The sequence below is a fragment of the Olea europaea genome, chromosome 3 (genome assembly GCF_002742605.1).
Source record: "Olea europaea var. sylvestris chromosome 3, O_europaea_v1, whole genome shotgun sequence".
Lineage (NCBI taxonomy): Eukaryota > Viridiplantae > Streptophyta > Magnoliopsida > Lamiales > Oleaceae > Olea > Olea europaea.
Window position 1 is genome coordinate 4,771,715 of NC_036239.1, and position 72,089 is coordinate 4,843,803.

General features: G+C 33.8%; 3 protein-coding genes, 2 long non-coding RNA genes and 2 pseudogenes across 6 annotated transcripts in view; 3 read left to right on the forward strand and 4 right to left on the reverse strand.

The window, feature by feature from the left end:
• The window catches only part of LOC111383205 (probable purine permease 11), a 6,915-nt gene extending 5,923 nt beyond the window's left edge, over positions 1-992 (reverse strand). Inside the window, exon 1 of the mRNA XM_023007287.1 lies at positions 832-992. Coding sequence (XP_022863055.1) covers positions 832-838 — 7 coding nt within the window. The 5' untranslated portion in view covers positions 839-992. The remainder of the gene's footprint in view (positions 1-831) is intronic.
• A 26,802-nt stretch (positions 993-27,794) lies between these two features.
• On the forward strand, positions 27,795-33,121 carry LOC111383218 (annotated as a pseudogene).
• Positions 33,122-33,291: 170 nt separating this feature from the next.
• Positions 33,292-34,123, reverse strand: LOC111383213 (putative invertase inhibitor). Its single transcript, XM_023007298.1, has one exon. The coding sequence runs from the start codon at positions 34,059-34,061 to the stop codon at positions 33,501-33,503; it is 561 nt and encodes a 186-aa protein (XP_022863066.1). The 5' UTR covers positions 34,062-34,123; the 3' UTR covers positions 33,292-33,500.
• Positions 34,124-37,003: 2,880 nt separating this feature from the next.
• On the reverse strand, positions 37,004-42,494 carry LOC111383228 (annotated as a pseudogene).
• On the forward strand, positions 38,118-39,547 carry LOC111383237. Its single transcript, XR_002700723.1, has 2 exons — positions 38,118-38,380; positions 38,820-39,547. It is a non-coding gene; the product is annotated as an uncharacterized LOC111383237 (long non-coding RNA).
• Positions 42,495-48,960: 6,466 nt separating the features above from the next.
• LOC111377397 (zinc finger MYM-type protein 1-like) lies at positions 48,961-53,866 on the reverse strand. Its single transcript, XM_023000485.1, has 3 exons — positions 53,696-53,866; positions 49,620-50,318; positions 48,961-49,512 (listed from the first exon to the last, which is right to left on the reverse strand). The coding sequence occupies exons 1-3, from the start codon at positions 53,864-53,866 to the stop codon at positions 48,961-48,963; spliced, it is 1,422 nt and encodes a 473-aa protein (XP_022856253.1).
• Positions 53,867-59,339: 5,473 nt separating this feature from the next.
• On the forward strand, positions 59,340-63,579 carry LOC111383244. Of its 2 annotated transcripts, none has more exons than XR_002700724.1 (5): positions 59,340-59,825; positions 60,121-60,221; positions 60,458-60,843; positions 63,139-63,197; positions 63,329-63,579. It is a non-coding gene; the product is annotated as an uncharacterized LOC111383244 (long non-coding RNA). The 2 variants fall into 2 exon arrangements; XR_002700726.1 differs by having other exon boundaries at positions 60,755-60,843.
• The last annotated feature ends 8,510 nt before the right edge of the window (positions 63,580-72,089 follow it).

The following is a 72,089-nucleotide window of genomic DNA, read 5'->3' on the forward strand; positions in this document are numbered from 1 at the left end:
ATGATGATGATGATGATGATGATGATGATGATGGTTATAATAATAATAATCCAAGGTGAATTGGAGCTCTCATATTCATCCAACAATTGTAGAAAATTAAGCTCCATCATCGTCTCGCCCAAAACCCTCCATGCAGCCATTGACAAATTAGATGAACGTGATGGTTGAAACCTGAATTCGCAACATTTGCAGGGTGCCACCCTCATCTTCCAGTCTCACCATCACCTCCCCTTGCCTTGACCAGCAAAATCAAAAACAACTGGAAGTCGTGTTTTGGAAGGGTTTTATAATTTGGAACGTGAAAGTTGTATTTTAGAAGGGTTAATTGGAAAAGTGAATGGTGTTTTGTTAAGCGGGCTGCATTTGACTGGAAAGGCACATTGGAATTATGTAAGCAACGTCGGAATTTCCATTAACGACAGAGTCCATCTCAGTGATGGATGTGTAACAGGATGCAAAGATTAGTGACCATGAGTTACGTTTTGAAATCAGTTACTAGTAACCAGTGGCAGAGTTCAGTGACCAATAAAATAATTGAACCCTAGCTTTCACAGCTTATATCAAGAGTTTATGAGGGTTTTAATCTATGACACGGTCCTACAATGAGTATATTACTCTAAACAAGAGATTAATTAGTTTTCCTTATTACAAATACTTCCCTGCAATTTTCCCCATTAGAAATCTAGCCAACAGACAACCCATTAAAGCACTGACTGAAAAACGATAAAAGAAAGCTTTCTCAAAATCTCTGTCAAACGAAATACATACATAACATACAAGTTGCGATACATATATAACCGGAAATATGGAGAATTACAAAGAGTAAAATACCTGGCATGTTGAGACTGAAGAATTCGCAAGGGAATACTCAATGTCGCGAGCGGATTGCCGAATGTTTATGGTTTGATTTCAGCCAGAGGGATCAGAGAATGGTCGAACAGAGATCTGAGAGAACTGGGTTTCGATCGTTTGATTCAGAACCAAATTTTGACCATGAGTTGGGTGGGTAATGGCTGGGCTCTTCAAATATTTTGGGCCTAATTAATACCTTCATTTTTGGGCTGGGTGATCTTGAGCTCACCGAAGCCCAATACTAGATTCCTACACCTTTTTCTTTTACGGGAAAAAATCACAACTCGAGGGTATAGAACACCCAAAATCAAAAACCCCCCACAATGATTGAAAATTCAAATGTCCGGTGTATATATATATATATGTATAGCGATAAAGAGAGAAAGAGAGAGAGAGAGAGAGATTCTGTTACATCCATTTCCTACAATTAAGCTCACTTACCATATATAATAGGAGTCCAAATGTAAAAAATTCGTAACCAAAAATTTCAAAAAATCTACCTGATTTCATTATGCGCAGCAATGAAATTGATGTTGCCGATTGATTTTACTACAAATTGGTCGATTTCATTACCTATCAGGTCACAGAGATTGGTGTCGATTCCATAAAAACGAAATAATTGTGGGAGAAGCCAATCCAGGTAATAATATGAATGTTTTTTCGTCGATTCGAATGTCACATTCCGAACTGAATTTCGTAACACGAATTGGTCCAAAAATCATCATTGCAGGGGACCAGAAATCATTACTAGCCACAGAAGTGCTGATTGTCCCTGGCTAATAGTCCTAAAATCATAGTTACAGGTAATAGTGTATTTTGCTGCGATCACAACTTGAAATCAACAATCACGAGACTAATGTCGTTGGTCACAAAATTAGTATAATATCGTCGTTAGCTGGTTTCTCGTCACAGGTTGCTATTCAGTAGAATTGCAGTAGACGTCTGTGTCACATGCGTGAACTGTATGTGTAAATGTGACCTGATCTATGAAACTGTAACCTCTATACTGTGAAATGTGAAGTGTTTCAACAACTATGTCCACGTATTTAGCATCAAACGTGTCGTTATTCACTTCGAGTATATGCGACCTCTGTGTAACAATGTAGGAGAAATCATGTGTGACCTGCTATGTGAAACTGTGACTTGACTTGTGATCTGTAACCTATCTGATGTGACATGTTTCGCCCACAATGTGTCGAGAATGTAAAATCAAATATTTCTTCATTCGTTGCGAGCATATGTGACTCCCTGTCAACTCTGTAGTCTGAATGATACCAATCTGTGACCCGATTTGTGATTGTCTTATCCATAACTATTTGTAACCTGGTTTGCTAATTTGTGATCTCGTTGCTGTGCAGTGTGACATATGACATATTTCACATATGATGAAATTATTGATATTAATTCTAATTTGCAGAATGGTGTACTTGCACGTATGTTTACTGTATGGAATGCAATCCTCATTGGTGTCGGTAGCTCGCAACTGCAGTTATTTAACCCTTGTGGAAACAGTGATGACAGAATTTGCTCTGGATCCTACGAAGGTAGCTTTGTCATTGAAGTACATATTGAATGAAGATTTGCCTCCCATCAGGATTAAAAATGACAATAATGCACTATCATACGTTCTGCTAAAGGACATGGAGCGTGAACCTGCTAAATATCCGATAATCGTTGACGTTGCTGAAGTAGAAATAGATAACACATCCATTACAATGCCAGTCAATGCGCATTCCAGCGGTGAGATGTTTACATTGCAAGACATGGCATTAGAGACATGCGAAGCATCAAATGAAAAAATGGGTCACATTTATGACACTGAAGTCATAGTTGTGTCTATCGCGGATGCTAGAGAGGTAGAAGAAGGAAGGGTGTTCCGTGATAAGGATATTTTGAAAATGAGTCTGTCATTTTTTGCCATATAGAGCATGTTTGAGTTTATGGTTGAACGGTCCGACAAGAGAGAATATGTTGTACGGTGTTCGAATGGTGGATGTAGTGTGACCAGTGATGGAAATATTGAGAGCTGACTAAAATAACAACTTACATCATCCCTTTATGCCCTATGAGATTGTGGATCCTCTAGATAATGATGAGCGGCTGCAGGACCTTCAACAACAGGGGATTTTCCACGGGCGGATGGCTTCTGCCGTCTTGGAGGAGGAGCAACAAAATCGTCGTGATCATCTGAAGAGTGAACTTGTCCAATATTACTGTCCATCAAAGGTAGGACTAATGGAACCGACTTCCCGCTAGTACCGACATCTTCAACAGTCCTCTCCGTCATGCGCTTGGTTCTTCTTCGACTCTCGGTTGAGGACGTCGGCTGGATCGGCTTGTTGTATTGGACTCCATTCATGTATGGCATTGCCATTTCACTTTCCAATGGTTCCAAGTCACAAATCATAATCTGCAATACAATATGTTGTTTATATGAATGTAAAGTCAAAAATTCAGTATTAATTGCATGACGCTTACTGGAACTTTACCTTAGGATTGGAGAAGCAGTCGGGTCCTTCCAATTTGGCAGTTGATGGTTGCTCATCTGCCATCCAGTTTACAATGCGGGATGCACCCTCAATATCCTGGTGACCACGATGCCTTCAAGACTGGGAAAAGTCTCGTATATCCATGCTTGGAAGGCTACAAGCATTCCTCGTAGCCTATAGTGTGGGGTCTTTCTGCTGAGTCCATCTCTCAATGCACCCGGAGTAATTTGGAATAGCAGCTTGCCCCATGGAAAACTGTTCATTTCATTAAAGTCCTCAACAAGAACAAACAGGAAGTGGTCGAGAATCTTCTTGTAGTCAAGGAGAAAGAGATAGGCAGTTAGGAAATATAAAATCCCGAACATTGCAACATCATTATCTGGTAAGGCTTCAACCAGATCGAGATCAGGCATTTGGCATGCAGACAGAAATGTGTCATTTACATCTTCATGTGTGATAGTATCTACTTGTGAAAAGTATTTGGCCTTCAACTTTGAGTGCCTATTTTCAAAAACCTGAGTATCTGTATCGCCTGAACATTTCAATCCTGTGACCAAACAGAACTTAGATATGGAGAACCTGACGTATCGCCCAGAAACATAAAACCATATTTCTTCCTCATTCGGGTGCTGAACCTGCCTTAAAAGGAAGTAGTGAATCAACTGTAATTGAATTACTATTTCATGGCAATCCAGGAAGTGGGCAAAGCATGTGCCCCTCAATACCTGTTTTTGGCTTTGGCTTAACTTTTCTTGTATAGTGGTGAGAATACCCTTGTACACAGAAGTCGTAATCTTGCCAGGAAACCAACTTTTTTCAGGTATTTTAAAGCGCCAGACCTACATAAATCGTTAATAATAGTAAAATTGTTAAGTACCTGTATTGTAATTCAGAGACAGAAATGGAAGAACATTTAGGTAATATGGTCACATATAGGTTAAATTCAGGTCACATATATGTAAAATTGGTCACATATAGATATCATATTACTAAAGCACATCATCAACCATGTTAACAGTCAGCTCACAGGCATACAAAGTCTTTTCATTTAGGCCACATATTCTCAACACGTTTCAGTCGCATTCTCAACCCTGTTAAGAATTATAAATAACAACTTTTATATAAATTTTCAAGTGATTATGGGGCCCATTTCATATCCCACCGTGAACCACATGTCCTATGAAGCAGAGATCATGCAACATCAAGCTGAGGACACTCTTACCAAATGTTATTAAACACGAGAACCCAGACATATATTTTTCATTTGTTTTTAAATTTGGTTTGGTCTTCAACCATTATAGCCACAACTGTGATGGAAATTAGTAGATGTACATATGAGTGTCTTTGCATTGAGAATACCTGGTCACATATAGGTGAAATGGACATCGTATGGCTAAAAACACATCATCAACCATGTTAACAGTCGAATCACAAGCATACAAAGTCTTTTCACGCAGGTCACAACAAATTTCAGTCTCATTCACATATTAAGATCACATTCAGAGCCCAATCCCCATTACAGTAAGGTCACATGCGATCATACACATATGCATTTACGTCACAGATTCCAAATGTATACTTATTCGTGAATAGACAACATATTATTTGTAACATCGAAAGCGAAAAATCAAATGAACAAACATTTTGCGTTCAAAATGGTAAACCCTACCCCATTCCAACGACGGAACGAAATCAACATTTTTCAAGGTCACATATCTTCAATACGTCTTCAATACATGTTACCTAACGATTATTTAATCAATACCCGTCACTTAATGTATTAACAGAACATAAAAATCAACATACCATGTTCTATTGAACTTTTCGCAGGGTCACAGACGACGCCGCAGACTTTTTCATATGGGATTTCATTGGGCTTTCTTCATGCTTCCTCTTTCCTCTCCTTTCTGGCGTGCCATGTATGTTTATCGCCTTGGGTTTAGTCATTTTTTTGTCGATCGTAAAATGGAAGTTTTTTGACAGAGTGACGGGGTACACGAAGAATATCCGGTATGTGACGAAGATTATTTTCTTGACAGGCTGGAGCGGGATAACTAATCGGAGATTTCATGATGTTCGTAACTGCCGGAGTGGTTTATCACAGATCGTGGGGAGAGGTTTGGGGCAGTTTCTCTCGTTTGGTAAGAGAAGGAAGAAAGATAGATTTGAAGAGCGTTAACAACGGAACCACGAATATTTTAAATAATTAGTTTTTTTTAATCTAATACCGGATATTTGACTAGAAAAGTTGGGCCCATGATTTATACACAGTGAACTTCAAAACCCTGGCTAGGTGTAATTTCCTCTTTCCTTTTATTTTCAGAAAATTAAGCAAAATCGTGTTAACAAAAGAAGAAATAAAGGAAAATTTTGACTGATAAAACATTCTAACGAAGAATAAGGGAGGAAAAATTTCTTGAAGGAAAATAATATCAATCACATTGCATATTGGAGCTTATCGGAGTTAACCAACATGTTAACAATTCGATTATGATAAATTTTTTTTTTTTTTTTCAGTACCTCAACTTGATATGAGTGTGAAAGGGTTCAAAAATCTATTTCTTTGGTCGCGTTTCGCTTGAATGCTTGAAGAGAGAGAGTGCATCAAGTTATTCGTATTGCCAACTTCATCCTCATCTAAGGATCTCAGACGAGGGACCCCTAGGTCAAAGTCAAAAAAGCGATCCAAATTCTCTCCAAGTAGAATTTGACGTATGACCAATCAATTAACATCGAAAAACAGTACAATTATTAAATCCTTGATAACAAGATCATTAAGAAATTTCTTTAAAGTTATTGTTAATTATATATAAATATGTTGTTTAATATTTTTATTATCAAATAATATATGTTATGTAACTAGTCACAAATATTAAATATTAATTATCATTTTAATGAATTTCAAAATTAGAAAATCTGAATAGAGAAATCATATCATTGACAATTAGAGTGGGTGTTTTAATTGTCACATTCTAAATGAAACCTTAGCCTTGAAATCAAGTTACATTTCTAGCATGAAAATCACACTTTTCAAAGAGACATGTTCTAGGTCACATTAAAAAATATATAAAGCCAAAAATAGTGTCACGTATTTATAAATGGATCTTACTACATGTACCTCAAGATTTACATAATAAATTACATAATACACATGACAATCTACCATTTGTTAATTTGAAATACAATCAACTTTTTCATCCAATATTTACATAATCGTGTACTTTTCACCGAAGGATGTAGGCACGACACAAAAATTATAGCCAATTACTTTCGATAAAGTGTAGACAAGAATGAAATTATTATTCTGAAGAAATACTGTTGGGAATTTGTAGTCAATTTTTTAATCTATTATGGATAATCACGTCCACGAAGATCAGGGATTCTATTTTTGTCTTAGGATTTATAAAAACGTTGAGGAGGAAGAAAACTGATTACATTGTTTTAAAACTGATAGGGTGAGAGAGAATAATAACCAGTTTTTCTTTATCAATCCTCAATCTAAGTCACATTATTATTTTAACTTATATATATATATACACACATATATATACAGAGGGAGAGAGAGAGAGAGAGAATAATAACCAGTTTTTCTTTATCAATCCTCAATCTAAGTCGCATTATTATTTTAACTTATATATATGTATATATATATTAAGAAAGTTATTGAAGAATCTTATGAGTGTGATAAATTTTGAAATTGTATTCTTAAAGTATATTAATTATGATTTTCTCTTTTTATTTTTATTTTAATATTTCTAAATTAAAGTATTTTTTAAAAAAGAAAAAAGTAATTAATTAATTAATTAAAGAGGTAAATAAGAATATTTTGATTTTTGTCCCGCTTCCCAAAAATCCATGACAAGGTAGGGTTGGGAACAGGGATGGTAGCGGGGCGAGGTGACGGCTTGCCCCGTTTATTTATTTATTTATCTTTTTTACATTTTCAAAATTTCGAGTTATGCTATTATTAATAATAAAATAAAAATTCAAAATGAGTTTTTAACGAGTGAATTATTTAGAAATAAATTTTTTTTCAATTTTTTTCCTCTTCATGGGGTCCCCACCCCACCAACCCCGTTTGGGAGCGGATGGGTTTTTTAGCCATCACTAGTTGGGAAGGACTACTATTACCATTCAAAGCTACCATCCTCATTATAAATATTTTATCACGATAAATTTTTGTTGCACCGATTTAACTTCTTCTCATATTAATTATCAGCGGAATTTCTGTGCATTTGAAGTTCAAGCTGAACTCGAACCATAATCCGTTGAATGCTGACCTGAAAACTTTCTGATCATAAAATCTGAATGCTGTCAACTTTACAATTGCATTTAACTGTTAAGCCAAAATAGGATGATGCGGGACAGGTATATGAGGGTTTTGATCCACATTATCAACAGGTGCGTCCTCCCGCTGCTGTGACTTAAGGTTGACATCAAATATGTCCTCATGTTTTGTACAGGTTAGTGTTTCCATTCCAGGCAATTGTGGAGATGGCACAATGATGTTGGGCTGGATTATCTGAACTGATGGGTTTGTGGGTCGGATCCTTAAATGTTGAATTGGTGCCAATCGAATTCATGGCCATAAACATGTTACTGAAACACGACTTCTCTTTAGAAGAACTGATACACTGGATCTTGGCAAGTGTCAACTCCTACACCGTTGGATGAATGAGTTTCTAGTGCCTTCCATATTAACTTGGCACTAGGGTTTGAGACACCTAACTTTTCATTCTCTCGTCTCTTGAACTCTCTCAATTGGTTTTTCTTCTTTCTCTCTACTGCACTCTGAGATTAAGTTCTTTTTTGATGAGATATTATCCAGGCATTTGTATGGATCTTGAGTGATTTTGCATAGGTTGATATCTCACTATTCTTGAGTGAATGTTGTATTTTTAGTGAGACTTATTTTGGAAAAAATCTTGTGGGATTTTATCTGAGTGCCATGGAGTTTTGTATGTTGTTTCTAAATTTTGAAGTTACTCCTTCGAAAAAAATATGACAGAATCATCTGAATGTAAGAAATGATCAACATGATCCAAAATGTAATTCGAGCCCACCGACTTCACGATGTTTCCTTAAAACGAATTTGCTGTCTTCAATGGTGCTAAATGTGTTCAGCAATTGTTTCACAGGATAGAACAAATTTTCGTCTCCTACGAAAGCAACACTTTAATCTGTAGGAGTTCCAACGAACTCAACGAAGTGTATTTGACTTCGAAACAATATCAGAATGAGAGATAGGAGAATAAGATTCAAAACACAGAAAGTTTTCAATTAAAATGGTGTAAATTTTTTGGCAAAGAGGCAGGCTATTTATAGACTTGTTCGTGGCCATTCAAACAGTCGTCACCTTTCAGACAAACCTCAAAAATCCGGAACAGACATGTTGTTCTGAAAAGTCGCGTCTATTGAGTCGGTTAACAATCGACTGTTAAACAGTCCATCTAGACCAAAAAATCACTCGGAATAAGCCAAAAATTTAAATTTCATAATGCACCCAAGAATTTGATTATTTAATATAGTGCAAAGGTCCATCTACACCCGCACCCGAACACGGGCACGTGCTCATGTCGTGCCGAGCCGAGCCGGCCTGCCGGTCAAACGGACGACGGCGCACGCGTGGGTTTATGACTGAACCCAATAGGATATATGTCTTCCTCCTTCCAAAGACTATTGGTACCCCTTGGGGCCCAAATTTAATTCCCAAACTTCCACTTCGAAAAATCAAATTCTTCCATAATACTTAGTTTTATGTAGGTTACTTTAACACTTAATATTTCATTCAATTCTAAATGGTTTTTGAAAAATAAATATATCACATTAATCATCTCGCGGAGTAGAATGTGAATATGCTAGGTCTCGTATTAATTAAAAGGTGGGTCCTACTAAAATTTGGGCTCAAAGTTGACCCATTTCATAACCATATTTCTAACAATCCCCCACATGAATGAAATATGTTGGCCTTTTCCAAACAATAACATCTGATATATTTTTTCAAAGTAAAAATTGAAGAAGACTGCATCGGGATAAGTAGTCAATGACTTTGAACTTTCCCTAATAAAATCTATCAAATTTCCTTAACCAATCAGTAGCAAGTTGCTTTGAACAGTCAGCCGTTTATGGAAATCTAAACAATAGAAGTCACACAGTTTTCTTTAAACACAGTTGGTTCTCACGTTTGTGTCCATTTTAGCCTTGGACACCTCCTGGTTCATGAATGGTTTTTAGAGAATTCATCTTCACCTAATTCTCTTAGAAGCGGCCCCTTCTCACTCACATAGGTGATTTTCATAAAGAGTATTCTGCTATATTCCACTTGAACGAATCAAGATATAGAAATCATTAAAAGCGTATCTTAACCTATTTCGCAGTAGCTAGGCACTGGCTCATTATAGGAATGGGTAGGAGTAAAATCTTCCCAGCGCATACTAAGTTTTTCACAGTTCGATTGTCTCGTTGAACCTAGATCTTAAGATCTCCAGTCAACTAGGTTGGGTTGCCACCATGGAAACTTTTGATTATTTTATTAGTTTTAATCTCATCTCCTTCAATGAACTTTTGACTTGCTCTCTTGTTAAACTTTTAGTTAGCGGATCCACAATATTCTCTTTTGATTTCACATACTCTATAGAGATAATGTCAGTAGAGAGCAATTGTCTAACAGTATTGTGTCTACAACGTATATGTCGAGATTTACCGTTATACATTACATTTTGTGTCCTACCAATTGCTGATTGACTATCGCAATGGATACATATAGCAGGCACATGTTTTGTCCAACATGGAATATCTTCTAGAAAGTTTCGTAGCCATTCGGCTTCTTTTTCGACTTTGTCTAATGCAATGAATTCAGATTCCATTGTTGATCTAGCTATACATGTATGTTTTGAAGATTTCCATGATATTGCAGCACTTTCAAGTGTAAAGATATATCCACTTGTTGATTTGGAGTCTCTAGTATCTGATAACCAATTTGTATAACAGTATCCTTCAAGTACTGCTAGATATCTCGAATAGTGCAATCCAAAATTTTGGGTATGTTTTAAATACCCTAAAACTCTAACAATAGCCTTCAAATGATCAATGTTTGGATTACTAGTATATCGACTTAGCCTACTAATTGAATAGGCAATATCAGGCCGAGTACGATTCATGACATACATTAAACTGCCAATAATACGAGAGTATTCCAATTGAGACTTACTATCACCAGTATTAGAAACAAGATGCATACTAATATCCATAGGTGTTTTCATAAGAATAATATCATATTTCTTGAATTTATCAAGAATCTTCTCAATGTAGTGTGATTGAGACAATATGAGACCATCAAATTTTCTAGAAATTTTAATTCCTAATATAACATCGGTCACACCTAAATCCTTCATTTCAAATTTACTTGTTAACATCCTTTTTGTAGTTTGAATTATGGTATCATTGTTACCCATAATCAACATGTCATCTACATATAAACATACCATGACATATCCATTTGAAGTGTTCTTGACATAAACACTTTTGTCACACTCGTTAATTTTGAAACTATTTGACATCATAACCGTGTCAATTTTTTCATGCCATTTCTTAGGAGCCTGCTTTAATCCATATAGTGATTTAACAAGTCGACACACTTTCTTTTCTTGTCCTGAGACCACAAATCCTTCAGGTTGCTTCATATAAATTTTTTCATCTAATTCCCTATTCAAAAAAGTCATTTTCACATTCATTTGATGTATATCCAAACCATTCAATGCTGTTATTGCAATAAGCATACGTATGGAAGAGATTCTTGTCACAGGAGAATAGGTATCGAAATAATCAAGACATTCTTTTTGCTTGTAGCCTTTAGCGACAAGTCTTGCTTTATATTTGTTAATTGATCTATCAGCTTTTATTTTCCTTTTGAAAATTCATTTACATCCCAATGGCTTATTACCGAGAGGGAGGTCTACTAATTCCCAAGTATGATTTTGTAGTATGGATTCAATTTCACTATGAATAGCTTCTTTCCAATATGAAGTTTCGGTTAATGACATAGCCTCTTTAAAACTTTGAGGTTCATTTTCTAGCAAGTATGTTAGAAAGTCAGACCCAAAGGAGGTTGACGTCCTAGCCCTCTTACTTCGTCTAGGTTGTTCATTTGTAGATTCTTGATTTATAATCTGTTCATTTTCACGAGATCTCTTTTGTGAATTTGATTCACCTTGCATGTTTTAAGGAAAAGTATTTTCGAAAAATATAGCATCCTTTGATTCAATAATCGTATTAACATGCATATCGGGTATTTCAAACTTATATACCATAAATCTATACGCATTACTATGATAGGCATAACCAATGAATATACAATCAATGGTTTTAGGTTCTATCTTAACCTTTTTAGGTTTAGGAACTACTACCTTAGCCAAACATCCCCATACCTTCAAGTATTTATAATTAGGTTTGTGACCTTTCCATACTTCCTAAGGTATCTTATGCGTTTTTCGATGTAGTAGTTTGTTAAGAATATAGTTGGCAAAAAGCACGGCTTCCCCCCACAAGTTCTGCGGTAATCCAGAACTTATTAACATAGCATTCATCATCTCCTTCAATGTTCGATTCTTGCGTTCAGCAATACCATTAGATTGAGGAGAATAAGGCGCGGTAGTTTGATGAATAATTCCTTGTTCCAGACAGAATTTCTCAAATGGTGAATCATATTCACCACCTCTATCACTTCTTATAGCCTTAATCTTTTTGTTAAGTTGATTTTCAACTTCTAACTTGTAGTGTTTAAACACTTAAATTGCTTCGTCTTTGCTTTTGAGCAAATACACATAGGAATATCGAGTACAATCATCAATAAAAGTGATAAAGTATTTATTACCTCCCCTAGTTTGAACAAATTTTAAATCACATATGTCAATGTGAATTAAATATAGGGGTTCGGTACTTCTTTCAACAGAACGAAAGGGTAGACGTGACGTTTTGGCTTTTACACATATATCGCATTTGTGATTAGGATTTAAATCACACTTTGGTAATAAATCTAATTTGATTAGTCTATGCAAAGTGTTATAATTTGGATGTCCTAATCGTTCATGCCAAATGTTAAATGACTCAAGCAAGTAAGAAGAAGATGTATTTTTATTCATAATTAGAGGTACAACAATCATTAAATTCAACTTAAAGAGCCCCTCATTTAGGTAGCTCTTTCCCACAAACATTTCATTCTTTGAGAGTACAAATTTGTCTAAGACAAATACTAGCTTAAACCCGTTCTTACTTAGTAGAGAACCAGATACCAAGTTTTTTCTAATATCGGGCACATGAAGAACGTCATTCAAAGTGAGCTCTTTTTCACTTGTCATTTTCAGCACTATCTTCTCATGTCCTTCTACTTTGGAAGATGACGAGTTTCCCATGTAGAGATGTTCATCATGATCCATCACGTTATAGGTAGAGAACATCCCGCGGTTTGAGCATATGTGATGAGTAGCTCCAGTATCCATCGATCACTCCTTAGTGTTTCCAGTTAAGTTGCATTCAGAGATGACCGCATAAAGATTCATGTCTTGTACTTTATCAATGAGGTTCTCATGTTTTGTTACATTGGCCTGGTGAGTTTTTCCCTTCACATTCTTTGGCTTTCGACAATCCTTGGATCGATGTCCTGCCTTGTCGCAATTGTAACAGTTGCCTTTAAACTTTTGAGCAGTTTTTGAGGAACTAGTTTGTCCTTCACCATTGTGCTTCGTCTTTTTGCTAGTCTTGAAGCCTCCTTCTACAATGTTGGCTTTTGATTCCATCGAATGAGATGCACCATTTCTTTTTTCAGTTTTGCGATTGTCTTCTTCTATTCTCAATCGGACAATGATATCTTCAAGTTTCATTTCCTTCCACTTGTGCTTTAGGTAATTCTTGAAATCCTTCCATGAAGGCGGTAATTTCTCAATCAGTGCAGCGACTTGAAATAATTCACTTATTTTCATTCCTTTGGCATGGATGTCTCTAAGTATGATTTGAAGTTCTTGAACTTGGGATATGACAGTCTTGCTGTCAACCATTTTAGAGTCCAAAAATCGACCGACAATAAATTTTTTTGTGCCGGCATCTTCGATTTTATACTTGGTGTCCAAAGATTCCCATAATTCTTTTGCGGACTTCACATTGCAGTACACATTATATAATGTGTTGTCTAATCTATTAAGTACATAATTTCTGTACAGAAAATCAGAATGCTTCCATGCATCAACCACAGCCAATTTTTCAGCATTACTGTCTTGCTCGGTATATGAAGGCGCATCTTCTTTGAGAAATTTAGCCAGATTTAATGTTGTTAGATAGAAAAGCATTTTTTGTTGCCAACGCTTGAATCTGACCCATTAATTTTTTCTGATTTTTTCCCAGTCGTATTCGGGAGTGTGGTACTAGAAGTTGCCATTTTTGAATCACAATCAGTAGATCAACTGTAAGAAGGAGTAGAAACAGAAACAGAATAATAAAAAAATTTCGTTTTAAGATTGTTGTTTCTAGAGTTTAAAGTAACTCCTTCGAAAACAATCCAACAGAATCACCTGAATGTAAGAAATGATCAACAGGATCCAAAATGTAATTCGAGCCCACCGACTTCACGATGTTCCTTAAAATGAATTGGCTGCCTTCAATGGTGCTAAGGCGTCCAGCAATCGTTTCCTAGGATAGAACGAATTTTCGTCTCCTACGGAAGCAGCACTGTAATTTGTAGGAGTTCCAACGAACTCAACGAAGTGTATTTGACTTCGAAACAATATCAGAACGAGAGTGAGGAGAATAAGATACAAAACACAGAAAGTTTGCAATGAAAATGGTGTAAATTTTCTGGCAGGCTATTTATAAACTTGTTCGTGGCCATTCGAACAGTCGTCACCTTTCAGACAAACCTCAAAAACCCGGAACAGACATGTTCTAAAAAGTCGCGTCTGTTAAGTCGATTAACAGTCGACTATTTGGTCGGTTAACAAACGATTGTTAAACGGTCCATCTAGACCAAAAAATCACCCGTAATAAGCCAAAAATTTAAATTTCATAATGTACCCAAGAATTTGATTATTTACAATTTGGCCCAAAATTTTAAATAAATTTTATCGAAAAAGTTAATATAGCGCAAAAGTCCACCCGTACCCGAACACGAACTAGACCGGACCGAACTTGGACTCGTGCCGAGCCGAGCCAGCCGACCGGATGGATGGCAGGGCGCGCGTGTGGGTTTATGACCGAACCCAATAAAATATAGGTCTTCCCCCTTCCAAAAACTATTGGTGTCCCTTGGGGCCTAAACCCAATTCCCAAACTTCCACCTTATAAACCACACCAAAGTTTCTTAACTTTCTTATGTGGAATAAGTGTTTGGAAAATCAAATTCTTCCATAATACTTAGTTTTATGTGGGTTACTTTAACACTTAATATCTCATTCAATTCTATATGATTTTCGACAAATAAATATATCACGTTAATCATCTCGCGGAATAGAACGTGAATATGTTAGGTCCCGTATTAATAAAAAGATGGGTCCTACTGAAATTTGGGCTTAAAATTGAACCATTTCATAACCATTTTCCAACATTGTATATTGGACCGTTCGTTTATTCCATTGATATAATGATATCCTTCCGATGATGGAAGCTCAAAAGTGGATTAGGAACTTCGGTTCTGAACCTCTTGCTTTAGGGCGAAAATCATCATGTTTCTTTAGTTTATTTTCTGTTCTGCTTTATCTTTCATATTTTTGTTAAGTTTAAAAGTGGCTAATTTTTGAATCACTTGTAAAGTGGTATTAGAGCTGTAAACGGTGGTTCTTGGCTTTGGTTTGGTAGATCTGAAAGCCAATACAAAGCCCCTGAAGAAATATAGACAAGAAAACTTGTAAATTTAAGTAATTTGAAAATATTTGGATGTGCAACTTTTGCACATTAATAGGGAAATTTGAACTAGGGAGGGCAACGGTGCGGGGCGGGATCGGCCAATTTTTTGTCCCATTTAAAATTTTTTATTTTTATTTTTTTTACATTTTCAAAGTTTCGAATTATGTTATTGTTAAAGAATAAAATAGAAATTCAAGGTGGATTTTTAATGGGTGAATTGTCCAGAAATAAAATTATTTTTAATCTTTTTTTAAAATTTTTTTCCTTCACGGGGCAAGTTTGGGGTAGGTTTTTTTGCCCCATTTGGGGCGAGGCCTTGTCGGGGTGGGACGGTTTTTTTTTTTTGCCATCACTAACTTGAACCTAGGGCTCTTAAAATATGTTTTCTTGGACTATGGTGAAGAGTTTAAGGGGTATAGACTTTGGATAAGGGAAACCAAAGGTTATAAGATCATTTAAGTAGAAATTTAGTGTTTAACGAGAATGATCTGCTTTGTTTGAAATCTGTTAAGAGTCAGCCTGGACATGTAGGAAGGGAAACTGTTAGAGTAATTCTTGTCTTAGCAGCTCAGTTTAATTGGGAATTGGAACAATTGAATTTAAAAACTGCACTTTTCAATGTGATCTTTAAGAAACCATTTTTATGGAGCAACCTAAAGGTTTTGAAGTGAATAAAAATTCAGACTTAGTATGCCTTCTTAAAAAAACTCATTTTATGGATTAAAATAAGCTCCAAAACAATGGTACAAGAGATTTGATACCTTTATATTTGGACTTGGTTTCAAAAGAAGCAATTTCGATACCTGTCTTTACTACAAAGGAAATAGAGGTGAGAGTTCACTCTATCTTCTTCTTTATGTAGATGACATGTTTTTAGCAAGTTAAGACATAAAGGAAATAGAGTCAATAAAAAAAAATTAAAATCAGAATTTAAAATGAATGACTTAGGTCCTGTTAGAAAAATCTTGGGTATTGAAATTAAAATTCAATAAAAAAACTTATGTTTTGAAATTACTTGAAAATTTTGCTATGTCTGATGCAAAAAGTGTGAGCTTACATTTAGCAAATAACTTCAAACTCTCAAGTGATCAATGTCCCAAAATTGAGGATGAGTTTAAAAGAACGACTAGAGTGCCATATTCAAATGCAGTTGGGTTTGTTATGTATCTAATGATCTGTACAAGGCCCGATTCGGCATTCTCTATAAGTGTATTGAGTAGATACATGTTTAATCCTAGTGAAGTTCTTTGGAAGCCGTGAAGTTCTTTGGAAGCCATGAAATGGTTTCTTAGATACATCAAAGAAACTTGTGACCTAGGTATTGAGTATAGAGAACAATCTGAGGGTGTTATCTTAAGAGTTTACATAGATTCTGACTTTGCAGGTAATAGAAACAATAGAAAATCAACCTATATATAGTAGAATATATAGCTACAACCGATGCTATAAAGAAGAAATTTGGCGAAAAGGACTATTGAATGAGTTTGGCTTTATAAATGATGTTGTTTTACACTTTGATAGCTAATCTGCTATATATTTAAATAGAAATCATGTTTTACATAACAGATCTAAACATGTTGACGTGAAATTTCATTTTATTCGTGATGTAATTTCTTAAAGTCTTGTATAAATGGAAAAGATTTCTACTCATTTTAATCCTGCTGATGTTGGTACTAAAGTGCTGCCTTTAAACAAGTTTCTGGACTGTTTAAGATAGCTGAATATTAACATTTGCTGATTTGTGTATCAGGAATAAGAGAAAATGATGTCACGTCTAGAGGAAACACTATAAATGATGTTGGAATCATTGTACCAAGGTGGAGAATGGAACAATGATGTTGGGCTGGATCATCTGAATTGATGGGCTTGTGGGCCGGATCCTTAAATGTTGAATTGGTGCTGATTGAATTCTTGGTCATAAATGAGTCACTGAAACACATTTTCTTTATAAGAGTTGATACACTGGATCTTGCCAAGTGTCAACTCCTGCACCGTTAGATGAATGACCTTTTAGTGCCTTCCATATTAGCTTGGCACTAGGGTTTACACCTGACTTTTCATTCTCTCGTCTCTTGAACTCTCTCAATTGATTTTTCGCCTTTCTCTTTACTGCACTCTGAGATTAAGCCCCTTTTTGATGAGATATTATCCAACCATTTGTATAGAACTTGAGTGATTTTCTATAGGTTGATATCTCAATATCCTTGAGTGAATGTTGTATTTTTAGTGAGGCCTATTTTGGGAAAAAGCTTGTGGGATTTTGTCTGAGTGCCATGGAGTTTTGTATATTGGACCGTTCGTTGATTCCATTAATATAGTGATATCCTTCCGGTGACGGAAGCTCAAAAGGGAATTAGAAACTCCAATTCTGAACTTCTTACCTTAGGGCAAAAATCATAATGTTCCTTTACTTTATTTTCTGCTTTATCTTTCATATTTTTGTTAAGTCTAAAAGTGGCCAATTTTTGAATCACTCGTAACAGCTGCAGCTATTTTTCAGAATAGTACCTGCAAATATTACCATAAAATATTGCGTATTGGAGACTAACAAACCTAAAAAGTTAACAGGTTGGTTGTTACAGATTCATCTCACGTAAAATCATGTATTATCAAATTTCTAGAACGAAACCAAGCACCAGATGTGCATATCCTATTTATAAAATCATTCTAAACCAAAACTAGGTTGTATCAAAGACGTCAATATGCAGTACAATCACAAGGTAAACCATTACATTTTCTTAGGTTCTCTGGATATCAGAGTTTTGCATTTAGAAATGATAACTCTAGCCCAAGAACCCCCATTTGTTATTACAAGCTCATATGTCCTTTAACAGGAACAAGAGCTCGACGAATGCAACACCCAAATGTTCTTAAAGCAATTTCACTTTTAGTATCAAAATTTATCCGATGTGTGCCCAGTGCACATCAGTCATTTCTCCCCCTCGGAATCTACCCCACTAAGGAGTTATGACTAATCTATTCTCTCCGTTTCATAAACAAGCAGCCTGTCTCTTTAGTGGTTGAAGCCAACTAAAATGTACATCGCACTTCCTTAAAGTTTGTCGTTATCTCGAAGTCTGAATGTTATCCAAATCCTAAGCTATATGATTTATGAGTTGCGCACATAAAGTGGATTAAATAGTTCGTATTGACTTTATATATGGACATGATGTACATCAAACGAATGCGTCTAGTTAAGGCAATATCAGCACAATCTCAAGAATGTCTTTAAAAGGTTAGGTCATTCAAGTAAGAAAGATGTGATTACTTTTACTAGTCGTGGATTTCAACATGTGAAATATTACTATATACACATAATAAACAGTCGAATGGACAAATATGTCCTACAATAACTGTATATTTGCACTAGCAGTAAGTAAATAGAGAACTAAATTTCTAATAGGATTGTTCTGTTACTATATCTAATATAACTGTTGAGTTTCTTTTCCCCCCTCTTCCAATTGAAGTTTCTTAGTAATTAGTTCCATGATACAACTGAGTTCAATTCGAGCCACAAAACAAAACTAATGAAATAAAATAAGAAGACAAAGTAGAAGAAATTCACGGCATTAATCTTTACCAGTGATCTTTTATATGAAAAATCGAAACATGAAAATGGAAAAAGATGAAAATATACTAACCTTCTATCTGAAAAGGATCCTTGATCTTAGCCCTATAATCTTGGTCATACTACCAGTCTACAGGAGCAAATCATGGACACGTTAATCTCAGCTCTAAAATCATGGATAATCAACCAGTCTATAGGCATAAATCATGGACATGGTTGCTGTAAATTTGCCGCTATTCCTTGTTTATTGATTCACTATTAATAGGCTTCCTAGAATAGTTTTTTGGTTCATGTATATATATAGCTTGCTGCCCTCATTGCAATCTGTGTACAAAAGCCAAACAATTGCAATACACAAAGTATTTTTTTACAGCAGAACATCTGTCCTTCTTTATTATTTGTTCTTCTTTATGGCATTAGAGCGTTTTGACTCTAACGAGTACGATCCGTCCGCTTCCGCCATGACTTCTCCGGTTGTCTCTCACCTCACTGGTGGTCAGACTTCTGAACAACATTTAATCTCCATAAACACTAGCCAATTACAGCGCCTCACCACCTCCAGCTACCCAACCTGGCGTGCTACTTTCTCTTCCCTCCTCTTTAGGTACGATATTATGGGCTATCTTGATGGAACCCTCCCATGTCCAGCTGTACCCACCAAAACCACTTCGACAAACGATGTTGCTGCCTATACTCGCTGGTTTAGACAAGATCAGCTCCTCTCGAATGCCATCTTGGCTTCTGTTTCGGAACAAACTGCTCCTCTTATTGCTTAGGCAAAAACCTCCCGTAACGCTTGGGACAAGCTTTCTCGCTTGTATGCCAACAAGTCACGAACACGCGTCATGCAACTTAAAGAGGCACTCACTCTCATGCAACGTGGTGACAAACCCATTACTGACTATCTCTACAGTATCAAATGCATTGTGGATGAATTGGCTATGAATTGGCTCTCATTGATACTCCTCTATCTGATGATGATATTACACTCTATGTCTTACATGGACTAGGTCCTGATTATCGTGACATTGTTGCTCCTATTCGCACTCGCACCACTTTCTTGACATTCGAAATTGCACGACATGCTAGTTGGTCATGAGACATATCTCAAGCGCCTTGAATCTGTCACTAATACGCTGATTGTTACAACGAACCCAGCAACACGTGGCAATTTCACCTATTGTGGCCATCGCAAAAACTTCACTCGAGGCACTTTATCGAGTCAGACCTAACTCCACTCATCTCGTGATGGTTTTCGCAAGGCCAAGTGCAAATTTTGTGATACTCTTGGCCACACTGCTAAATCTTGTCCAAAGCTATCTACCTCGACCTCTGGTGCGACCAACTTCATTGGTAAATCACTTGCTAAAGACAAGAAATGGTTGGTTGACTCCGGTGCTTCTCACAACATCACATCCGATTTGTCTAACCTCTCCATCCACTCTGAATATGATGGCACTGATGAAGTAATAATTGGTGATGGTAAAGGTTTATCAGTTACTCATGTTGGCCCTCTTGGCCTCTCTTATCCCTCGCGTTCATTTCATATTACCAATACTTTATGTGTTCCTGAAATGCATAAGAAGCTCATTTCTGTGCATCATTTTACCAAGTCCAATAATGTACTAATTGAATTTCATCCTGATTATTTTTTTGTGAAGGATCGAACCACGGGGGCGATACTGCTACGCGGTGATTGTGAAAATGGTGTCTATCCTCTTCCGCCTCTAGCCAAAACACAGTCATCAATTATTGCCAATGTGGCTGAGCGTACCTCCACCGACATTTGGCATCGTCGTTCGGGTCATCCTGCTCAGAAAATTGTTTTTCACACTATTAAATAATTTTCGCTTCCTTTACGTAATTCTGTTCCACCGAACAATTGTACCTCATGTCGTTTCAATAAAAGTCATAAATTACCTTTTGGCACTAGCTCCATTGTAAGTCATAATCCTCTTGAATATATTTTTTCTGATGTTTGGGGTCCCACACAAATTCAATCCTCTGATGGATATCGCTATTATGTAATCTTTATTGACCACTATACTCGCTACTTTTGGTTTTTTCTCATGCACCAAAAATCTGATGTCTATCAAATTTTCACTCACTTAAAACCTGTGTTGGAAAAGCAATTTGATCATCCAATTAAAAATTTCTACTCAGATAATGGTGGTGAATATATCAAGTTAAAGTCATATTTTCCAAATCATGGGATCAGCCACCTTACCACTCCACCTCACACACCCCAACATACTGGCATCTCAGAGAACGACATTGACATATTGTTGAAATTGGAATGACCCTCCTTACGCAAGCTGCCTTACCCACTACATATTGGCCTTATGCTTTTCAAACAGTTGTGTACCTCATCAATAGACTCCCATCCCTAGCCCTAAAATATAGTTCACCTTATGAATGTTTGTTTGGGACATCACCAAATTATCTCAAATTACGGATACTTGGTTGCTTATGTTTTTCTTGGCTTAAACCCTATACTGGTCATAAGCTAGACTCCAAATCTCATGCCTGTATTTTTCTTGGATACTCTACCTCTCAGAGTGCATATAAGTGTTTAGATTTCGCAACATCTCGACTTTATCTTTCCCGCCATGTACAATTCAACGAAAATGAATTCATCTCTCTCTGCTTAAAACCACCTTCTGAGCCTATCCACACGAGTCCACCCACTGTGGTCTCGCCCCACCTATCTATTATTCCAATAGATATGCCCAACGCATCCTCTAATCCTGTTGTTGAGTCCTCCCCAAACCCAACTCGTTCACATCACTCTCAGCAGCAGCCCTTGGATCCGAGTCCTTCGCAGACTACATTAGCCACTTCTCTGGATAGTAACCCAAGTGCTACATCTGGCCCATTAGAACCTGCTGCACCTGTCCCTACTCATAGCATGATTACACGAGCCATGAATAATATCTACCGACCCAAGCAGATATACCAAGTGTCTAAACATTCACTGCTACCTATTCTTGAGCCCACTTGTGTATCACAGGCCATGAAGGATCCTCTTTGGCGCCAGGCTATGAGTGAGGAATTCACTTCCCTATTGAAACATGGAACTTGGACCCTTGTCGAAAAACTTCCTCATCATAATCCCATTGGTTGCAAATGGGTGTATCGCATCAAGCGGAAACCAAATGGCAATATTGATCGTTATAAGGCCAGATTAGTGGCTAAAGGGTTCCACCAACGACCTGGCTTGGATTATAAAGAAACTTTTTCTCCTGTAGTTAAACCAGCTACAATCCACGCGATACTTACTCTTGCTGTGTCTAGGGATTGGCCTCTTCGTCAACAAGATGTCAACAATGCATTTCTCCATGACACTTTGACTGAGGAAGTTTACATGGCACAACCAGCTGGTTTTGTTGACCCCAACGCACCTCATCATATATGCAAGCTTCATCGCTCTCTCTATGGACTTAAACAAGTCCCGCGGGCTTGGTATCATGCATTAAGTGATTGTCTCACAAAAATGGGGTTTTCTTAATCTAAAGCCAACTCCTCCTTATTTATATATCATATGGATGATCTAACTGCATAACTTCTCATTTATGTGGATGATCTCATTCTCACAGAAAATTCCAGCACTTTTATCCAGCAGGTTGTCACTTCTTTGGGCAAGGCCTTCTCTCTTAAAGATCTTGGCCCATTAAGTTTCTTTTTGGTTGTTGAAGTTATCCCCACCATAGACGGTATATTTTTATGTCAACATAAGTATATTAGGGAATTACTCTCTAAAACAGGCCTTGACAATGCGAAAGAGATTTTGACCCCAATGTCTACCTCTGATGTTCTCCGCCTGGATGATGGCACAACCTCTGTTGATTGCACGGAGTATCGTCGAATTATTGGTTCACTTCAATATCTATCTCTTACGAGACCTGACATTGCTTTCTCGATTTCTCGCCTTGCTCAGTTTATGCATAGACCAACGATGACACATTGGACAGCAGCTAAACGGTTATTGCGATACCTCAAAGCGACTCTTTATCATGGTCTACGGCTTCGCAAAACTAAAGGTCTTCATCTCACTGCATACTCCGATGCTGATTGGGCAGGCAATATGGATGACCGAACTTCCACTTCAGCCTACATCATTTATCTTGGCAACAATCCTATATCCTGGAGCACACGAAAACAGCGTGCTGTTGCGCGCTCCTCCACCGAAGCTGAATATCGTGCTCTTGCGACTACTGCTTCGGAAATAGCATGGCTTACTTCCCTCTTTCAAGAACTACAGGTGACTCTCCCTGCTATACCAAAATTATACTGTGACAATGGTCTTCATCTCACTGCATACTCCGATGCTGATTGGGCAGGCAATATGGATGACCGAACTTCCACTTCAGCCTACATCATTTATCTTGGCAACAATCCTATATCCTGGAGCACACGCAAACAGTGCACTGTTGCGCGCTCCTCCACCGAAGCTGAATATCGTGCTCTTGCGACTACTGCTTCAGAAATAGCATGGCTCACTTCCCTCTTTCAAGAACTACAGGTGGCTCTCCCTGCTGTACCAAAATTATACCGTGACAATATTGATGCCATTAAGCTCAGCTTAAATCCTATTCAACATTCCCGCATGAAGCATATTGCCATTGATATTCATTTTGTTCGGGACTATGTTAATAAAGGCCTGCTCAATGTATCTCATATATCTACTCGCGATCAACTTGCGGATCTCATGACGAAGGCTCTTGCAAAGACTCGCTTTCAAGAGCTTCGCACCAAGATCGGTGTTGCCGATGGAAGCACTATCTTGTGGGGGCGTGAAAAGGATCATTGATCTTAGCCCTATAATCTTGGTCACACTACCAGTCTCCAGGAGCAAATCATGGACACGTTAATCTCAGCTCTAAAATCATGGATAATCAACCAGTCTACAACCACAAATCATGGACACGGTTGCTGTAAATTTGTTGCTATTCCTTGTATATTAATTCACTATTAATAGGCTTCCTAGTATAGCTTTTTGGTTTATGTATATATATAGTTTGCTGCCCTCATTGAAATCTGTGTACAAAAGCCAAACAATTGTAATACACAAAGTATTTTCTTACAGCAGAACATCTGTCTTTCTTTATCATTTGTTCTTCTTTACTATCCACCAAGTCTGTTTTGTTGCCAACTACGACGATGATAACATCACTACCTCTCTCAGTATGTACCTCCTCGATCCACTTCGAAGTGCTAAGAAAGGACTGTCAATCCTCGTAAATGGAGTCAAAATATTATTTTGCACAAACTTATTCATAAATTCATCTTCTAGATCAATTCCACATGATAATGCAAATTCATGGAATTATCTACAAATAGTTATCAATGTTTGAAATGACGAGCAATAAGCAATAAAACACAAGATCTTTATAAGTACACTGTGTGTTAATACTAAGTTGTGATTACTATTAGTTTACCAATGGTAATAAAGAATAGTCATTAACATAAGACCACCAACCAATGGAAACTATCTGAAAATCATGGTACTCAGTAACATGAAATAATATTGTTAACAAATTAAGTTAGCCCTTGTTTGAGCCACATTATTATAAAAAAAAATGCATTTTTGAATAATGTATTGATGGAAAATGTGTGGTTAAAAAATAAAGAAAATTTTTAGATTTACGTGTAATATTATTTTATTGAAAAATATGTGGTTGAAAAGATGTCAAATAATTGTTTAAGAATGTATTTTTTTTCCCAAAAAATATGGCTAAAATAGGGCTTTAGTGTACTAAAAAAAAAAGAAAATGCAAGAAAATTAGAAATATCGAGATTCCGATCCTAGCTCTTTAAGCATATTCAGTAAAATCGAGAAACTTTGTTTCAATAGAAAGTTGTTTTTTCTCATGTTATCAAATTTATCGTACATGAATCGAGTGATGATACTTGTTTTACCGACGGATTGCTCTCCCAAGAACATTAACTTATACTTCGCGAGAGCCGAAACAGGAGCCGTGAATTAAATTCGGATCCATACCACAATTGACTAATGGGCAATCAAAGCGAATGTTTAATAATCAGATTAGCTCTATTTTTTCCAACGAAATGTTTATGATTCCCCGAAAAGTGATATGGAGTGCGTAAGATTTCGATCACGTTTGTGTTAGAACTTTGAATTGAAGAGGATTATAATGAAGTAATTTAATCAATGGTCACTAAATTTTTGCTCACTGAACTCTGTTATAAGTAATACTCAGGGATATGGATGATTGATGGATGACTTTATTCAAATTTGAATGAGCGACGAGTAACATTTTAAATTTCAGCGAAAAAATAATAACGTATAGTAAAGTCTAGTAAACAAAGAGTATTTTTTTTTTAATTTCGATAAGCAAATAATAACCTATAGCAAAGTTCAGTAGTCATTTAATAAATTAACTTGAATTATGATATACGATTATATGTCGCCATTACTTTGTGTAGGAGGAAGTTGTACTTTGTTGGTACTATTACCCTTTATCGTGAGATCAATTCTTCTTAATATTATGTTTGGTCCTCATTAAAATTATAATTCATTTTCTCTCTCTTCTTATCAATCTAACATTTTTCAATAAAATAATATTACAAGGAATTTAAAAAAAAAAATCTTCCTTTTTAACTACACATTTAAAAAAAAAAAAAAATCCTATTACAAAACACATTTTCCCAAATTCTCATTATAATAGAGACCAATACACTTCTAACTCATTATTCCAAAACATTATTTTGCTATTCCAAAACACATTTTTTTTTTCAAAAATTGCTATTTCAAAGCACATTTTCTCAAATTCTCATTATAATGGAGACCAATACACTTCTAGTTCATTATTTTGCTTATTGCATAATGGTGTTGCAGAAGATTGCTCCATGTGAATCTCATGCGCATGTATGTGTAAAGAAAACAATGAGTTGGGTGTACGAAATTGATGGTTCTCATTTGCATGTTGGAAAATGCCATCTGTACACTGCAGGGTGCACATCATGGTTGACTCTTAGTTGTAAAAAATTGATTAGAGGAACTTTTTTTATTTTTTTTAACTACCAAACTTGGTGTACACCAAGCATAATTGTTGCATGTTACTCCATAGTTCTACTTCGCAAGACCATTTTCTTCTCATGTTAAATCGTTACGAAATGTTTGAAACTTTAAAATCAAGACCTTACTTTTTATTTTCAATATGTACTTAATTTATTAATCATTTGAATAATATTATTTAACCATATTTGACATATTCTGATATTCATTATCTTTTCATTTTTCAATATGTATTTAAGTCACATTTGAACAATATTATCATGAATTATTTTGTCAATTATTTAATTGTGATCAATAATATTTGACAGATTCATTCCATTTGATTGGATAGTAAATTAAATCCATTAATTTTTTTTGAGCAAAATATAAATATTTTAAGAGTTTTCTTCCTATTGATTAATTCAATGAATATTAAGATATATGAGAGGAAATGGAGGGACAAAATGCGTATTTATAATAAATAATTTCAATTGATATATTTAATGCATATTAAGTGAATAAGAAAAAATGATTATATTGTTGGATGTACAATTCAGATCAAAAGGATAAATGGAAGGACTATCTAATTGACTTCCTCAGCTACATAAATTGGAGCCCTGCTACATAGCCAGTGCCACATGGGCCCTGGATTTTCAGGAGTCCCATGTGACACCGGCCAAGTAGATTAATTCTATAAATTGTCTTCACAAACTGTATTTATGTCATTTGAATAAAATGTTCATTTCGTATAAACAATTTGTATTAATTATTTTTTATGTTTTCACATCTTTAAATAATATTTTTATAGCACATATAAAGCATTTTAAAATAACGTGCACTGCACATTCAACTATAACTAATAAGTTACACGTTCAACCATTACTAGTAAGTATAAATGTACAATGAATAAGCGAATAGCACTTTTGTAAATGTATGAAGAAGAAATGATCGGAGTTTTATAAACCACTTATAAACACGAGCCAAACACATGCTAGGTAAAATTAGCCAAGATCTCCAATGTTTAAAAATGTTTTGTTATTGATGCTTTGTACCAAATTAAGTGAATCTGCTTCACCTTCTCATTTTAATTAGAAGAAGCGAGGTATATTTGCATAATATAAATCCCAAATATTCATGATGTGAATTACTTTCTTCTGATAATCCCTTACTTGATATATTATGAAATCATAAAATCGAGCTTTTAATTCAATAATTATGTAAGAAAAAAGAAAACCAAAATTGAGCTGTGAAACTAAATTTTTTCAAAGTAGTCATAGGAAAATGCATCTCAAACATACACTAAAACTTGTTTGGTTCATGGTAAGATTTTGTTTTCAACCAATCTACCTATATATGGGAAAATTTCACAATCTTACAGATAACATACAACAGTGGGATGAGTGATTTATTTTTGTAATAAAATATTCACATGTGTCCACTCAACGTGAGAGCCCCGTAAACTTTCTATGATTTTTTTTTTTCCATACACAGGAATAATACTTTTGTTTTATTAAGCTGTTTGACCAATATTTGCCATTGTATACCTCCGAGTTAATTGTTCCAATGATCATTGAATTTAGGTCTATCTTTTTGATTGGTCACTAAAGTTTAAAATATCGAGTTTTGGTCACTGAACTTAGGTCCATATTTTCGATTGCTCATTGAAATTTAAAATGTCGAGTTTTGACCACTGAATTTTGAAATATGCCATATGTTACTCACTGGCATAATTGTTGAACTTAGAAAAATATCAAATTTACAGTAAGTAATAAACAATATTTCGATATTTTTCAAAGTTCAGTAAGTAATGTACGATATTTTTCAAAGTTCAGTAGTCAAAAATTGACATTTTAAATTTCAGTGAGCAATAAAAGATATAGATCTAATTTCAGTTATCAAAACTCGATATTTTAAATTTCAGTGACCAATTAAAAATATAGACCTAAGTTCGAGGACCATTTCAACAATTAAGTCCATACACCCTTATCACAGAGAGGAAGGGAGGAGGCCACTGAGCTTTCGACGTTGTGAAATGGCGTCAGTGCTTAGATCGAGTATACTACGACACATACGGGTCTCGATATCTGCGACCCTATCCCTGAACGAATCCAAGCTGATCGCCGTCTGATCAGTGCATCGCACGGCGACATTCACCTCGATAAGCAAGAAGTCATCGGCCGAGTGCTCGACGTCATCAAGAGCTTTCCCAACGACGACCCCTCTAAGGTCAGTTTTTGTATTTTCACTTCATCTGGAACCTTTTTATTTTTGATGATATGTGATTTTCTTTCTGGTCGACAAGAGAAAAGTTTACATATTCCATTTTTGTCTACATTTATTGTATTATTATTTGTAAAAATATAAGATTGCTGTGTTTTTACGAATTGAGTTCAGTTCTATGAAAATGCTGATTTTATATAATTTTTGGTTGTAAAATTAATTTGGTGGTTAAAATTAGGAGGTATGGGTAATATAGTGTTTAAATGCTAATGTAGAAGAACGCGGAAAGAATTTTTTTTTTACCATTTTGTGCCACCAAACAATTATGAAAAGGAAGTTCCTGACTCAATTTCTAAAAATTTGTACACTAGGCTTAAGACTACTAGTTTTTTTTTTAAGTTTTCTTCACTTTTGTTGTAGACTTCAAGTTTCTGGAATCCCGCATTAGATTTTCTGTTTGGTTGCCAATCATTTTCGTAAGTTTTTTTACCGACTAACACAAGAGTGTGAGAGAGCAGCTAATTAATACGTATGTTGCAACTGGGGGTAATTACAGGAAAGTTGAAGCGAAAGAATAATGAACCCTTTAATTCTTTAAGCAATTGGTTAGTAGGAAAGTGTGTTAGAAATACTGGTTTAGAACATATTATTATGTGAAACTGTGTATCAAGCCTTATAGTGGGAAACAGTGTAAGAGGATGTTTACTATTTCTAAGTGCTTGTTTTATAGAGGAACTTTTCCATGGAAAATGCATCAATTCTCCGAAATTCGTTTTCTTTCCACCCAAATTCCATTATTGCATCAAATGGACCCTAAGGATGTGTTTGATAGGGTGGAATTGGAATTGGAATTGGAAGATGGAATTGGAATTGGAATTGAATTTTCTAACTTTAGGTGTTTGATACATTTTTTTCCATGAACTTGATTTTCTTGAAATTTGGACTTTTCTTGGTTTTTAGGGAACAGTAAAATCTATTTCTTTAATTGACAATTTTTATTTAAAACAAAACCTAACGAACACCAAAAAAATACTTTTATTTCAACATTTTTCACGTGAAAAATTATATCAGTCAAACACAATAATTTACAATTCTCAATAAAATAATTTTAAACAATTCAATTCCCTGGAATTCATTTTCTAGGCAATTTAATTCAATTTTTGCAATCAAACGGACTCTAAATGATTATCAAACTCAGAAATATGTGGAAAGATTATAGGCTATAATGTTTTTTTCCCTTTTCTTCAACAAGTTTCTGTTGAGATTCGAATCGTGTTCTCATCACTTACAAAAGTGTGCTTCCAAATATTATGAAGAAGTCGTGTTTCTGATTAACACTTTTGAAAATAACTGTGTGATGACGGTTGGATGAGCTTCCAGATTCTTCTATCTTTAAGTGTTCCAAACGTGCCTTTTCAGCTCACTTTTGGGAGACTTTTGAGTCGACTATTCATATCTCTATTCTCTCTCGTCTCTCTGTGAGAATCCCTAGTTCTTCGTATTAAGGCTTGAATTCTTTGAGTGTTCCAATGATAAAATTGTAGTGAAGAACCTGTAATATAGTAGATCCATCCACTCTTGTGTTGTGTGGTGTATTTGGTTGCAAGAACCTTAGTGGTTCGTGAAAAGGCAGTAGAGTTTTTGGGCAGATCTGAGTGATCTCGCTTGTGTTCTTGTTGAAAAGTGATCTATTTTTTATTCTCTTGCAAAGATAAGTCTTTGTGACTTGGTGTTATAAATTTCTAGAACTGTTGTATATTCTTGTTGCTGTTTTTAACTTATAGTGCAACCGAGCTTTATCCATTTATAATGGATGCTCAACAGGGATTAGGCGTTAGAAAGTGGTAGCCGAACCTCTAGGGCAATGGTCAAAAAATCCTTGTGTTGATCCTTTTATTTTTGCACTTTATTTCTGTTATTGAATGATTGATCATTGAACTTGGTTAATATTGAAGTTTTCTCGTTCTTTCAGTTTCCTACAGAAAGAAACACAGCTCACAATAGTAAATTTTTCACTCTAGGATTTCCTTGGTAGGACATAAATGCTAACATGCGAATCCTGCATCTAACTTGTTCCATCATTTTTGGTTGCCTTTCGACTTGAGGGTGTTGATTGGAACATTTTCTATTACAAATCACTTCTTTGAATGATTCCCGAGAAACTAAAATTATAGGCCAAATTCATTGGATTTCCATTATATTGATGGGTTTGGGAAGTAGTCTAAGATTTTACTTTAGAGTACGTTGTGACGTTATATGCAAGATAAATCATTTGGTAGTTTTGGGGTTCTAGACTGAGTCAATAACAACAAAGATGACTGGAATGCTCTTATGCATTCTATCTTTTTTTTGGAAGGTGAATGAAAACCTTTCCTTATGGAAATTTGTGATTTCTTGTGGACAAGTTATCTGGTAGTTATATAGCACGATTGGTTCGAGCGCTCACAAGCTCCCTAATTTTAACATTAGTTAGCTATTGAGATGTGACGTTGTTTCTGATTGCAGTAAAACATCTCTTTCTTGTGTCCACATGGGTGAACATGATTATTAGTACTTCAGAAAAATTCTCTGTTCTTAGTTAGGTGCAAGTTCATTACAGGAAACATCTTGTGTCTAGTTTGCTCATAGTTATTATTATTATTATTATTTATTTATTATTATTATTATTATTTTTTTGTGTATATGCGTGCTAAGCAGCACGAATTCGAATACAATGAGATACGATAGGGATACTCTGATATAGATTTAAAAAAAAAAAAAATTGGATACGGGATACTTATATTAAAAGTTTTAATACAATTATTTATTTTCAATAATAAAAGTTTTAATATTATTGTCTATTTTCAATAATAAAACTATAGTTGTCAATCACTAATACAATTTTATACATATTAATGGATTTACTTATATTGTTCATTTCCTATAATAAAACTCAAGTTGTGAATTAATTTGAAATTTTAGTTGCCAATTATTTAATACTATACACATCTTCAATAATAAGTGTAACATGTGTAGTTGCCTATTATCTTAAAACGCATTTACTTTTTTTGAAATTATGTTAATTAATAAATATTATCTATTTTCAATAAGTTATTGCTAATAACTATAGTTGTCTGTTAAGTAAAAATACTTTGTCATTCATTTCCAATAATAATTAATTTCGAAAGAGTTTAAAACCAATAAAATTCATGTTTTTCACATATCACAAGTGTTTGATATGTATCGAAAATTTAACAAACATAAAAAATTTAAAATAAATAATTAATTAATGAAATACGTATCTGGTACATATTCAAGAGTATTCAAGTTTGGATATTTATCGGATACAGGTATGCAATAAATTTACAAGTATCCATACTTCTTAGTAAGCATGCACTAGCTTATACTTAAAAGTCTTAATGACGGTGACATTGACATTTGATTGAGATATTGGTATCAGGATCTATTTGCCAACCTAAACTTTGACCCATCTAAATGAGTGAACCTTCACATTACCACAACCGCTAAAAAGTTTCCTACTTGTTAAATATTGGATTGACTTACAACTGGTCAACCCACTAACTCAAAAGATGGCCTGCTGTATCCATGTTATTTTTTCTTTTTACTAAAACAAAATGAGACCATTTTATTCTTCATGGAAAATAACGTTCTTTCCTTTTCAAATTAAATGAGATGTTTAGTTTGATGGGTTGTACGAATTTCCTATTTTTCATGCTGGTTAAATGGATTATTGCCATGAAATTGAAAATGATTTGGGCATGCTGTCCAGTTTCTAACCTAAAACTTGTAAAGACCAACCTCAACCAGTGGTTTAACGGATCATCTAAAAATTGCATCCTTATTCAATCTCATCTTTCAGTTGTTCTTATTTTTCCCTGTTGTAGACGCAAGAATGAAATGTATTATGGTATCTTACAAGTGTAATTTATCTTATTAAATTAGTTATCAGTGGAAGAGTCAGGATTTTCAAATTTTTTTGGGGGCTCTGCTCTACATCTTCCTCAGTCACCTGCCTCTATCACTTCTACTGGATGCAGTTCAGATGCACTCTATGCACATATATTAACAAAGAATTATAAAAAAGAAAAAAATTTCCCTCTTGTTAAGTGATTGCTCTGTTCAATTTGACACAATTTTTGTGGTAAGCGTTGAAGAGGTGCTATATATTAAAAAGAGAAATGAGCATTAAGTGGAACTCTGATCATTTCTTTACTATTACTATTTAAAAGAAGATCTTGATTTTCATGAGACTCTAGAAATGCATGACTCCCTTCAACTTCCATAATACATAGTATTGTATCATCTGTTGCTAGTGACAGACGTTCTATTATCAATTACTTACTTACAACAAAGATTTTTGGGATGTGTTCTGCAGTGTTTTTTGTGATGTTAGTCAGCATTGTATACCTAGAAAAAGGGGGAAGAAAAGGGAACACGAAAGTAACCACATTGTTTTCTTTAACTAGGTCTACCTATTTTTTATAGGATAATCATCGGTGTAAGATAACAATTTCATTGTAGAGCCTAGTGTGATTTTTAAATTGTGCATACAGTTCTCATTCTATTTCTGCCTTCCAGTTGTGTTAGCTTTATTTTTTAAAATCTTAGTTTAGATAAAATGTAAGTTATGCATTTCATAATTATTATTCTAATCATCTAGTAACATCCAGCCATTAACAACAGATATTCACATTTCTCTATGCAATTGTCTGAAGGTGACTCCTGATGTTCATTTTCAAAAGGATCTTGGATTGGATAGCTTGGACAATGTGGAGATTGTGATGGCTCTTGAGGAAGAGTTTAAGCTCGAAATTCCTGACAAGGAAGCTGATAAAATTGACTCCTGCCATCTTGCAGTCAAGTATATCCATAACCATCCAATGGCTGGTTAGGTTATGTGGATTTTTTGCGGTGCAAGTTCTGATCTGTTCTTGACAATTGAACAAATATTCTTCCAGCATTCTTAGACTTACTTTTCACGAATGCAAGACACGATTAAGTAAATAATGATGGTTATCCTTCATTGTATCCTTGCAAATCTATCTTTATTCTTTGTCTGTGAAATTAACATCGTTCTTTTGTCCACAGTGTTCGTGTAATTGTTTTTTCTACCGCATTTGTGCTGTGGAGCAAAAATAAAACTCAATTTAAAATCTTACAGTGTTCTCAGTGTTTAATTAATTTTAAAATGTATTAAGACAAAAGCACAATTAATTCTTCTATTGAAATTGCTTCTGAAAAAAAATATATGGGACTGTTGCAAACACTTGCATGGATTACATATTTACAATTTCCAGATTCGGAAGGTTTCTTAATCAGCAAAGATTCTTGCAACTTATATCACCAGATACACTTCATTCATATGCTCTCAATAGATAAATTGTCATGTACAGAATAATTTTGCATTAAACCTTAGGAATGAAATATGATCATCAGAATCTGATGAACTGAACAAGTTCATGGATCAGTTTGATCCTGTCTGAAGCATATTCAGAGCAGAGAGTGCGATTGCAGAGAGCTGAAAAGTATCACCATTTCTCTTTGTCAATGGAGAAACAACTCCTTTTTTATCCTTAAATCCGTCCTCACATGTTGTAGCATCATCCAGTATTGTGCTTAACTGTACATTAGTATCACTGTAGAGCTTTTTACTGTAATATTTCATGGCCTTTTTAGCAGAAGGGATTGCAACTGAGAAAAGTTCAAAGCAATCACTCAAACATTGCTTTGTATATGAACCCCATTTCTCGTTCTTCATCAAATTCTTGATGTAAAACCGCGTATCTGTCACATTGCATTTTATTAATCTGATTGAAATCTTCCCTAGTTCTTGTAAAGTGGCAGTTTGGCTGGCTGGATCTGCCTGAAGGGAAGTTGTGCAGAAATTGTAGTCGATGTTTGGATCATTTTGTGCGAAAATTTTGCAAGTTTCGTTGATTAAGCTCTGGGCTATCGTGCCCTGGGACATAATCAAGAAGGTAAGGAACAGCGCATGAAAAATGGGGAAGATGAAGAGGGACCTCATTTTTGCTTGGTTATTATGGTAAGTTATGGCTGCTTGTTCTTGCCTTTTTTTTCCCCCCCTCATGACATGATTTATATAGCTGTTCTAGTGATGGGTTGGTACATGCAGTTGGACCTTATTCTTTGATTGGAAATTTTATCTAAGTTTGTCTGGAAATAGCTGTCTTGACTTGGACAACTGAATTAAATTATTCGATATATATTCAATCTAACAAATCACTCTTTTTCTCAAATTGTTACCTAGTAAATAATATATACTCATAAATGAATTTTTCTGTTAAAGACAAGTTTTAGATAAATAATTGTCTTCTTTTTAATTATGTAAAGTTTAAACTTTAGATGGGAGCATTACTATGGTATCAGAGATTTTGTTACCACTCATTTATGAAAATTACACGTACATGACCAAGAACTAAATCCAATACATGCTACAATGATCTCGCATTGAAATCTTCAAAACTCTCATATTTAATTTCACACAATCATTTTTATTAAGCCTCTACTTGAGCCAAAGTTTTGGTAAAAAAAAAAATGAAAAATTTTACCATTATCAATCATTCAGCCGCAATTGTTGACACCTCTTCTTTCATGTGTGGGATCCGATCGAGGCTGCAATGTCACATTTTTCATTTTAGTGGAATGGAAAATATGGCCCAAACAAGGACTAAATGAGTGAGATAACAACATAAATAATTCAGTCAATTCAATATAATCCTTTGACAGATGTAAAATTCTCCATGGGGATAATAATTGATGAGTGATTCATGGAATGGATTAGTACCGGTTATATTTACTTAAAATTAAGTTATAGAAAAAGGTCAAAGTCTAGCTTAAATGGTAAGAGTGAAACTCTCTAATCAGTGGATTGAGTTTGAGCTCTCTTTGAAGAAGGGATGAAATCCGAAGAATCTAACGTTATAATCAACATCATTGACATTAAGTTGATTGTCTTTCGTCATAAAACCGTCCAAACAGAATGTATGATAGTGTCATTGTGAAGATACTGCATAAAGGCCTTTAAATTCTTATCTAAACTTGCATCACCATTTAATGAAATTTGGGTCCCCATTCACTAATTTCTTGCCTGTACGCATCGACATCATGTATGTTTAATGTCCAAGAATTGTGCTTTCAACGATAAGGTACTATATTTTCATACCTGTGCGCTTTTGTGTGCCAATAAATTTCGTTCATTCTAATGCACTAAAAATGTCTTTATTATTTTAAGGATAATGCTACATTTACCTACACATTTTTACTTTCACTAAAAATAGGAGGACGGGTCCCACAAAATGGATTTTTTAAATGCATGCGGGGCCCACGCACATGTAAGAGGACAATGCTACATTTACCTACACATTTTTACCTTCACTCACAATAGGAGGACGGGTCACACAAGCCCGATTTTTTAAATACACGCAGAGCCCACGAGCATGTGAGAGTAGGACACCAATTCGGTAACCCATTTTTAGTACATATATATTATCCTTGCTTTAATCTCATATGCTTTAATGCAAGTGGCCTTGAACTTGGTTTAGAGTTATGGAATAGAAAATACACTTACAAAAGATTTTAATCACCACTACTTTGGGCATATTTAATAAGGCTTTTGAAAAGTTAAAAGTTACTTTTGGTACTAAGAAAAATAATTTTAAATATATTTAAATAATTTTTAGAGCATTTTTGCCTGGTTAGTACGTAAGATAATTTTTTTAAGAAGTCATTCTACAAAAAGTATAAGCAAAAACAGAACCCTCATCGATTCTATATAATATATGAAGCCCTTATAAAACCTAGGAAGATATAGTAGACCTTACATTGAAATCTCAAATTCCTTTGGTGAATAATTGCCTGGATCATAGAAAATGCAAACTTCATGACAATTTTACATTCCCCCCAATACAATATTACCTCAATACCTACTTTTTTTAACTTTCATTTTCAAAAATAAGGTATCAATAAATTTTTTTTCCCTTCCACATCAAAAAAATCAAGTATATCAACGCCAAGCTACCAACCCTACACCATCCCACCCCTCTAAACCAAACCCTCCCTCTCTCAACCAAGCCCTAAACTGCTATCAATCCACTCCAAGCCCTATGGAGTTGCCACCTTCACTCTACCCCCAAACCACCACGTACATCGCTAGACCCACCACCTACCGTCGAAGAAATCACTTCCCAAACATAATTCCCACCTCCATTAGCCCTACAACATCATACGATGCCTAAAATCTGCAATAACCCTGTGGAGCTGCCAACCTCAATCCAGCCTGAACCCCCACCTATAATCAACGGAATTACATTCCAAACACAACATCCACCTTCAATTGGTCCCCACAACACCAAGTGGAGACCAAATTTTGCAAGAAAAAGCTTCGGGGTTCGTGAATTGTGAATTTTGAAAACTTTAAATCCAACGTCGTTGATGAGACTTACCATTCAGACATATACCCATGACGTCGCCACTCTATTCCACCACAATTCTAGCCATGGGTCTTCATCAATTGGCACAGAATTAGATTAGGAAATCATTGTCTCGCAATGCGTCCAAAACCTCAAGGCGGGTATTGTAAGGTGACTGTAGATCTGTGATGGAAAGAGGAGTGCGACCATTTTGGTGGTGGTTGTGGTTTTAAGGTGGTGAAGGTGTGTTGACTGTGGCAGTGGCGGTAGATTTGAGACAAAAGTGGTAATGGTGGTTGTGAATTTGAGGAAAAGGTAGTGGTGATGGCAAATTACGTTGTTCAGACCTTAGGGTGGGATACATTAAATAATGTATGTGATTAATGAATGGGATAATTTATAACTAATAAAAAAATTTGTGACCTATTAAATGTATAATTCACAAATTGTATTTTTGTTACTCTGACCTCGTGTGATTTACAACTTATATGTAATCATGACCATAAATAATGTGTAACGCAATGTCTTCCCGTACACATGAAGGATCATTCTGAATTTTAATTATTTTTAAAATTGTATTTTGAAACATTTGTAATTATGAAATTTTCCCTTCTCCACAGGGAGTCAAGGAATCAAATAAGTAGATTACACGTATTATTTTGAATTTTGTAAACAGAAAGCATAAATAATCAGCCCATCTCCCTCGATTTACTGACCTGAAATTTTTTTACGAATCTCTCGTTGAATTCGGAAGTGTAGAAAATTGAGGCTGTCCAGTTCACCTCGATTGCATATCCAAGCTGATTGTACTCTCCTTGAAGTTGATAGCGAAGCTCATCTTATAATTTCCTCTTATCAATCAAATCCCTCTTCACCTCTACTGCTATCTCCAAACATTGCAGCCATTTTCATGTCCAGTTCTACTGCGATTTCCCTCCTTTGGAAATCAGCCATTAACCTCAAACTGCTGCGCATGTTCCCGATCTCACACATGAACATTTCCAGATCCTCAAAATCATAAGCCTTACCCTCATCAGGCTCTGAAATTCTGTCAGCTTCATGTGCCTCGGGTGTGAAGGATAGTGCTCTTCTTCGACAGATCTGACTTCATTATTGCAATCAAAGTTCTTTGAGTCAGGTTACCCTGCAGATGGTTCCCCAGTCATTGTCCCATGGTTCTGCGGATAAGACTTCATATTCAATATGTTTTTGATTTATAGTCATTCACATTTACCGATAAAAAAAAAAAAAAAAAAAAAAAATTTTTTTTAAGTTCATTCTCGGATTCTTCTTCTGATAAATCTGACAAAAAATTAGTCAAAATATGCAGTTGGTGGAATACCGCTTTAACCGTTTGAACTAAATAACTATTTAATGCATGAAGGGTTTGGTTACTTTACAAGTAATGAATGTAATAAGTTACAGATTTCAATACTCTACTTCTTAAATAATTCAAATCGTATTTGAATTGGGCCATTGAAATATGAAAAAAATACATTAAATAAAAGATGGGGAGAAATCATTAAATACTTCTTGAAAAAATGAAAAATAAGTAGCATTGTTGGAACTCTCTAAATTTAAAAACACTCTTGTTATACATAAGATGCTACAGAGTTTCTTGAAGATACTCTAAGATTTAAGTTCATTCTCGGATTCTTCTTCTGATAAATCTGACAAAAAATTAGTCAAAATATGCAGTTGGTGGAATACCGCTTTAACCATTTGAACTAAATAACTATTTAATGCATGACCATGACAAGGGTAGAATGTAAAACCTTCTTTCAGGTAATGAAGGTTCATTTATCTTATTGCCAGACTTCAAGGACATTCCAGGCCACGTGTGAGCAGAGAAAGCCCCATAGAGTCGTTCAACACCCTGCAAATCACCATCTATGGATAGACCTGCAACGAAAAGGTGACAAAATATTAACCATCTCTATCAACAGTGCATAAGAGCAATGTCCAATAGACTCTTTAAATACAAGATGCTTTCTATTTTATACGAGTCAATACTTAAAAATAAGCTCTACTATATAACTTTTAAAAATAGAGAAAGGGTTTGGTTACTTTACAAGTAATGAATGTAATAAGTTACAGATTTCAATACTTTACTTCTTAAATAATTCAAATCGTATTTGAATTGGGCCATTGAAATATGAAAAAAATACATTAAATAAAAGATGGGGAGAAATCATTAAATACTTCTTGAAAAAATGAAAAATAAAGAGCATTGTTGGAACTCTCTAAATTTAAAGATACTCTTGTTATACATAAGATGCTACAGAGTTTCTTGAAGATACTCTAAGATAGATAGAATGATTGCCATTTTAGCTAACAGTCACTCGAGTTTCCAGATTTAGTGGAGATCAGTTGCAACACAGCGCCAGATTGAAGAGCAAGAATGCTATGACAGTCTTACATTTGTCAAAATAAGCATTAGATGCACACACTTCGATGTATTCAATGTTATGTTCAATGCACCATTCCAAGCATTGCAAGACTTTGTAATCTCTGATGATGGTTCATCTCCCAATAAACTACTCCCTTCGGTTTCAGAAATTCCATAGTAGTCTAGACTAGAACTACCAGAGGATTCTTCACGCTTCAGCAGGCATCTCCTGTATTCAGCGTGAGCTGGATGACGAGGAAGAAGATCCATTTTTTTACCAATACATAGCAGTATATCAAATTTCTGAATATCAATTTGCTTCACACATTTTTTAAGAGCAGCAAAAGAAGAAAGCTGAGTACAATGGCACGAAAGAAGACATGTCACTGCACTCAATGTTATAGTGGGACAACATCCTGCACATTACAGAAACATTTGCAGAAAAGAGATGGAAGTTTAACCATTAATCTGCACAAAAGAGGAGGGTAAAGGACAAGGCTTACCTCATCAACATTGAACACCATCACCGGGGCAGATAGCTTATCAGCCATTGGCAGGCTCGAGATTGAGAACTCGCTGTGAAGATGAGCCATCCAAACTGAAACATCAGCTGTATAGTATTTTGTGTTGATTGTCCAACTGTTTAAGAAACCAGACTCATAGTTATCATTAAATGATGAAAATCTTCTTAAAGAGGGCGCTAATTATCATCCATTGGATACTTGCTGAGTGCTTTGCTGCTTGGAACTTACCCATAGGCAAGTAACTCGGATGAGTCTGATGATGGATTGGGGGCATCTTCAAAATCCACAGGGAGTAATCCTGTATTCAAAATATCTGAAATGAGAGATCTGTGTGCTAGATCAAGAAAGAAACCTACAATTCTACAGAAGCACGGCTACAAATTAATCACTGTTAAAGCACGTAAATAATGCATGGAATATACATTTTGAGCGTACCAAAATCAGGTTATGGCATTTCAAAATATCACCATGATATTACATTAAAATATTTCATATGTTTTAGTAACTCATCACTGTGCAAGCTAGCAGGTTTCATGCTAAGCTTAAAAGACAATGAAGAGGTCATCACAAATAGAGATAGATGCAGCCAGAAAAAGACTCAAAACAAAAGAGGGACATATAAATATTAGAATTATGGAACATATCTTTATCCGACCATAAATTTTTGGTTAAACAAGGTCCCAATTGCTGAGAGAAAAAGCTGTACAAAAGATCTATCTGCTCTTGCTTTCTCTCCCCATTTTTCCCCTATTGAGTATTGGGTCAAGAATTTGAAACAATTCAATCGATACTATCTCCAATAGAAATCGCCATAAAGGATTTGTAATTTTAAAAATACCAGTCCAGTTCCTTATTGTTTTTCCTTATGAACAATAAATATAAATTTACTCTGACTTGAGGGCTATCACCATCAAACCATTATTCACCTATCAGGCCTGTTGTCGGGCCATGACCGTGCAATCAATTAACACCAGAACAGCAGTCATCCAGATGTCTCACAACCAACCAACATACCCGAATCACCAGCCTGCTCATCAAGCAGCGCTGTAAATGTTATGAATACAAATTCCATAATTAACCAACGGTCATAAGTACCCTCCGGTACCTCTTTTGAAGAGCATTAAGAATTTCCAAATTCCAGATTCAAGATTTTGACAAAGTACATAACTAGATCATGAGGAGATGTAGAAAAGTCCTCGACGCTTTCTATGTCTAGTTTATATTAATAGTTTTCATTAGTTCAAATGCCTTTTACCAACAAAGCATATTGAATTTTCCTCCAGTTGGAACATAACACACACTAATCTTTAAAACTTTTATCAATTCTCCTTAACAATTCCAGTAAGAATTCGTCTACAGCTCTGGACCTAAGATCTCCACATTTCTTCACATATTCTCCTGCTTCAATACACTCTAAGACATATCATCATATTAGTTTCTCCTTGCTGCTGCCTCTACCTGTCTGATCATTCACATTATCCAAAATCCCTTTAAATGATTTCCATCAACTTAATTGCGAGTAATGATTCATTAACTTTAAAATCCAATTACCAAAGGGTATCATATTCTTCAAATGTGTTGTGTTTCTTACTCAAATCAATTGTGTAAGTACATCCGTGAGAGTTAAATGATCAAATAAAATCAATGAAGAAACCAATCTAGAGAGTAAGAAACTTACGGGAAAGGATGGTCCGTTTACCATCGCTCTGGGAGCCTACCATGATAAATCCAGGTCTCTTCTCCAGGGTCTGCATATGGGACCTTTGGGTCAATGGGAAAAAAAAGAAGGATGCCCGTGAAATATTTTAAGAAATAACTTGAGGACTACTGTAAGTGGAGCCGTGCAATTAGGCACAAAACATGGGAGTTTTGTATCCATTGAGAAATACATATTGTAATTATACACAAAGTCAAAAAACATATGTGATATTCCACTGACGCACTGAAGTGCATAGTGTCATTATGAGATGAATAAACAAAATTGTAAAAGCCTAGAATATTACGATTCCAGTTAAAATTTCTCCTATTTGTCTTGTTACCTGACCTCGCAAGTTAGTAGTCCGAGCGAAGGGGTTCGTAAGAAAGCTTGTCTTCCTCGCCACGTTGTACGGAATCATAAGCTTGTCGATGGTACAGATCATAGATCACATACTCCATTGCCATAGAACGTTGTAGTTATAGTTGACTAGGCATGAGATTGCTCAAATGTTTGTGCAGAAGAAATTTCATTATATTTCAAGGCTCTGGGTGATTTCAGTTGGTAACTCGATCTTACCATAAACTAAAATAGTCCTAACTTGTGTAGACAACTCGAGTAAAATTCATTTTCCCAAAAACCCTCATTCTCTGGTTTCGATAACCAGCAACGTATCATCAAAACCAGATGCCATAACTTCAACCAAATAAGTAAACTCAGCTAATTAATAGATTAACCATGAAAAATTACTTCAAATGATATCAAATTGAAGCCCTTTCTGAAATTGTGATATTTTTCTTCTGAAAAATTACAACCATCTCACTGTCAAATCTTAGAAAACTAATCCATAAACCACCAGAATCAGCAAAAAATAAAGATGACAATACTATCATATCCACCTAGATTTCTTCAAACTTGTGCGCCAAAAGACCTAATACTTTGAGAAGATAAGAATTTCTTCAAAGCTACACCAAATCAAGGAAATCCCAAAATTACAACTTCTCTCAATTTACAATAGGATTTTATCATAGCAAACTAATAGATGCAACTACATTAAGTGCTATCATACATCCTACCTATTCTTAATTTCTTATACATATTACAGTCATTACTTAGCTCATCAAGAAAAATAAGGACTCTAACGAGTATAGTTTGATTCTTACGATTACAAGCCAGTAAATAAAGGCATGGATTCGAAAAAATATCTAAAGCCCACAAACTCGAAACTACAAACTTGAAATTATCTTCGAGTCTTTGACTTTGAAATTCCAAACTATCGACTTCTCCTCTTCTCCCAATGTCGAAAGCCACTTGCCGAACGTTTATGGTTGGATTCCAGCCAAAGAGATCAGAGAATAGTCGAACAGAGAACTGATACTGAGAGAGCACTGGGGTTTCGATCGTTTGATTCAGAACCAAATTTTGACCGTGCGTTGGGTAATGGCGGGGCTGGGCCTTCGCTTTTAAATATTTTGGGCCTCATGAGTAACTTCATTTTTGGGCTGGGCGAGCTGGAGCCCACTTAAGCCCAATGCTAGATTCCTTCAAACTTCTTATTTTGTTTTTAAATTTTTAAATTTAAATCATATTTCAAAAAATAAAAAATTAATTAATTACATTAGAGGTAAATGAGAAGTTTTTAAATCCGAATCCACCTCCTAAGAATCCTTGACGCAAGGATTGGAATGACTGTTGTCGTCGCTATTTGACGCTATCCTAATTATTAATATTTTATGATGTATCCCAAATGTCTCGTTAATCAACATTAAACCTTTGTTGTACTAGTAATGCTATTTAGCATCGTTAGTACTAAAACATTAATTTAGGTGACACTAATGTGACATTACAAGAAAGACATAATCAAATAAATTATTTAATTCTATCTTTCATTCAATTTATCATTTAGTTTCACCTAAACTGGTGTTGTAGTACCAGTGGTGCTAGATAGTTTATTCTTGTTGTAATAGTTTAACTTTTCTCTTAGCCTTAATTATTGGAAAGCTAGTTGAACGAGCTCAACGATAGAGGCTGTTTTCAAGGGCTAAAATGGCAGTTTATGATTGGCAATTTTTTTAACTACCAATGAAAAATTGTCAAATGTATATATGTATAAAACCATGTCATTGACCATGTGTTCTTGAAACATCTCTCTTAATTGTTAACATGATCGAATCCCGATCCAGCTCCAACCCAGTCCTTTTCAGAATTTTTTTTTTTTTTTTGGGCAACTTAAATAAATGATCTAAATTTTGGAGTGATTTTTAAAATCATTATAAACAAAGGCTAAAATATAAATACTGTTATTTCACCTCCAAAACCATAAGAAATATGGTGTAGAAATCATAAACACAAAGCTCCAAATTAAGCGGAAATTCGAATCCACCAAGCTCCAAATCAAGCAAAATCGAAATCACAAGAGAAAATATTGTACAAATCAAGCTCAAGCAAGATCAGGAGTTGCTTCAACTAGAGATTTTTATTATTTCTGATTTTTTATTAAATTAGTTCATATTTTGTTTGATTTTGATATTGTTGAGGTTTATTGTTATAGTATGTACGAGATTTCATCTTTGAATTAATAATTTTGAGTTAGTATATAAAATATATAAAATTTAGAATTTTATGAATTGGATTGAATTAAAATATATAAAAAATCAATTTTGGATCAATTCAATTTATGCATGCAAGGTGTTTATGAAATTGAGAATATGAAAGTGGAATCTCTGTCACATTTTTATTTATTTAAATTTTTTTTTTTGTGTGGGTTGCAATCCACCTCATTCGAATTCCTTTGTATCAATTAAATATATGCATACATGTGTGTTTGTGAAAATTTAAAGATGAATATGCATTGAAACTTTATTTTACATTAAAAAGTGATTTGATGTAGCACTTTTTTTGTATTTTTGCATGATATTAAGATGTTAAATCTTGAAAGTGACATTCTCTGTCACTTATTTCTAAAAATATTGCAATCTATCTTATAAAAATTCTTTAGGATCAATCAAATGGAAGGAAGCATGTATGTTTGTAAAAATTTAAATTTAAATATAAAATGAAATCTTGTTCTATATTAAAAAGACATGTGATATAATATTTTATTTATATTTTCCATATGAATTAAGATGTTAACTTAAAAGTGGCATTTCGTCACTTTTTTTCTAAAAATATTGTAGTCAAACAATTATGTAGATGCATAAACGTGTATTTGAGAAAACTTAATTATGAATATGAATTCAAACATTACTTTACAATAAAAAATTACATGATAAAACATACGAATTATTTGTTGAAATTAAAAGTAACACACATTGTTAATTTTCTAAAAAAGTCTCATTTAATTTCATTTGCATTTTTTGTAGATATGGATAAATTTAACATCTTCATTTGTTATGGACGTAGGTCGAAACAAGATAACAAATATGAAAGTGACAAAATGATTAAAATTGTTGTCCCAATATATTCACAAATAACAATTGTTGTGAAAACATATCATATCACTTGTTTTAAGAATCTAAAATTTTTCACTATTAAAATAAAAAGAAATTAAGTTTCCTTTATTGTCATTTATATGCAATTTCATCAATAAAACAGCTGACATAATCTTATATTTACATATAAGCTAAATTTGGTGATAGTAATATGAATATAATAAAGTGTTTTACCATGTCACTTTTTTGAAAGAGCCAATGTATATCAATACTAAAAATATCATATCACTTTTTATATAAAAGTGAGATATCACATCTATCTAAACCAATATCTTGTTGTATGATTAACTCTTAATCATATAAAAATTAAAAAGAGAAAAGAAAGACCATTAGATAAAAGGTGATAAATAATCAAGAAAGACACAAAAACTCAAGAAAAAAAATGATAATTAATTTGGGAATAATTAATTTGAGAATTTCTAATTATTATTAGTTTTAAGGATGTTAATTTAATATTTTATTTTTTAAGGATTGTGGGCCAAAAACTAGAACGTTCTTGTGTTTCTTTTATGCTCTTGATAACTTTTTGAATAAATTTCAGAATACCTCCCAAGGATTATTACAATTTTAGAATGGGTGATTATATTGACATCACAATTTTTATTTGTTATAATACATTTTAATTGTAGTTAAAATTCTCAATATATGCTTGCTGTAGCTTTTTTTTTAATTACTTTTTTTGGTTGAATTTTTATCTGATACCTTCCATTAATTAGTACTTCTTGTCCTCGATTATAATTTTTATCAAAATATTTTATTTTTATGCTTTGAAATGATAGAAAAATATTTTTTTAAACTTTCTATTTTTTCAAAAATATGATAAAAAAATAAGTTGTTTTATTCAATTTCAACGAACTTTTGGACATAAAACTTTTATAAAATACAAACTATGCTAAATAATAGAAAGTTTCAGTTTGGGAATGACATGAAACATTGTTAGGGATGTAAGTGTTATAATGAGTAAAGATTAAGAACTTTAAATGCAATTAAAATGTGGTGCAAAAAATAAAAAATGTGGTGTGAATATAATTTCCCTTTTAAAAACCTCTCATGATTTTGAAAATTACAGAAACGTCCTCTAAGATTGTTTTCAATAATGGATTCTCCCCTTGTTAGCTAAGAGTTTATCTTTATTTCCTATTGTACCTTTTGGTAATTATAATGCAATTTTATACTATTATTGAATAAAATTTTACTATTTTTGTTTATCCTTTTAATTTTTTTCTCATTTATTAAGATTTTATCATTCAAATGCTAACGTTACTTTTAGCTAAAATAAGTATTACTAAATCGATGCAATAATGTTTGAATAAAATCATATTTTTTTAATCTTTATTTTTTATAATTGTAACATTTATAGGTATGACAACAAGTTGGGCGAATTGTGTCAAGTCGAGGTGTGATCACCTACCTTGCCCTATCGGTCTCCATTGGGAATTTTGGGCTATAGTCAAGAATCAACGAGGAGGCAGGGCATGAACTAAAATATTCTTGTCTAATTTTCCTTAATTTTCAAAATTTAATTTAATTTTAAAAGATGATAAATAATAATCGGGCTGAGGCAATGTGAGGTGTGACATTTTTCCATTCCTAAACAATTGTACTGTATTGTTTAAAATGGTAAAAATACATTAAACTAAATGGTCTTGTGGTAGTAGAAAGAATACATCGAAAATCACATTGAGGAAAATCAAAGTTATTAAATTCTTTTCTTCTCTTTTCTTTTTGAAATTTTGGATCAGTTTTATTCCCTATACAAATATAGTTTTATATTAGCATAATAAAAAGGTGAAAATGGAGAATTTATGTTAATAAGGGAGTTTTCTGAAATTGTGAGAAATCTCAAGGGAGGTTTTTATGAAATTTATCACACCCCCACGCCTCCCCTTTTATTTTGGTTGCAGGATTGAAAAATGAAAATCAAATTTGAAAGATTTTAATGAAAAGTATAGCACCTGCTTTGTAAGAATTAAAATCTAAATTTTAATTTAAATTAAAGTCAACAATTAATTTTAATCACATATGAAATTCACACCTTTATATCCATACATTTTATCTACTTTTATCAAAATCTACTAAAATTATTATTTTAATCTCCTACAAACAAATAAGGGCATAATTTCTCTTTCCAATTCAAATCCCTATTTTTATTTTTATTTTTGGATAATGAACAACAACATCAAGGGGCACACATTATGAATTCATGTCCCTAACATTCAAAAATAAAAATTTACATTAATCATCAAGGATTGATTGCTTTGGCCTGCTGTGATTTAAGAAAGACATTGTGACCTATCATTAAACCGTTAAACAATCTCAACAAAATATTTTTTCTTCAAAGTCACAAGTATCATAACATTTTTGCCCGCAAAGTCACAAGTATTTTATTGAAAACAACAAAACATGGAGGTCATAATGGTACTCACAATTACAAAATATTTTTTCTCCAATTTTCACGACACCTTCTGCTTTTCGTTCTTCAATTTTCGACAATCCCACTTTGATCTTGCCAGCCTATCCCATGAATGGATCCTTCTTGCTTTGCACAGGGTATGAAATACAGACAACAAATTGAACAAAATGCACAAGAAAACCCAATGGAAAGAAAATGATGAAGATTTAGGGTTTGCAATTGAGGGTCCGGATTAGGCGATTTTCCAAAATGTGAGGGCTGATGATATAAGTTAGCGTGATCTTAGGGATTTAGTGTTTATATATCCCCTCCATCTTAAAAGCGGGAATCCCAAGTCACTGTTCATTTGTGAATTTCCTCTCTCATTTCATTGTTCCATATGTGGAACAAACATCAAGCATTTTTCTGTCTTATCGTTTTCCAAATACTTTCAGCCTTATCTTTTCACTTTCACTTTCCCTTTTAGCTCCCGATCTCCTCTCTCTCTCTCTCTCTCTACCCCTTGGAAATCTCCTTTGTCCAATCTGAGCTCAGAGCCACACCCAAAGCAGTCAAAATTCAAGACGAAAATGCTAGGTTGTCTTGCCGCTCAACACATTTGTGAGATCCGTTAAGCCTTTTGTCAATTTTCCCAACTCCTCTATTTTATTTTTATGGTTATTTCAATTTTAAAATCTCTACCTAACCCTCCATAATTGCTGTTGGGAAATTTTGAGAATCTGTAACAATTGCAACCACCATTTTTCTATTGTCCATAAATCGTAATATCGAAGCAATGGATTTCACCCATACTAAGGTTCCGAATTCGAAGAAGATGAAGATGAAGTGAAACTATGTAGATCATCATTCGAATAGCAGGTATGAACTAAGGGTAAGTTATGGTTACAATCAGGGGTGGAGTCAGGATTTATGTTCAGTGCGGGCATCATTTTTCGACGTCGAACTTCGAGATTTTGGTCATAGATTTAATGATGATAAAAAAATAAAACAATATTACAACAACACTAAAAACGACATAATTTATATATTAAACTTGTTCCTTGTGAGTTTTCATAATTTGATATCGTCGTACAATAACTTCATTATCGAGTTTCAAAAATATATCTCTATCTACATAAACAATTGTGCTATCATTTATCCATTAATCACCCATCACCCATCTGATTGTGCAATCTATTCTTTATGATGCTCATTGCAGAAAAAACTCTCTCCACAGTAGCGGTAGCAACCGGTAAAATCAATGCTAAAGCCAAAAGTTTGTAAACCAATGGATATACCTTATCTTTCTTTGTCAAAACTAACTTCTCCGCAAGATCATCAAGGCCATTCAACCCTTCAAACTCTTTGTTAGAGCGCATGTCAAAAATATAAGTCTCAAGTTGATCGCTAAGCACAATGCCATCTACTGCAGAGAAATCTAATAGATAAAGCTCAGCAAGTCTAATCAAGTTTTTCTTGTCAAAAGAAGAAAATGAATCTTGTGGGCATAAACAAGCTGCACAAAGTAGTAACTTTGTATTTACCTTTGAGAAACGATCATTCAATTCTTGAAGTTGTAAATCAATGACAGAGTAAAACAAATTTACTCGATAATGATGTAAATTTGTAATTTCTGGAGAATTACGCTGAGGGCGACCACGAATTGCAAGGCGTACAAACATATCATCCATGTTGGGTACATGAATGTAATGTTGTTGACAAAAAGAATATACTTCTTCCAACAAAGGAGTCCCACCCTTCGTCTCTCATTATTTGGAGTCGTCGTTTGCACAATCTCACCAATTGTATTGCATTCACAATATCTTGATCTTTTCTTTGCAATGCCTTTGACAGTTCATTTGACATCCCCAACACACTTTTCATCAACTGTAGATTAAATGCAAAATCAAAATTTTCTATCAACTCCAATAAATTTGTTGCATCGGATCTTTGATCACAAGAACAAGAACAAAATTCATCCTCAACAATCATTGCAAGTACATCTAAAACAGAAGAGAACATGGCAAGCAAGCTGACCAAAGAATTATATGTGAACTCCATCGTGTATCACCAGAGCACTGAAGGATCGTTTCTTGATTAAGTCCCCGTCCACTTAAAATCTCACATTTTTCCAATGCCTCAACAATAAAGTCTAATTGTTTTTCTCGAAGAAGATCACAACGTTTGGAAGATGCTCCAACAGTATTTATTACGTTCCCAACCACACGAAAGAAGTTAGTAATATGGATGTTCTTCTTTGCCATAGTCACAAGCGCAAGTTGGAGTTGATGAGCAAAACAGTGAATGTAAAAGGCACATGGACTCTCCTTCAAAATGAGTGTTTTCAGACCATTAAACTTACCTTGCATATTACTTGCTCCATCATAACCTTGTCCTCTCAATCTAGACATATTCAAGTTATATCTAGAAAATACCTTATCAATTGCAGCCTTAAGTGATAGAGCTGTGGTACTTGTAACATGTTCAATCCCTATGAAGCCTTCATTGACATGCCCAATATTGTCTACATAACGTAAAATAATAGACATTTTCTCCTTCATTGAAACATCACAACATTCATCAACTAGAATAGAAAATAGTGAGTCGCCAACATCTTTGATAATAACATTGATCGTTTCAATAGCACAAGCATTTACTATACCTTTTGAACATCAAGTGATGTCAATTTGCAATTGTGAGGAGCATTTTCCAGCGTGACGGCATTGATAACTTCATTATGAGCAGCCAAAAATTGCAACTGCACTAAGAAGTTACCTGGATTAAGAGAATCCTTAGATTCATCATGACCTAGAAATGAGTGCCCTTGTTGCAAAAGAACTCGAACACAATCAATGGATGTATTAAGGCGTGTAACATATGCATTTCTTGCTTGTTCTGACTGTTTGTAGAAAACTGATTGAATGTGTTGCTCTTGATTCATCAACACTTCACACTTAATGCGAGCTTGATTATATGCACTATCATGAAGCCCAACATGAGTATGAAGCCTTTTTTTATCTTTCCAATATGTAAAACCTTCGCCAACAAAAGACTCACCTCCACCTTGCTTTCTAGAACTTGTTCTGAAAAGATAACAATACAAACAATAAGCAGCATCCTTCTCTACACTGTACTCCAACCAACTACCGAACTCTTTAAACCACGAAGGATTGAATCGTCTAATTGTTACTCCAAATTGTCGTTTTGGAAAGTCATGATCTTTGGGCTGACAAGGACCCTTTAACATATATGCTCTTCGAACTTCATCTCGAATGTTAGCATTATAATCCAAAATAGGTATCCTTAGACTAGGATCAGTTGGAAGTTTTGTGACATCAAATTTCACATTATTCGATACCCCCTAATCAACATCCACATTATTTGATACCCCCTCATCAACACTATCTACGTTCCTTTTTCGTTGAAAGTATCTATTCATTTGATATCTGAATTTAAACATTTGATATCCAATTATTATTTGAAGTGAGTGAGAATAATTCATAATGACAAAAGGATCATAAATTCACAATTTTACAATTTCAATTCGCAGTGCAATTCACATTTCACAATCAATCCAATTCACAATTTCACATTATCAATCTAATTTCACAATATCAATACATATAACTGACCCACTAAATAAATACTAATGTTGCAGAACTTGATTATTGCATTGACCACTTATTTAATTAGGTGAATAATTAAGACCTTATTAATTGCCCTTTTAAATTCATTCTTATCTCCACTAGCACACGATTTGTGCATTTATAGGGCAGTTCTGTCCACTGGTCTTTTTATTATTTTTCATTTCTGTATCTGCACTTATTTATACACTCCAATGTATACATACGCATATACTTGAATATACAAATCCTTTGTAATAGATATTTACGATTTTTGTTTATACTCTACTGTCATTTTCATTTTTTTTCCTGATCTTGTTTAGTTAAGATTTAGGTAAAAACTAAGAGAAAATGAACTACAACAATGAGAGGTGACTTCAGTTTCTTCAAATGGGCTGTGCTAAATTTTGTGTTTTGGTTAGTGGTTTTGTTTAATTCTGCTTCAATTTGATGAACAAACCTGAGATAAATTGAGATCCTTCTTGTTTATGATCTTAATTTATTGCTAAAAATGCATGTTTAGATTAGATTCATAATGTGAAATTCAATTCTTTTTAATATGAATAACTCATATAAGTTGATAACAATGCTACATCAACATATAGCAGCCAAGTTTATTTTTGTATTTAAGTGATTCAGTACTTGGAAATTGGAATGGTCTAATGAGCGAGTGCAGCACCGTTCGAGAAATATATGGAGAACTGCCTGAACTGGAGAAGGCTGTCAAAAAAATTCAGCAAATTACATTTCTGAATTTATTATGATCCAAAAATTGATGACAATCTAACTTCATAATTGCCAAAATCTGAAAATCAGTTACTATCTTCTTTCCAGGGGACTCAATTTTTAAATTCAGATCTTAACTTCAAGTCTTCAACTGGAATTAGAAAGATGAACTTAATCAATTTCTCTACACCTAACAGAGTAACAGCATTTCCAATTCCACGATAGAAATATAAACCCATGAGACCCATCAATAATTAACCAGTAACATTCATAAATTAAGCAAAATCGTAAATACAATTTTCAATTTTTAGAATTTTCCACACTTCATCTTCACTGAAACATACATTAGGTAAGTAAGGTAACCTTCAATCACCTTCTTAGTTCTTCGTTCTTCTGGGCTCCGGCTTCGGGTTTCTCCAATCTCCAGTGAATCAGTTCTTTCGTTGGGCAGCTTGGGCCGACAGACGCAGTGGCAGGCGGTGGACTGGACGTCTGGAACTGTTAGTCTAGAAGTCACCAGTCGGCGCCTGTGAGTTGGAGTAGCGACTAGCGACTAGCAAGAAGTGGCGATGGCATTGGGTCGATCGGTTGAGAGAGACGCGATTCAAGTTGCAAGGGTTTGGTAATGGGTGTGAATTGAACGTAAATGGGTTAATTGATTCAAGATGTCGGGTCGGGTCATTAAATGACACATGGACTGCAGGAAATTAGGCCTTTTTAATTAACCAGGCTTTACCCAAACCAAAAAAAAAAAATTTGTTTTGGGCCTACTGGAGCCCAAAAGTTCAGTGCGGGGGCTCCGCCTCTGGTTACAATAAATGTCGATTACATTTTTTCTTTCAATTTTTGGGGGTTTTCGTTGAACATTTTCATCCTGTAATTGTTGTCATTGTGATTTTTCTGCTTTATTGATTTAGATTTGGATTTGATTTCTGAATCGGTTCCTTTTCAATGGTTCTTCAATCACACTAATTTTTTCTTCAAGTTGAGTCATCAACGTTGAACGTAGTTGCTACATCTTTTATTTTTTATTTTTAACTCAAATAACCACTCTTTTTTTTTTTCAAATCTCTACCTATTGCTTTTGAAAAGAAGATTATTATTTAGGATTGTGCTTGTGTCGAATTCTTGCATTGATTCATGAATAACTAATAAGTTGCTTCGATTTTCATCTGCTAGGCTTCAAGATTGAGCTTTTTTGTTCATCTTTGGAATTAAATGATGATTGTGGATTTTTAGTCAAGAATGCTTGTTGGGTTTTACCATTCTTAATTAATCTTCTGTTTCGATTGATTTTCTTGATTTCGGGTTTTTTTCTATTGGTAAGCAGAAATAAAGTACATTTTTGTTTTCATGAATAAGAAATGGGGTACTTTTTCTTATAGATCCACTCTTACTGATTCCTTTAAGAGCACATTATTGTTAGCTTTTTTGCATAACAAAATTAAAATTTAAAATCGAAAAAGAAGAGGAAATAATAAAAGCATACTATTGTATTTTTTTTGTTATACTTCTTATTTTTATTATTTGTTTAGGGAACTTTAAAGTCAAGATTAGTTCAAAGTAAATTTCTTTTTTAAGTTCAACAGCTTATTATTGTGTTTTCTTCCATGTGGAGGGGTGAAATTCCTTAGTAGTAGATGATGATTTTTTCGTAAATAAAGTGAAGATTAAGTGGTTTAGTTTAAGGGGTGCCTGAGAATGCATTTTTTTGGGAGGATTAAATGTTATTTTTGTCATTGGAATTTCAATTGTAGAATAAAGTGTGACTCACTTAATTGAATATGAGACACAGGCTTGTCCAATGAGACTAGGAGTCTTCTTCCTGGGTCCTTCGATGGGAGTAATGAAGAGGAAGGGCTCCAATATTATGTTTAGGCCCCTACCTTTGGGGTAGATGAACAACTACATAAGACTCCAAGCCATATGTTCTTAAATGGGTCTAGCGAGGTTGTTTCACTTTTTATCCAGCAAGGCAAGAAAGGAACCAATCAAGATGTCATGCTTGTTTAGGAGTTTCTTTGCATTAAAGCAATTAGATCAAATATTATTATTGATATTGTTTCAAACTTTCAATTTTATTTAGTGGCTTCATAATGTTAGATAATCTAAGACAAGTTGTAGATAGAGAACATGTCATGTGATGTCAAGCCTATGATAATATTGTGTTATAAGCTTTTGGCAATAGATATTGTTTTTAATAATATAGTAGGTTTTTTGCGCTATTTTTTAAGCTCAAAATGTCAATGTTTTTTACTACCACCTTTTTTTTTTTCTAAACAAACTCTAAATTTTATAGATCAGCCCTCACATATGGCGGAGGAATACCATGAATACAAACTCCACATTACAAATTCACTTTAAAGACAAACTTTTATTAATGTCGTACATATGGAAAATGATTTCTATTTGATATAAATAACTTGGTAACGGCCCCAAGAAGATCTGCCATATCATGAAATGTTGCCGTGCTTCCATTTCCACCTATTTTAGATAATGCGTCTGCAACTTGATTTGCTTCCCGGAAAACATGTCTGAACACCACTTCTCTTCCAATCATGAGATCATTTATCTCCTCCCATGCTTTCCAAAATTTCCATCTTGTACATCGTTTATTGAGGAACCAGTTCACAATGACTTGAGAATCACTTTCGATTATAATCTTTGGGAAATTTCGTTCTACACATATGTGGATGCTTTCCAAAACAGCTTTTAGCTCCGCTCATGTGTTAGTATCGTGACCATAGAAAGTGTGAAAAGCATAGATGAACTCTCCATTATCCGCCCTGATCACTCCACCTCCACTACAATTACCAGGATTTCCTATGCAGCATCCATCAATGTTTAATTTAACCCAGGTAGGGAGAGCAGGTATCCAACGGACAAATTTAGTGACTTTATTTTGTGGTTTTCTGAATTGGATTCCCAAATTTCGTAGTGCAATACAATCGAACGAAGATAGTCTAGATACCTTAGCCGCATTGGCACATAGTTCACCCAACCACCACTTCATTGAAGCCCAAATCTGATCATAATTAATGTCCACACCTTCCATTTTTCTTCTGCACCTTGCTGTCCAAATCGCCCAGAAAATCAGAACAGGAGAAAAGCCAATAATCATACCTACTTGGGACGTTTTTGATCCCTTGGAGAACCAGAAATTCATTCTTTGTCTCCAGCCCAAAGATGGAGTGTTAGCGATGCCTGTCGTCGTCGATATCTGATTCCAAAGAAATTCTTCCAGGTCGCTGCCATCCAACAAATGGTTGAGAGACTCACAGTGAGGTGTACCACAACATACACATTTTCATGCTAAGGTGATCCCCACCATTTGTATTTTTTCATCCACAACGAGTGCATTTTGTATAGCTTTCCAAGTAATGAAATAGATTCTTTTTGGAATTAGTGGATGCCATACCCATTTATCCCAATCTACACTCTCCCGTTTGTCTCGAATGAGAGGGTTTCCAAACAACTGTATCCACTCCTTCACGTAACTTTGGAACAAAGTCTATAGCAGCTTTAGCTAAATCATTCCCGATTAATTCTGATAAGACATCTTCATTCTACCCCCTTGAGGTCACCACCGCATTTGGCCTCAAATCAGGTTCCACTATCTCCACCAGGTATGCTAATGGTCCTAGACCAGACCAATTTTCTTGCCAGAAATTAACATCTCCGCTTTTTATGTGCCACACCGAATTTTCAATTACCGTAGGTATCAAACTTGCTATGCTCTTCCAAAAAGGTGAGTTTAAGGCTGATATCTGGATCTCGTTGTATGAATTGTGCGGAAAATATTTTGCTTTTAGGAACTCTTATAGTAGAGAAACAGAGAAACAAAATTTCCAAGCAAATCTTGCTTTTAGAGTCACTTGTACTTCTGCTAAGTCTCGAATGCCTAATCCTCCTTCTGATAATGGTTTGGTAATTTTTCCAAAACTTACCCAATGTCGCTTTACTTTACCATCTGCCTCTCCCCAAATAAAATTTGAGATTAAAGAATGAATTTGATGAATAACCCCTTGAGGTACGCAAATAACCGATAAGATATGTATAGGCATACTTAAAAGAACATGCTTTACAAGAGTTAATCTTCCTCCAACTGATAAGAGTAAAGATTTCCAGCCAGATATTTTCTTTCTCACCTTCATAATCAGCGGCTCGAAATGTCTGATACATAAACGACCTGGGGCTATTGGAGCCCCCAAATATCTGATTGGAAAAGACCCTTGTGTGAAGTTACTCAAACGGAGTGATTCATTTTTCCTCTGCAAGGACATGTGCTTTGAGAAAAATATTGCTGATTTCCGGTGATTCACTTTCTGCCCAGACATATTTTCATAAATGCTTAGGATTTCCACCACTGCTTTAATAGACGCTTTATTGCCATTACAAAAAATAATTAGATCATCAGCATATAGTAGATGAGAGATACGAGGTGCCCCAACAGGGAGAGAGTAAATTCCAATGCGTTGTTCCAAACAAGCCTTTCTTAACATGCGTGTAAGAGTCTCCTCAACAATAATAAACAAATATGGAGAGAGGGGATCTCCTTGACGGATTCCCCGGGAAGATTTGAAAAATCCCCGATAAGTGCCATGCATCATCACCGAGAATGAAGATGCGTCAATACAGTTTTGTATTAATTGGTGAAATTGTGTAGAGAAGCCGAAAGTGTTTAAGACTGCCATCAAGAAATTCCATCCAACCCTATCGTACGCTTTCATCATATCTACTTTAAGCATTACATTTCCTCCTCGTATCTTCCTGTTAAAACTCCGAAGTAATTCTTGTACCAAGGTAATATTGTCAAAAATACTCTGACCCCCGATGAAAGCCCCTTGTTCCTTCGAGATAAATTTTGGAAGTAGAGGTTTCAATCTGTTCGCAATTATCTTAGCAAAGCATCTGTAAATCACTGAACATAGGCTAATGGGCCTGAAGTCTCCAAAGCCACCAGGACCTTTGACTTTTGGGATAAGTACAACGTAAGTTGATGTGTAAAAATTGGGTAGCATAGACCCACTAAAGAAATCAGCTGCAGCCGCCCAAACATCTTCTTCAACGATACCCCAACAACTCATATAAAAACTCGATGAGAAACCATTAGGTCCCGGGCTACTATCCTGTGGAATGCTTTCCATAGCAATTTTAACTTCCTTGCGGGATGGAGCCTCACACAATCTGGTATTATCTTCCAATGATATGCTCGATGTAAGTAATGAGTTCAAAAGTTCAACCCTCGGTACGACATTTTCAGTCATAAGTAGCTCATGGAAGAATTTTACTGCTCCATCGTGAACTGCTTGCGGGCTGTCAAGTGTGGATCCATCCTGTAATGTCATGTTGTAATACCAAGATTTTTTCCGACGTTTTGCAATTGACGCATGAAAGAACTCGGTGTTGGTGTCCCCCTCCTTTGGCCATTTCACTTTGGTTTTTTGTGCCAAGCAAATTTCTTCCCACTTAATCCAATCCTTCAATTCAAATCTTGTTGCAATTAATTCCTTTTCGTCTTGCGCATTTCCGAAATTTAAGACTTGATCTTCTAGTCTAACAATTTTGTCTTCTAGATCCACAATGTGACATTTGATATTCCCAAAGCCGATTTTGTTCCAATTTCTCAAAATTGGTTTTAGCCTCTTCAATTTTTCTCCAAGTTTGAATAAACTTGAGCTTTTAGTTGGCTTCTCCCAATTTTCTTTGACAAGGGGTAGAAAGTCGGCATGATCTACCCACATCCGTTGAAAATAAAAAGGTGGTGGACCATAATGTTCTTGCTGCACCAAAAGTTGAACTAACAATGGGCAATGATCAAAGCTGGATCTAGACAAAACCTTAGCACAAGCCATTCCAAAGTGGGTTAGAAAAGAATTATTAACTAAAATTCTGTCCAACTTTTCCCAAATACAACTTTTTCCTTCTTGTAAATTGCACCATGTAAAAATAGTGCCTTCTGTTTGGAGTTCTTGTAGGCCACAGTTTGATATACAATCATTAAATTCCTGATTTGGGAGATCTGGTTTTGGTGTCCCACCAACCTTTTCAGCATCGCTACGAAATATATTGAAATCACCACCGACTATCTAAGGTATGTCTTGTCGTTGTATAGAAACTAACTCCTTCCATAAATCTACACGACCAATTTGAAAGTAGATCGCATAAACCACAGTGACTAGACAAGAGACTCCATCCTTAGTAAATATACCAGTGATATGTTGATGTGAAACCATTACTTCCTCAAATAATAAATCATCCTCCTAAAAAAGCCAGATTTTCCCATTGACTAAATGATTAGAAAAACAATTGTGAAGATGTAATCTGCACGCCCATCTTCTAATCTTCAAAACAGATTTACAGGTTCCAAAATTGCTACAACACTTGGATTAAATTTAACCATTATATCATTGAGTTGGGTTCTTGATGTTCCCAGACCTCGAACATTCCATATCAATATTTTGTCTATCATTTAGAAGAAGTTTTAGAGCGTGTTATTACCTCTGACAGCATTACAAATTTTTTCTTCTTCTGACGTTGAGGTATGGTGGTTCCTTCCTGTCTCATTTTTCCATCTTCACCCTCTAGGTCCTCGCCATTTGGACATGTGACAGAAAATTTTTTCTGATGCAATAGTTCAGAAAAATCTGCAATTTGATTATCATTCAAATCCACTTGACTTGGGGCTGCACCAAAGTGTTCGTTTTCTGTATTGGTTCCTTTGAAATATTCACTTCTACTTCAATCGCCTCCTGCACGTGTTGAATACAACTTTCCTGTTGTATTAAGTCTCGGTGGTCACCAAATTCCTGGGGAAGAAGATCATTCTCTGTGTTTCTCTCCAGTGATAAGCACCCATCCTGATGTTGAACAAGAATCTGTTCGGTGAGTTTGCCATCTTCTTCAAGCAAAATAGTCTCCACAAGGGAAGGAGGCGTTTGTTTTTCTGGCTCGTCCTTATTCTCATTCATACCGGTTAATACTTCAATCATTTTCCCTGTAACCTGATTTTCTGTAGATGTTGGATCCAAAGATAATTTGTTCTTTGATGTTTCCCCCTCTTCCATTGTGTGTATGATAGGTCTATAAAATTGGTGCATACAATTTTGCTTTATCAGATTATCTTCTATTTTGGTTCTGTCGTCCACAATCCTTTTTCCCTGGATTGATTTAAGTTTCCTGCAGGTTCTATCAGAATGGCCCTGGAAATGGCAGTGTTGATAGAATACTGGTAAAGTTTCATAAACAGTTTCTTGATGGTGGCTCGAACCATGCCCCGGAGGGCCAATCCAGAAAGAATCCAATCTTGGTTTCGTCAGATCCATCTCCACACATATTCTTGCCCTCGCATGGCATGAACCACATATCGTGGCATTGTCACACTTTAGAAAACATCCGATTCCCCCAACCAAAATTTGCAAAGTTGATTGATAGAAGAAATTTGGGGGCAGTCCAGGAAGGAAGACCCATACCGGAGCAAAAGGAGGTTCTTTGTCTTCTCTAAAATCCGATGTCCATTTGAACAATCTGTACGGCACGCCATTGATGTCACATATCTCCCTTGACTAGGCCGTTACAAAATCTGCTTCGTTGGTAATGCGTATCAAAACATGTCGCGGATTTCTCATGGCCCCAGTTACTGGCATCTCCAAGAGTCCCCATCGTGATTTGATGTATCCCCGAATGTCGTTAACAGATGGGCGTTTCCTCAAGAATTTGAGAACTATCGCATACTTCAGAGGCTCAGACGTTTTTTGGATTTCTTCATGTGTGAATTGATACCATACTTGGCCATCAGGACTCGTCTTTGGCTCTTTCCATGGAATTTCAATGTCTGGCATAGAAGTTGGCTTCCCCACCACTATATCAGCAAAGGTTCTTCCTCTATCCATCGTAGCTATCACTCCTCCGCCACCCAGTTCTGTAGGTGGCGGCGCCCTAGGGTTGGCCATGGTGGCTGCCCTAGCAGAAAGGAAAAATCGCCCAAGATCTCCAAAATCGCCCCTCCACAAATTTCGCACTTACCTAATTTCGTACTTACAGCTAATTTTTACTACCACCTTATTTTCCTTATTCTACAATGTTTACGGAACCTCTGCAAGTTAGGTTCGATCCGCTATATCCTAAAGTTCTTACAACTGGAAGTTAGGATTGTGTTATTTTTGTACTATCTTCCAATTTTAAGTGTTTTAGCAATAATCATCTACCTATTTCGTAAATTCAAATTCTTTAATGTAGCTATGCTGAATTTTTATTCCCAAAGACTGTCCTATAGCTTCTATCGCCTGTCATGCCCAAGGAGAAATTTTAGTTGTAGCTATAGTTGTAGGCCACAAGGTTAGAAATTTCAAACATTACACTGCCGTTAGTTTAATTTTGGACTCTCTTCACTGTTGTTGACTTTGTGATATGTGATAGCTATACGTGTGGCGATACAACAGGAGAGGAGAGGCTTCCTCACCAACAATTATCCTTCAAACACGCTGTTCACTCTGAGCTGTAGTTATTCCGTTTCGAAGGTGCCCAAAAAATATAGACACTGTAGCTTGTTACCGACTAATGATTGTATTCATTTTTCATTGTTGCATCTATTCAATCAATTGATGCACTTTACATTAAGATTCTTCATTTTGTAATCATTCTTTATTGCATTGTCATTTTATAGATTGTAATTTTAGGTACAATAAAAGTATAAATCACAAAAAACAAAAGGGCAAATTGTATGTAGTATTATCCTTCTACATTTTTTATGATTTGGTGCATTTAAACTTTATGAACTAAGTTCCAAATTTATTTAGTTTAATTTGTTCTTAGGGATGCAAATATCACAACCTTGGCTGCTTAAACATATGGCATAAGAAAGCATTAGAAAAAGTTGACGCTTATCATGGATGGAGTGTACTTCTTAATAAGAGGTAGTATGTTTCATTCGATTTCTGGTGATAATTCTTTCACCGGTGATGCATGTTGTTCACTCTGTGTTTACGGTTTACGAACTTTGACCGAATTTTTTTTTGTTATTTTCATCTTTTGCCTCTACTTTTTTATGTTTTTCTCCCCTTTTTTATACATGTAATTTTTTCATTATTTTTCTTCTAAGTGTAAGATTTACTGATTTACAGTTATGTTTCATCATATGCTCATCTTCTAGAATAAGAAGTCATCTGGGCTTGGAAGATGCGAAGACAGAAGATGTGTCTAAAGACAAAACTGTAGCTGAAACTCTTGAGAACCTCTATTTTCCTTAATGGTTTTTGAAAATGATGAAATCTTTATAATTAAATTTATGTAGAAAAATTAAAAAGATTAGTCTATCATTTGAAGAATTCTGTTTATATAATTGATACCGATCTATCCATTCATAAATGTTTTATATTTCAAGCAAGAAAATTATTTGAGTTTCCCAGCTGGCAAAGCCAGATAAAGTTATAAAACAACTTGATGTCAGAACAAATTGCTGCCTTACACTGGAGTATCATGTGAAAGTTGAGCTGCTATGGCTGTGGGAAGTTTTGTCAACTGCAATGCTGTTCAAAGGTTCCATTTCTGCTTTGCTCTATTTAGAATAAATACCGCAGCTATATGTTCATTCAAATAATGTTGTCACAAACATGGATGAAGTTTGATTGAATATCATTTCATATGCATTTTTTAATGAATGTGAGATGATGAAAATAGGAAATGCATGAGGCATATGTGGAATGATGCTGAAAACAGGACTTAACTCGTTGGTGAACAAATCTGCACAAACACTATACAAAATAACATTACAGCAAATTAACTTTCAAGCAGACCCATTGTCCTTCTGGGACTACTATTTTTTTTCTTCAAACCATGTATTGGGCCTTAGCAACTCAGAGGTTATCCTTTAGATCTAAAGCACATGGGTAGATCGTACCATACAAACAATCAACAAATAGTGATTTCCTATAGAAGCATAGAAAGTTAGGGGCAGATTTGCATTCAACTCTTAGCCATCACAAAATAGAGAAATGCACAGCTCAAGCACAAGTGTTTGCATGTAAGAAAACTTCTAATGAGGTTTTTATGTTTATAGTAGAGAATCACTTTTGATTTTATCTAGGGAAACCTACTATGAAAGTCATGCACTTGCTTCAACCATTGTTTAGAAATATAGAGAAAACAGAAGATCTAGATTTATTTTTCATGAAGTTAGAGAAGTCCATGATGGGCATCTATGGAAGACTATGATGGGTAGTAGAAAGGAAACGGATTTCTACTAGATATATCGACATTATTAAAGATATGTATAATGAAATAGTCTTCAACATGAGATGTTCTGACGGTAGTAGTAATGAATTATTTTTTCTTCTTCACTAATAAATCGACTAATTAACTCATGTTTCTCTAATCAATTCGATTTCTAGATTGAAAAGATTGATTTGCCTATGACTGTAGTTCTGCACGAGCATTATGCCTCAAGTTCTCCTTTTGCCTTAATCATGGATGAGCTTAAGAGACATTAAAGTTGAAGTATAAATCCTTTGTAGATACATTCTATTAAACAAATTGGTTATTCGTGTCTTCTTTACTTGAAAATTGCCATTCTATTTGTGAAAGACCAAAACATTACTAAAAATCCTAAGAATCTCTACCTTTACTTTGAAGTGTTGGATATCTTCTAATAAGATTTTCTTCATGTCTCGTCCAAATGACACTTCCACTAAAGTCCCATGTTTTCCACCCTCTTCATCACATCACTTGAAAAATTTAAGAGAACATTTTCTTCTGTAGCCATAATTAATAAAATAGACAATTGCTATACTCAACCATAAAGATCATAAACAATTGATATCAACACATTCTAAAAATTTTAAATTGGGTGATGTAGGACAGCCTTGTACAATATTGGCTTTCTTGATTTCAACCAGTTATGACAAAACTCTTCTCAAACGTATTTTTGCTTCTACTTAATCTAACAATTGCCTATTGAATGAAAATTTGGTTCTGGTGAAGTGTATTCTTTGTTGATATTTTAAATTCTAGGCAATTTGTTTTGCTCATTTTATTTATATGTTAAATTATTCTATTAATTTTTTTACGCTATTTATTTATTACAAGCACTTGTCTGCTAAAATGTTATAATCTGGTTTGTATGTTTTTTGCGTCTTTCATTCTTCAATGTCCTTCTATTCTCTTATATGAAAAGAATAGTTCTGCCCTTGGAAAAGGTAAAATTATGGAGTTTGCAACAAGTTCTTATACTTTGAATTTTGATTGTATTTTATGCTGTGCAGATTTTGAATTTGCACATTGGAAGGGTATCATGTAGCTATGAAAATACCAAAATAGGATGAGTGAGTAATTTGTCCCCAAATAAATCATCAAAACAAATGGTTTTCTCATCTCATAATAGTAGCCAATGTTTATTCCGTTCACCACTTTGGTTTTACATTGAGAAACTAATTCAGATAAAACAGGGGAATATAAAGCTATGAGGAGCAAAAAAGTTAACATGTATTAGTATTCTTCATCACTTAAAAAAAAAACTCAAACTATTGGGGTAGAAGAGATTCACGCACAAAGGAAAAATTCATCACAAAAAAAAAAGAAGAAACATAAAATCTATTACAAATTTATTCGCAAGGCACGAAAACCATCCAACTGTGTTTAAATGAGATGGAAAACCACTAAAACTATTGAAATCATGCATAAACCCCAAAAAACAAAAAAGAAAAAGAAAAAGAAAAACCAACTTGTTAGTTGGTTAATTTGCAGGATCTTGTTGCCTCGGTGGAGTATGCTATTTACTGCTTCTACGCAATTTTACTCTCCAAAACACTTGTTAGTTGGTTATTTTGGTCACAACAGAAGAGATTCGATTGAATCTGGAAAATGTGGAGTTAGACGTGCTTGGCTCATGTAAAAAGGTAAACCATATTGCTAAGAACACATTTCATTCTCTTGTTATGGATATGCTTTTGAGCTTTTAGTGATTCATCGAAAGATTTTTTTTTTTTTTTTTTTTATTGAAGTTTCTTTCCGCTTTTACATGTTCTAGGTCACAATATCTATGGATGACCCTATTATTCGTGATGGAGCTGGTAAGAGGAAAGCCATAGAGGGAAGACATAAACAAGTTTGTGTTTCTTCATTCACCTCGGTATTAAAAAGCTTTAGGAGCCTTGAGGTAAAAAATACTGGGTCTTTTGACCACTTCAATTTGTATACTTAGTTTCATATTCTCATTTACTTTCTATATGTTGATACATATCCTTAGCAATAAAATTTGCCCATTTCTATGATTAATTATTTTGGTAAAAGTTTCTTCATAGTTGTGCTTGTCTTCACATGAGAATTCTGTTAAAAATGTCTTTTATTATTATCTGGCGTCTTATTACTCATGAGACTATACAACTAAAATTGATTTTTCTTTTGCTTTGAATAAGTTGAGAGCATATATGGATATTTCTCTTTAGATTGCTCCTTTCAGCAGGCCTGTGAACATAGTTGAGATAATAGTTCTGTTGGGTACTATATATTACAGTAAGAAATTGAATGATTTAGCATTCTTTTCCCTTTTGGTTTCATCAGTAACTCCATCTTGCAAATTGAAGGGTCGAATACCTGGTGAATTTGATGATTACCTTAACATCACCTAAAAATTAAAAAAACCCGGGCGTTGCACGGGCAAAGACTAGTGTTATGAAAAGAGGTAAAAAGAGAAGAAAATATAAGAGTCAAAACTTTAGTATGTATTATTAAGAACCAATGTTGTGTACTTATAGAGTTCAAAATAAGAGCTATAATTAAAATGAAATAAATTTTCTAAATTAGATAATATTTATTTATGTATCATGATAATACTGAATAATCATTAATAATTATCTCATTATTTCACAACACTCCCCCTTTGATGATTGTTTGTACAATAACTATCTCATTGAAACCTTGTTCGGCAAAAAAAAAAAAAAAAAAAAAAAAAAAAAAAAAAAAAAAAAAAAAAAATGCCAACAAATAAAAAAGAGTACAAATAATTTGGAGTAATAAAATGCTATTTCGTTAAAATCTTGTCAAGAAAATTCAGTGGGATAAAACTTGATCGAAAGAATAAAAGTACAGCTATTCCCCCTGATTTCATTTATTGTATCAAGCTATCAAAGTCTTGTACATCAATGTCTTCAATATTACAATTTCTGGTGAAGTACGTCTCATGTTGTCTTGCATAATTGTCAAATAACACTGTCTTCATAAGAGATATTTTTCATCCTTTAATAACTGTAGTAACAAAATGATTCGAAAAATAACTATTGTTGATCTCTTCGAGAGTCTCAATATTTAATTTCAATATCCACATGACATAAGTCGTATGTTTTCCTTCAGGGATAAATACAAATTCATAAATTACACATAATATATTCTTCAAAATATGTGTTATTTCAAGAGACGTTATATTTTACTATCTCTTTTTTAAGAGCAATATCAATATTCTTCTGAAATATTGGAATCATAGTGTCATGCTCTTCATGAGCAAAAATATATTATTATTTGTATAAAAATTTACTCTTCGAAAGTAAAAACATAATTTATGTTAGATCGTATTTAATTATGTTCTTCGAGAATAAGTAAAATCTAACTAAAATATCTGTTAATAATAGCGTGCTACTTCAAAAGCAATAATATTCTTTTATAATTTTGACAATTCGTGCTAATTCAGGAGCACCAATAAATTATTGTTTAAAAACATTAACTCTCTATGAGTATGCTTTTGAGGCAAATATTATATTTGCAAAGTTGTACTTCTTTATGAGTACTTTATATTTTTCTATTGCTTCTTCAGCAGCAATATATCAATATATTTATTTGAAACATTAAAATTGTAATTCATGCTCTTAATAAGCAATATGTCAATATTCTTTTAGAATATTTAAAATCATAATTCATGTTCTTTGAAAACAAAAAATATTCTTCTGAAATATTGAAAAAAGTATAGTTCATATTCTTCAGTAACAAGTAATAATTTTTAAGAATATTAATTATAATGTTGTGTTACTTCAAGAGCAACAACAAATTATTTATAATAGATAGATCTATGATTAATATTCATTTCGAATATTAATTAAGATGTTGACTATTTCAAGAGCAACAAAATGATAAATTATTAGTTTAAATTTTATAATAAAACATCTAAAATTATTTAATTAAGCTAAAAAATTAATTATCAAACATGAATTAGGAATAATTTCATATATGCGCATGAATTCCTCAAATGTCAAACGTAAAGGCGGAATTATCACATTACGGTGATATTCAAATGACAATTAGAAAAAAATGCTTAATTTAATGCATGTGTATATAAAATACAAATATATCAATTCACATAATTCGATACAATATTAATGCACACAAATTGATAAGTGTACAAATGTGATTGTACAAGCCAAATGTATGTGCTTTATCTCATGGTAGTACAAACTTAATTGTAAGGATATATAATCTTACAGCCCAACAAAGTTGGGTACGTATGATTGTACAAACAAAAATAAAAATCAAGCGACATAAAATTGTAATGCATATTATAAAAAAATTCACATGTTACCAAATATATATATAATGAAAGAAAATTATCCCCCCATACCTTTAATTTTATTACCACTGTATCCTTAATTCGTCTCTATAAATATGGGGATTCTGGTTCTAATAAGATATACAAAAATTTATTGACTTCTTTATTCTTCTCTCTTTTTCTTTCTATTACATAACACGTTATTAGCACGAGTTCCTCAAAATCAAAGTGAATTAGTTAGAAGGTTCGCGTTGAGTTTGAGTTTGAGACCAAGAGGGGTTTGTTATGCTGTTTAAGCTTTTGCTCTTATGGATCAGATTTTTGTTTCTACTAGTGAACAACTACAATTGGCTTTTTTTATTGGTGGCTCTGTCCATCTGGTGGTAACCTGTTATGGTGGTTGATGTCCTTGTTGCTTATTTTCTATTTTTCTGTTTACGTCTTCATGTGCCCTAGCTCTTGGCTTGGTTAGCAATTTTGTTTTTTCTCCTTGTGACATATCTCTTTGTCTGCTTCCTTTTATTTGCTTTCCTATTTCTTGCTAACCTACATCTTGAATTTGGCTACTCATACCGTGAAAGTTAAATCGTGGCTCTTCTCCCTTAGAGTCTGGTGTGTGTAACCCTTAATTTTTTATTACAAAATAGTGTTGTTAATGATTACACGTGAATATATTTCCTATTAAATCATTATACATGACCCTTGATTTATTTTTGTTTATGTTTGCAAAATATATATATGTTTATGATAATCATTAAATATTCTTTATATTTTTAACCTGATTAAATATTTTCAAATGTTCTTTTTTGAGCTTTAAATTGATAATTCATCATATTGTTGCTCTTAAAGTAACACAACATTTAATTAATATTTCAGAAGAATATTACTCGTAGATCCATTTACTATAAATATTTCGCTTTTACTCATAAAGTAGCACAATATTATAATTAATATTCCAAATGAATATTGACAAACCACTCTTGAAGAAGCAATAATAACATTCAACATGCTCTGAAAGTAGCGTATATTTTGAAGAATATAGGAAGATATAAGGTAGGTTATATAAAAAAGAAGGGATTTAATGTTTATCTCTGAAAGAAAACATACTACTCATGCCATTTGAAATATTGATTCTTTATGATTATATCATGGTTAATCATATTTTTGAGAATTGGCTATGTCTTTTATTTAATTAAATAATTATTCAAATGACAAGTATTGTATTGAACCAAAAGTTCAATTACTGAATGCATTATTATTTGGTATGACTAATTGAACCATCACTGGATCATTATTAAGACAAAATTGAGAATTCAAACATTTAATGAAAAATAAGAAGATTCTTCAATCCATAGAATTCCTATATGATATTTGAAAATTGATCATTAATCATCACTAGTTAAAATAGAGACTAAATTTCTTATATATATATAAAATTGATCATCTGGATATTGTTCGTGTCTAATAAATTTGATATATCTAATATATAATTGAATGGTATTTGCAACCTGAAGTTAACAAAATTATTACTTAAATCTTAAATTATGAGCATAATATTCCAATTACACAATCAAGAAAGTGTGCATTCTTAATGCTAGTGAGTCTAAATCTAACATTTTAATAAGTGTTAGTTGATATGTCAATAAATGACTTAACACTATTGCTTGTTAAACGTTTCCAAATAATTTAATTGAGAGCAAAGTACTTCACATTTTTGTGTAAGGAATGTTATTGTGCATCATGTCAACATCAAGTTATCTCTATTATAATTAGTTCATGGTCAGAACCTGATTTATTCATCTAATTGTTTGATAATACAATATATGTACAATTAATCCACCACATTGAACTGAGATGAAAATCAATGAATGTTGTGAATAAATACAAAGTTTGAATCCTTATCCCAAATAAGTGATATTTTTTAACGCAATTTGTTTATTGTCAATTTTATTTGACAATTCTCTTAGCACTAGAGGAGAAATTAAGAATCTAGAAATAATGTACAAATGCATCATTATCCAAATTCAATGCATTTACTGAAAGATATCAACAAAATCTCACACACAACTTTAAATGCTCCAACTCGAACTAACATTCTAGAAGACAATTAGTTAATATTTTATTGAATAAATTTATAGCACGCGCGAAGCATAATGATATTCGATTCTAATATAAAATCTCCAAATGTAAAATGAGCAATTAGCAAAGATGCTATCATTAAGAATGCATATAGTTTTAATGAATATTTAGATATAATAAATTATAAAATCACAGAAAATGTTTAGTTACCTGATATGTTGAAAGTTGAAATATCTTAATAAGTTGTGTTGTTATGAAAAAAGAAATAGAATAAAAAAAGAAAAAAATTATTGACAACGCTTTTTCGCATTATTTACTGCATCATATTATGAATAGCGATGAATCAAAATAAATTTGTTAAATATATTGATTCGAAGCAATAATTGACCAAAATAAATGGACGCAATCCTAACAAATTAAATTTACTAAAAATTATGGACTTTCTGGATCTACAGTCCGAATACCTAAATGTGTATACTTTTGCGAAATGAAAATATAAAAACTAAAATCGTAATATGTAATATTAAACTCTTCATATAAAGATTTTGGCAAATACTTGTATAAATAGATAAATTATCACGTGGTGGATGCAGTTGCAAGTCTCTATCTTGTTAACCTGACAATACATGAAATTTGTATGCACGTAATAAATGTGATTATAGCCAACTAATATTGATTTTAATATTATCCTTGAAGGATGTTATGCTTGAAGCATATAATTCAAGTGATATTAATATGAGGGGGAGTGAATGTACATTGTACTCTTTTTCACTTGACCAAGATTTTGTTCCACTGGTTTTTCCGAACAAAATTTTTAATGAAATAACTTTTGTAATGTATTTAAAAGAATAACGTACTCTTTTTTCTTTATTATGATTTTTCCTACAGAGTTTTCCTATTAAGGTTTTAACGAATTATATTCTTTGTATAATAAATGTCCATAATCTAAAAGATATTTACCCTCAAAATAATATTCTGATATGTACAAGACTACAAAAAGATCAACAAGATTTATTTTTCGAATCATCGTGTTACAATAATCATCAAAAGTTGATAAATATTTTGTACGAAGACATTGTTATTTGAAGGCTATAACAAGACAACACGAAATATGCTTAATTGGAATTTTAATATTGAAGATGTTGAAGTACAAGACATAAATGACTTGATTCAAAAATTTTCATTTATTGAAATCAGGAGAGCAACTATACTCTTTTTACTTAACTCAAGTTCTATTTCATCGAATTTTCTTGACAAAGTTTTAACGAAACAGATATTGTGTAATGTGTCATTCAAGGGAGAGTATTGTAAATTATATGTTCATTAGTGAATGACAATTATACCCCATGTAGCTCTAGTTTTTATTACTATTATATCTCTAATTTTTCCCTATAAATATTGGGCTCTTGTTCTCAATGAAATACATAAGAATCTATTGACTTATTTATTATTCTCTCTTGTTCTCTCTCTATTTTATAACATATTTTATTATATTTTACCAAATATATACATATTAGCAAGTTGAAAATTTCTAAACAAAAAAAAAAAAAAAAAAGTGAGCATATTTTTCATTTTTCAAAGATATAATTTGAGTGTATTAAAAGCGTCTCCAAGACGCTCTTCGTCGCACTTTCGGGATCAAATCTTGTCATCTAGGGGTATGTTTTAACATTTTTCAGTTTTGATCTAGTTTAATTGTGTTTTTGTCATTTTGCAACATTCTAGTTCTATTCGAATTTGTCTACTAAATTAGGACTTCGCTTTGGCACTTTAAGTATGTGTTAAAAATTTGAAAACCCCACACCATTTTTTCGAATAATAATATTTCAGTTTCCATTATTGGGTGGATTTAAGTCTTTTTTATGTCCGTTCGAACAAAATTTGAGCAACACTATTCTTGTGTTACGAACAAGACTCTTTTATTGTTATTCGCCTTTAATCCAGCGTCACAATCAATACAAATGTGATTTGAATAATTCAAGAAGTATAGTATTGAAATATGTGACTGATTATTTGGTAATGAATGCATTTAATAGGTTACGGATTTTAATATTCTATTTCTTAAATTAATCATATTTGAATTGATTAGCCATTGATATATAAAAAAATACGTTAAATACAAGATGAAGAAAAAATAATAAATATTTCTTGAAAAAATAAAATGAAGAGCTAAAATAGAAAACATTGTTGGAGTGTATAAAAAAAAAATGTATTCCCTAAATTTAATGATACACTCTATTATACATAAAATGATATTTATAAATTATAAATATAGACCCTCTTGAAGATTTTCTAAGTTGTTATTTTTCTTTTCGGTTACAATTTGAATTTCATTTTCACATTTAAGTAACTTATTAATATAACAATATTGTCGGAAATGATTGTGAAGGATGCATTGTTAAAATCTAGGTTATATTGAGGTTAATCGAAATTAGATACATTTATAAGCTCACAAAATATCCAAATCTTTTTTCAGTTTGAATCATCAAAATTCTATTCAAACGCATTTTGGAAAATCTATCAGTCCAATATATTCATGTTTATCTTCGTCTATCATAAATTATCTCGCTTTTATTTTTCTATTATTAAAAGGTATTATTATTTGTACAAATTGTACTCAGAATTTCAAAAGTTATCAATTGCCCACTTGAAAGCTTTAAAGTAAGATTTGTAAGACAGGCAAAATCAGCAAGAGAGACGTGTCTTCAAAGAATCATCTTTCAGAGTTTACCCCGGTAAATAACTCCTAGATCGCACTGATATTGTGCATTCTAAGACCACATCGGCCTAAAGCAAAAGAGACCAATATAATGAGTCAAATTACTTTTCAACACGATCTCATGATAGCTATCAGGTAAATTTCGGACTAAAGTCATGCGAATATTTCAATATAGAGGTGGGACGACTAAGTTTTATGTTCTTGGTTAGCTAACTGCAATCACAGAAATAAAGAAACCCTAGTCATCTTTTTGGTTGCCTTACTCAACATGTCACAAAAGTTTGGTGGGCGAATTTCTGTTTAATTTTGGCAGCATATTACGGACTCCTTTTGCTCACAATTCTGAAAGATTGCGTGTAGAGCAAGGAATATGCCATAAATACATTACAAAAAAGCTCCTGCTGTATTTCGTTGGATTAATTACTATTCCTGGCCTCTTTCCTTGCAAATAAAACAAGAAATTGATTTTACGTTTAGTACTAGAGATTGATAATATCTTGTTTAACATCTGAACGGATAAGGTTAGATATTATAATCAACAAGATTTATTATTATTATTATTTTTTATGAATACAATTTAGAAGGGACGGACTTAGGGAATTGTCTAAGCCAAATTCATTTTTTCTTATACAAAAAATTTGAAAAAAGAAATTTTTAACATGTGAGCCCAGCTTAATCATTTTTAGTTTAGTCCAGGTTCCATCCCTATTATTTGAGTTGTGAATGTTAATGCTAATACCCATTAAACCTCTCGTACATGTCATATTGTATGTTATGGATATTACAAGTATAGACACAAGTAGATAATCGTTAACTAACCAAATATACAATCTAATTGTCAGCTCTATAATTAAATTGTTTAAGCTGTCTTTTGAGCAAAAAGAAAGAGAATTTCGATTCGAATCTTCTACTATTATTACATGCTCGAACTTTATTGAATTTGAGAAAATAAAAAATAAGCATGACTTATTGATGTCAATTGATACATGCTTGTATTTGCAAGTTATGCAGGCAAGTAGAGCGAGAGATACAATAATTTCGAGATTATTATTTGTAAAAAATGTACTTGAAAATTAAAACAAGCTCAAATATTTAAATAAAGAGGTGGGATCGTTTTTTTATTTTCTTGGTTAGCTAAATTCAGTGGCAGAAATAAAGAAATCCTAGTTGCTTACCTCATTCAACATGTCACAAAAGTTTGGTAGGCGAATTTCGTTTTAATGTTGGTTGCACATTAGAGCCCCTTTTGCTCAAAATTTATAGAGAAATAGATGTGTGTAGAGCAAGTCATATCCTTCTATAAGTGACAAAAGATAAAATTGAAAAAGCTCTTGCTTTATTTTGTTGGATCAACTATTTATGTCTCTTTCCTCGAAAAATAAAACAGGACATCGATTTTACCATAAAACTATTTCTTTAAATTAAAATACGTTAAGAAACTAAGCACTAATGATAATA

Excerpts from the sequence above, each read along its gene's own strand:
- LOC111383213 (XM_023007298.1), bottom strand. The coding sequence starts at position 34,061 with ATGAGGTCCCTCTTCATCTTCCCCATTTTTCATGCGCTGTTCCTTACC.
- LOC111377397 (XM_023000485.1), bottom strand. The coding sequence starts at position 53,866 with ATGATTGGAAGAGAAGTGGTGTTCAGACATGTTTTCCGGGAAGCAAAT. Across the intron at positions 50,319-53,695 it reads ATAGAAATCATTTTCCATAT|GGGGTATCGAATAATGTGAA; the intron begins GTACGACATTAA and ends GATGTTGATTAG. Across the intron at positions 49,513-49,619 it reads CATCACTTGATGTTCAAAAG|GAGAAAATGTCTATTATTTT; the intron begins GTATAGTAAATG and ends GTTTCAATGAAG.